The sequence below is a fragment of the Bos mutus genome, chromosome 7 (genome assembly GCF_027580195.1).
Source record: "Bos mutus isolate GX-2022 chromosome 7, NWIPB_WYAK_1.1, whole genome shotgun sequence".
Taxonomy (NCBI): domain Eukaryota; kingdom Metazoa; phylum Chordata; class Mammalia; order Artiodactyla; family Bovidae; genus Bos; species Bos mutus.
Genome location: NC_091623.1, coordinates 62,089,158 through 62,161,246, shown reverse-complemented (window position 1 = coordinate 62,161,246; position 72,089 = coordinate 62,089,158). Strand labels below are relative to the sequence as shown.

At 38.4% G+C, this 72,089-nt stretch overlaps 1 protein-coding gene, 1 non-coding gene and 1 pseudogene across 2 annotated transcripts; 1 reads left to right on the top strand and 2 right to left on the bottom strand.

Moving 5' to 3' along the window:
• Positions 1–22,885: 22,885 nt before the first annotated feature.
• LOC102275182 (small ribosomal subunit protein eS4, X isoform) lies at positions 22,886–23,767 on the top strand. The gene has a single exon (XM_005888374.3). The coding sequence runs from the start codon at positions 22,903–22,905 to the stop codon at positions 23,692–23,694; it is 792 nt and encodes a 263-aa protein (XP_005888436.2). The 5' UTR covers positions 22,886–22,902; the 3' UTR covers positions 23,695–23,767.
• A 3,452-nt stretch (positions 23,768–27,219) lies between these two features.
• Positions 27,220–69,869, bottom strand: LOC102281585 (prolyl 4-hydroxylase subunit alpha-2-like; annotated as a pseudogene).
• Positions 69,870–70,459: 590 nt separating this feature from the next.
• Positions 70,460–70,531, bottom strand: TRNAY-AUA (transfer RNA tyrosine (anticodon AUA)). The gene has a single exon. It is a non-coding gene; the product is annotated as a tRNA-Tyr (tRNA).
• Between the last annotated feature and the right edge of the window lie 1,558 nt (positions 70,532–72,089).

Here is a 72,089-nt window from a genome sequence, read left to right as displayed (position 1 = left end):
AAAGCATTGCTCCAATGTTCATGCTGGAGAAAAGATGTGGGGTAACTGCTCCAAATAATCTGTACCTAGAATATTAGGCTTAAAATGCCTTACACTAATTTTGTAATTAATGATTTTTCTTATTTTATCTTGGCAAAAATAGGAAATTTACACATTGTGACTACTGCCCATTGGGACTAAAGTACACCACTCATATCCATTTTCTAAGTTATAATCACTCATTGAAACAAATAAAACAAGTCATATTCAAAAAATTCCTGAAAGAACATTCTTTGTCCAAATTAAGCTTTTTTTCTTATTAATAATGATGATTAAAAGAACAGGAAGGATCTTTATGTTGTACCAACCTCAAATTGGGTATGACAGAATTTCAATATTGACAATCATTTCCTTCCAAACGGAATGAATAAGAATGAGAGAGAAACCTTTCCCCCTGGAAGCAGTCACTGTTGTTGTTGTTCAGTCACTAAGACATGTCCGACTCATGGCGACCCTATGGACTGCAGCACACCAGGTTCCCCTCTCCTTCTCCGTCTCCCAGAATTTGCTCATATTCATGTCCATTGAGTCAGTGATGCTATCTAACTTCCCATTCTCTACCACCCTTCTCTCCTCTTGCCCTCAATCTTTCCCAGAATCAGAGTCTTTTCCAATGACTTGGTTCTTCACATCAGGTGGCCAAAGTATCGGAGCTTCAGCTTTAGCATCAGTCCTTTCAATGAATATTCAGGGTAGATTTCCTTTAGTAGTCATTAGTGATGAGCAAAAGTCTCTGGGATGTCCCTCACAAAAGTGAGATCTAAATCTGCTATAACTTGGGAACAATTTTTGGAAATTTTAAAAGCAGTATGATAATACCAAAGTATTATTTGACATAATTTGGGTAGAGAAGGAAAGATAGTAGAAAAATGTCTGTTATACGCCTCTAGGAATCCTGACAGAGAAGGCAATGGCAACCTACTCCAGTACTCTTGCCTGGAAAATCCCATGGACGGAGGAGCCTGGTAGGCTGCAGTCCATGGGGTCATGAAGAGTCGGACACGACTGAGCGACTTCACTTTCACTTTTCACTTTCATGCACTGGAGAAGGAAATGGCAACCCACTCTAGTGTTCTTGCCTGGAGAATCCCAGGGATGGGGGAGCCTGGTGGGCTGCCATCTATGGGGTCGCACAGAGTCGGACACAACTGAAGTGACTTAGCAGCAGGAATCCTGAGGGTTTTTTCCTCTCATTGCTTATTTTAAAATTAGCTTAAAAAATTAAACACTTAAAGAAAATGAAAAAATTAGCCCTAGTCCAGAGGAGGAAATCACACCTGATTGTCAAAACAAATGGTTCTAGATCTTCACCCCTCAATGAAGAGACTGACAAGAAATAACCGAATGACTCCCCCAGGGGATTCTGCAACTCTTCCCTTTCCCTCTTTCCCCCTCTACTTTTAATCACTAAGTGATAGTAGTTCCCTTACGAGGCTGATCATTAGAATCTATTGCAGTGTTTTAAAAAATACAAATTTCTGGATCGAAGTCCTCAATGTTTTGTTTTTTTGGTTTTTTTTTTAAATTTTATTTTATTTTTAAACTTTATATAATTGTATTAGTTTTGCCAAATATCAAAATGAATCCATCACAGGTATACATGTGCTCCCCATGCTTAGTGTGTCTAGGGGACAAGTCTGTACTGACCACACTTACATAGTTCATGAATGTGGCCATGCGATTCCCCGTCACAATAAATTCCAAAGGGTCACTGTCAAAGTCCTGTGAAATTTATGTAAAAGTGAATATACAGGTCTTAAGCTTAACTAGTTAAGAAAAGAAGCATGATCAATAAGTTGCTTTCCCAACCATTATGAGAATGAGAAACTCATCTTAGCCAAATGGAGGTCACCCTGCTCCTCAAGGATGGATATGAACATATAGGCAGGTGAGATTGGAATCCAGACAGAAAGGGCAGATATAGGAACTAAGTGTTACATTCAAAGAACAAACCACCAACCCACTTATTTTTGCATGGTGGAGACAGAAAACGCAACAAAGGAAGTGGGTCAGAAAAGATGACTAAGAAGGAATGCATGCCACTCTAGAAAACATTTGATCCTAGAACTGGATAAGTCAGGAACATTTCAGAGTGGAATCACAAAGAGGTCTTATCCATCTATAGGAACAGATTGGCTTTTGCTTTCAAGATCTGTATCATTTCCTCAGTAAAAGCTATTCCCACAACATCAAGAATATGGTTTCACAGATTCCTGTAACCAGTGGGTCAATCTTGACTGTAGAGACAGCTACTTTCAGACTATATTGTGGCAGCAGTGAGAGAGGGACATTCCAGGGACACCTTCTTAGGAAGGAACAGTTTTAAAGGAACAATCTTAGCTTACACCTAAGCTCTCCCAGGAAGTCTTTTCCGAACATTTAGGCTGCATACCTGTTCACTGTGTCTCAGGACACTGTGCACATACCTTCTTTATAGCACTTACTCAGTAACTTAGAAAGTAACTATTCACATGCATGACTCACAAAACAACATGCCTCTGTTTGAAAATGGGATTTTTTTTTTTTTTTTTTTGCCTTCCTATCCCTAGATCCTAGGAGAGTAACCAGGATATCAAAAGTGCTGAAGAAACATTTGGTGTTTTGTTTGCTGATTCAGCTTGTCATTCCCAGAGTACAAATACCAATCTTCTCTCGGTGTCTAGTTCAGCCACACTAGGGGCTTATGCAAGGCTGAAGTACTGGAACTCAAAGCAATAGACTCAAGTGTTCCTCCTATCAACAGAGGAATGAGGTCTGCCTGAAGAGACCGAGGAACCTTCTAGCACAAGAGAGGGGATACAGGTAGGAGGAAAAGACTCTGTAGTTCTCTCTCCATCACTTTCTACCCCAAGAATTCATCTCAAGTCCAGGTGCCTAGTGGAGGCAGCACCACACTAGAAGACAATAAAATCTGTTTTCTCTTCTGTCTAATTTTAAGACAGTCCCCAAAGATTTATCCTTGAGAATTTAGAAGACCTTGAGGTAGAAGCCAAATGTTCCATGTGAGTTGTTATCTTTTCCTGCCACTTGAAACACAGCCCAAAGGAACGATGTTTTGCTCTTACCAAAAAATAATCCACATGAGGTTCATGGTATCCTCCAATGCCATAATCAGCAACCTAGCAGTAAAAAAAAAAAAAAAAAAAAAAAAAAAAACCATGGTTAGCTAGTGGGAAACCTCCAAGCCAGCTCAAGAACTCTGCATTCCCAAGCCTGCTTCCTAAATGAAGACTGAAGAGCAGTTTACCTAGCACCTGCATCTGGACCAGGAAAGTAAGGATCAGACAAAATATGGAATTTACCTAAGGTGATACAGACAGAAAGTCACAAAGTTTGAATTCTTACCCAGGCTTTTTGATTCTGAGGTCCATGCTCTTAAACCCTCCACCATTTGTGCCCAGATAAAAAAACAACCAACAATCAGGCTGGGTAAGTTTCTGTGGGAAAGGGCATAGACGTGGGGCTCCCAACATTTCAAGACCCATGTCCTCAGGCTGGAGAATGGAAAGCTTCAGGGCAGAGGAAACTATGGCTTAAGTGCATGATTAGAAAGGACAAGAAAGGGGGATAGGACAGGACACAGATTCCACACTCAGGTTGACTCAGATACCTCATACCTGGAGAAATTCGGCTGTTTCATCTGACAGCCCAGTGATGAGCCGAATCCTGCAATTCACTTGGCCAATCACAGGGTCTTCTTCTTCTGTTAGAAATACACTGAATGGAGAAAATCAGGTAGAAGACAGGGACATGGGGAAAGGAGAAAAGGGGATCAATGAAAAGAGAGTCAGGAGAAAAAGATGGGGTAGAAAAGGAGGTGGAGAGGACGAAGGGGTTAGAGATCATTCCTCTCACCTCAGGACACTGTCACAGCTGTCATTTCCAGCTCAGAAATGCCATATGGTGATGTTTAGAATCCCCACAATGTCAGCATTCACAGGACCCTTTTAACTCTTCCCTTCCAACCTTCTGATCTCTTAACAATTATACTGGGACAATACTGAGAGGGTAAACTGGCCAAGTTTAGACAGTCAGTAAGGGCAGAGGTAGGACTACAACTCAAGTCATCAAGATTTTAGTCCTGTGCTTTTTTGGTGAGACAACAAGATCTCCCAAAATTTTAAGTAAAACTCAAAACTGACCAAACCACAATAAAAATTTAAATGTATAATTTAAGTTAGAAAAAAATCATTCTTGGGTCCATGAACAAACACAAACCACATATAAACATATGTGCACAGTTGCTCAGTCATGTCCAACTCTTTGCAACCCCGTGGACTGTAGCCTGCCAGGCTCGTCTGTCCATGGGATTTGCCAGGCAAGAATACTGAATTGTGTTGCTGTTTCTTTCTCCAAGGGATCTTCCTGACACAGGGACCAAAGCTAGGTCTCCTGCATTGCAAGCAGATTCTTTACCATCTGTGCCACAAGGGAAAGCTCATACACACATGCACACTTATAAGCCCACATGGAGGTATGCACACAGTCACAGCTAAGGACAGCATAAGAGACAAACAGTAAACAAAAGGAGAGACATGAAGTGAACACCCAGGTCAGAGAAATCTCACATATATGAGTAGGGTGATTGGGAGAGATGCCAAACCACACCATGCCCAGATTACCTTTGGCTGATTCTTTGTTTGGATGCCTGGGGAGAACCTGAAGTGAGGCTAAAGACTCTGGATCGTTTCATCTAGGAAATAAAATCTGAGAATGAATTTAGTCTCACTTCACCTCTATCAGCTTATGTCCAAAGACTCTAGACATAGAGCTATCATTCATTAATTAATTCATTTATTATTTTTAAAACTTATTATGAGCTATTTTAAAGCATACAGAGAACTATGAGGAATAATACAGCAGATCCATAGGTACCCTAACTCAGGCCTACCAATTCTTGGCATTGGTCAGAAGATGCACAGACTATCTACCTACACAATACCTATATAAAAGACTTTCTCTCTTCTTTCACTAAGATAATTCTGATTTTATTTAAGATGTGCCCAGAAAAAAAGATTATATCTTCTCATCTCACTTGTATTCTGTGCACATGTGCTAAGTTGCCTCCGTTGTGTCCACCTCTGTGTGACCCTATGGACCATAGCTTGCCAGGCTCCTCTGTCCATGGGATTCTCCAGGCAAGAATACTAGAGTGGGTTGCCATGCCCTCCTCCAGAAGATCTTCCTGACCCAGGGATTAAAGCCAGGTCTCTTATGCCTCCTGCAAAGAATAACTATCCCAAAATTATTAGTGCTTATTTACCCTGGAACATATTTTTATATATTTATTATTAATGTATTAAAAGTGAACATAAATAGTATTTTTCCATGTACTTTATATAAATTGTATCATACTAAACATAATCTTCTATAATGTGCTTTTTAACTTAGTGTTTGTTTTCTGAGAGATCCATGAGAAACAGTTTGTATCTTTTTTTTTTAATTTACTCATTTCCACTCCAGCTAAGTCATGGGTTGTATGCATAGTTCATGAATTATTCATTTCCCTTTGATGAACATTCAGATTTGTAAAAACCTTTATATTACATCTCCCTGTCCACATGTACAAGTGTTTCACTAGAGTAGTGGTCTGTATACCCCTAAAGTATGCAAATTTTAGCAGAAATACACAGGAAATGATTTTCAGATACTCAAGTGCTATATATACACTTAAACAGCTTTGCTATTTCTCTCTCTTTTTAAAAAATATTTACTCATTCATTTAGTTGCAATGTGCAAGACCTAGTGCTGTGACCAGGGGCTGAACGCAGGTCCCCTGCAGGTCTTAGCTACTGGACCCATCAAGGAAGTCCCTCAATTTTTCCTTTCAAATAGTCCTTCCCTTCACTATTCAAAAGAAAAGTCTAGTGTTCATGCATATAAAATTTTATGACGGTGTATACTTCCCAAGTGTAAGAACTAGGGCATCAAAAAAAGGAATAACATGAAATACAGCTTCAGTGAAGCCTCCTCTAGGTTAATGAAGACACTCATTAACTCACAGTACAGTTTCCTGTATCTAACATATCTGGTTAACTGTACAGTATTTAGAAATGGGGTATTTTTGGCCCTTGTTGGGATGCTGTGAATAAAAATGTTTACAAAGCAGGACACTATTACAAGATAAAAATGTTAGCTTCATAATTTGGCCTCTTCTATTCCTTGATTATTTTCAAAGAAGGCTTTCAAATAGTCTTGTGGGATGAAGTAAGGGTCTAGTGAGGGTCTAGCAAAGGTTTAGTAACGGTCAAGTGAGTAGTGAGAATGAATATTTATCTGAAAAGTGGTGGCAATTCTTTTCCACTATTCTTAACATTCATCCCTAGTATATGTCACTTATTATAAAGAAGAGGAAATTCAAACACCTAAAAAAGTCCAAAGTCTAGGTTGGTAACATTGATTATTTTAATAGTAAAAGGCTGTCAACAAATATATTCTTCTAAATGCAATTCCTTCCACATAGCTTCCAAAAATCACCAATAAGGAAACAAAACAAAATCACCCATCACCTAGGCCTACAATGTAACTTGGAAACAGATACACAAATTTCAATTTTCTTGTTAATGGGAAAATAAACAGATGTCAGCAAAGTTATCCAAAGACATCTAAGCAAAGAATCCAAGGCAGCAGAAAGAATGAAAAGTGCAGTATGGTCTTAATGATGGTGAAACAAATATTAATGGTAAACATCATACATCATATAAAGTATGGTCTTCTTTCCAGAGGGAGAGGTCGTACTCTGAATAAGGAAGTACTGAGAGAAAACTGTGAAACTTAGTGGATCAAAGGACTGCCTTTTGGATATTTTAAACACAAGAGCTTAGAAACTGTACTGAATCACAGGAAAGGCACTATTACTGGGGTAAAGGGAGTCTCAGAGAGTGAGATGGCTCTCATAGGTTTGGTGGTGACGAGAAGTGGCTAAAAGTAAGGGACCCATGAAAATTATAAATTAAGAAATAATCTAGAGTAGACAGACCAAAAATAATACCATTAATTAAACTGAATGCATTTCACTGTAGAAACAGAAGAGGAAACATGTAACATGAGATCAATGGTCCAGGAAAATACAACAAAAATAAACATGAACAAGAAAAATAAAAAAGAACTCACTACCCATTCAAGTTACTGTCAAAAAACATAAAATGAAAATAAAAACTCTTCAGGAGTTGAAAACACAAAATCACCCAGCCCTAGCCAAGAAACAGAAGAAAATTATAACAAAATACGATAACATTAAATATAATTAAGCATCTGTAACTATGAAAGAAAATTACAATTCATAAATTGAAAAGCTCAAATGGATATAGACAACAAAAGAATATATGAATTAGAAATTGATCATATTCAAAAAAGCTACAGAAAAAAATAAAACAATACTTTGGCCACCTGATGCAAAGAGCCAACTCACTGGAAAAGACCCTGATACTGGGAAAGACTGAGGGCAGGAGGAGAACAGGGCAACAGAGGATGAGACTGTTGGATGGCATTACCAACTCAATGGACATAAGTTTGAGCAAACTCTGAGAGACAGTGAAGGACAGGGAAGCCTGGCGTGCTGTAGTTCATGGGGTGGCAAAGAGTTGGACACGACTAAGCGACTGAACAACAACAACATACTCTTAACAAACTGACCATTACCCAAGTAACTATAAACTCTGGAAAAAATATGAAAAATAATTACCGGAAGGCACTGCAGACTAAACAAAAGCAGGCAGATTATGAATGGCAGTCAATCCTTAAAAGGCAAGAATGGCACAGGGTGATTTTCTATATTTTAAACAGCTGTTAGACTTGGATGGCCATAGGTGACACAGAACAGGACAGCTAAAATTCTGAGAGAAAACCCAAAGTTTTTCTAACCTGAAACACATTACATCAGTGCTTAGAAGTAGACTGCCACAATGTGAGTGGTGGTGGTTTAGTAGCTAAGTTGTGTCCGACTCTTTGCAACCCCATGAATTGTAAATCATTAGGCTCCTCTGTCCATGGGATTTCCCAAGCAAGGATACTGGAGTGGGTTGCTGAGAGAAAGAGAGGAACTTTCAAATACTATGCATAAGCTCCGCCCAACTCTCTCTCAGATCTCCAAACAAAGCATATGTAGGTGAGACTGCAAGCATCCCAGCCAAGAATAAGAACTGAACTGCACAGAAAAGCTTGCAGTTTGTGTCAAACCAAGTTAACTTCCTGTATTAAAACCAGAAACAAGCTGTCCATTCCAAGACGGTGACACAGGATGCTCCTGAACTCCCCTTCTCCCATGGACACACCAAAAAAATCTATAGCTACGTATAGAAATTTTTTCTCTGAAGGAAATCCAGAGGATGAGTGACAACTATGCATCAGGTGAACAAGAAAACCTCCACATCAAAAATGAAAAGAGAAGGGGAAATCCCTGGTGGTCCAGTGGTTGTTACTCTGCACTTCCATCATAGGGCATACAGGTTCGATTTCTGGTCAGGGAACTAAGATTCTGCAAGCTGCATGGTGTAGCCAAAAGATAAATAAATAAGTAAAAAATTTTAAAATAGTAAAAGAGAACAAAATCACAGACAGAAAAACTAATGGTTATCAGTGGGAGAGTGAAGGGGGGGCAAAATAGGGGTAGGGGATTAAGAAGTATTCACCTGAAACAGGTATATTTGTATACTTTAAAAGCTGCTGCCAGAGGGTCCAGCTTACAATCAGCCTGCACCCAGGGGCTGACTGATATCCTTTCCTTTGGACACTAACAGCTCTTGGTACACCTTCAAATACTAGAAGCCACTAACATCAAATAAGGCTGCTTAGACAATCACAAACATTCAAGAAAAAAACAAGAGCTAGGTCATGGTTTAATGACAAGTGACCAAATACCTTTAAACTGCTGATGGAAAACACTGAAAACCAAGAATACTCTACCCAGAAAGGTTGTTTTTCAAATTTTAATAAGAAATAGAGAGTTATCCACACAACCAAAAGATGAAGGAAAACACAACCAATATACCAGTATTACAAGAAATGTTAAAGGGAATTCTTTAAGCTGAAATGAAGGGGCACTAAGTAACAAGAAAACATTTGAAGTATAAATCTCACTGGTAAAGGTAAATATATAGTTAAATTCAAATAATCTAATGCTGTAATAGTGGTGGGTTAATCACTGATAAATCTAGTGTAAAGGTTAAAACACAAAGGTAGTAAACTATAATTATAATAATGTGTCAAAGTATATGCAAGATAAAAAGATGTAGATTTTGACATCAAAAAGAGAAATAATGGGTAGGGGAGAGTTAAAATATAGAGCTTTAAAATGCATTCAAACTTAAGCTGTTATCAATACAGACTGTTATAAACACAAGATGGGGTTTATGTAAGCCTTACAGTAACCACAAAGCAAAAATCTATTGTAAGTACACAAAAAACAAACAAACAAAAAAACCTAGGCATACCACTATTTTAAAAAATCAAAAAGAGTGTAAGAGAAGAATAAAGGAATTCAGAAACAGCCAGAAAACAATTATCAAATGGCAGTAAGTCCATCCTATTGATAATTACTTTATATGTAAATGGACTAAATTCTCCAATGAAAAGACATGCCATGGATGAATGGATAAAAAAACAAGACCCAGAAATATGCTGCCTACAACAGACTCACTTCAACTTTATGGAAATACACTGACTAAAAGTGAAGGGATATAAAAATACAGTCTATACAATGGAAACCAAAAGAAAGCTGAAAGAGGTATACTTATTCTAGATAAAAGACTATATAATAAGAGACAAAAAGGCCATTGTATTATACAATGATAAAGTGGTCAGCCTAGTAAGAGGACATACCATTTGAAAATATTTATACACCCAACACCAGGGCTTCCCTGGTGACTAAGATAGTAAAGAATCTGCCTGCAATGCAGGAGACCCAGGCTTGATCCCTGGGTAGGGAAGATCCCCTGGAGAAGGAAATGGAAACCCACTGCAATATTCTTGACTGGAGAATCCCACAGACAGAGGAGCCTAGCAGGCTACAGTTCATGGGGTCATAAAGAATCAGATACGACTCAGTGACTATCACATCTCCATGCACCCAACACAGGAGCATCAAAACATATAAAGATTTAAAGGGAACTATTGATAACAATACAATAGTAATAGTAATTGTTGTTCAATCGCTAAGTTGTGTCCAACTCTTGGCAAATCTGCGGGCTGCAGCACTCCAGGCTCCCCTGTCCTTCATTATCTCCTGGACTTTGCTCAAATTCATGTCCACTGAGTTGGCAATGCCATCCAACAATCCCATCCTCTGTCGCTCCCTTATCCTCTTGCCCTCAATCTTTCCCAGCATTACGGTCTTCTCCAATGAGTTGGCTCTTTGCATTAAGTGGCCAAAGTATTGGAGCTTCAGCTTTTGCATCAGTCCTTCCAACAAATATTCAGGGTTGATTTCCTTTAGGATTGACTGGTTTGATCTCCTTGCAGTCCAAGGGACTCTCAAGAGCCTTCTCTAGATTTAAAAGCATCAGTTCTTTGGTGCTCAGCCCTCTTTACGGTCCAACTCTCACATCTGTACATTATCACTGGAAAAACCATAGCTTTGACTACATGGACCTTTGTCGGTAAAGTGACATCTCTTCTTTTTAATGTACTGTCTATGTTGGTCATGGCTTTTCTTCCAAGGAGCAAGTTTTTAATTTCATGGCTGCAGTCACCATCCGCAGTGATTCTGGAGCCCAAGAAAAGGAAATCTGCCACCGCTTCAACTTTTTTCCCTTTCTATTTGCTATGAGGTGATGCGACTGGATACCATGATCTTAGTTTTTTTAATGCTGAGTTTTAAGCCAGCTTTTTCACTCTCTTCTTTCACCCTCATCAAGAGATTCTTTAGTTCCTCTTTACTTTCTGCCATTACAGTGATATCATCTGAATATCTGAGGTTGTTGACATTTCTCCCAGAAGTCTTGATTTTAGCTTGTGAGTCATTCAGCCTGGCATTTCACATGATATACTCTGCACAGAAGTTAAATAGTCAGAGTGACAATATACAGCCTTGTCATACTCCTTTCCTAATTGTGAACCAGCACACTGTTCCATGTCTGGTTCTAACTGATGCTTACTGACCTGCATAGAGGTTTCTCAGGAAACAGGTAAGGTGGTCTGGTACTCCCATCTCTTTAAGAATTTCTGTAGTGATCCATAGTTTCTGGATCATTGGAAGGACTGTATCCATAGTTTCTTGGGCTTCCTTGATAGCTCAGCTGGTAAAGAATCCGCCTGCAAATGCAGGAGACCCTGGTTCAATTCCTGGGTTGGGAAGATCTCCTGGAGAAGGGACAGGCTACCCACTCCAGTATTCTTGGGCTTCCCTTGTGGCTCAACTGGTAAAGAATCTGCCTGCAATGTGGGAGACCTGGGTTCAATCCCTGGGTTGGGAAGATCCCCTGGAGAAGGGAAAGCCTACCCACTTCAGTATTCTGGCCTGGAGAATCCCATAGATTGCATAGTCCATGGGGTTGCAAAGAGTCAGACACGACTGAGTGAGTTTCATAGTTTCTAGTGATCCATACAGTTAAAGGCTTTAGCACAGTCAATGAAGCAGATGTTCTTCTGGAATTCCCTAGTTTTCTCTATGATACAAAAAATGTTGGCAATTTGATTTCTGGTTCCTCTGTCTTTTCTAAACCCAGCTTTCACATCTAGAAGCTCTCAGTTCACATAGGCTTTTGAGCATAATCTTACTAGCATGTGAAATAAGCACAAGTATCCGGTAGTTTCAACAGTCTTTGGCATTACCCTTTTTGGGGATTAGAATGAAAGTGTGATGCTGTAGAGAACAATGATGCATAGGAACCTGAATCAAGGTAAATTGGACCTGGTTGAGTAGGAGATAGCAAGAGTGAACATCAACATCTTAGGAATCAGTGAACTAAAATGAACAGAAATGGGTGAGTTTAATTCAGACAACTATTAATATCTACTACTATGGGCAAGAATCCTTTGGGAGAAATGAAGTAGTCCTCATAGACAAAAAAAGAGTCTGAAATGCAATACTTGGGTGCCATCTCAAAAACAAGAGAATGATATCAGTTTGATTCCAAAGCAAACCATTCAACAATAGCAGTAGGAGACTTCAATACTCTGCTTTCATCATGGGTAGAACACACAGACAGAATCAGTAAGAAAACATTGAACTTACATTACACATTACACCAGAGGGATTTAACAGAACATTTTTAGGCCATTTCATTTAAAAGCAGCAGGATATACATTCTCCTCCAGTACTCTTGCCTGGAAAATCCCATGGACGAGGAGCCTGGTGTGCTGCAGTTCATGGGGTCTCTAGGAGTCGGACATGACTGAGCGACTTCACTTTCACTTTTCACTTTCATGCATTCGAGAAGGAAATGGCAACCCACTCCAGTGTTCTTGCCTGGAGAATCCCAGGGACGGGGGAGCCTGGTGGGCTGCCGTCTATGGGATCGCACAGAGTCAGACATGACTGACGCGACTTAGCAGCAGCAGCAGCAAGCATATATGGAACATTCTCCAGTATACAACATATGTGATTCCCTGGTGGCTCAGAGGGTAAAGTGTCTGCCTGCAATGCAGGAGACCTGGGTTTGATCCCTGGGTCAGGAAGATCCCCTGGAGAAGGAAATGGCAACCCACTCCAGTACTCTTGCCTGGAAAATTCCATGGACAGAGAAGCCTGGTAGACTACAGTCCATGGGATTGCAAAGAGTCGGACACGACTGAGCAACTTCACTTCACTATGCCACAAAACAACTCTTGATAAAGTTAAGAGGACTAAAATCATATCAAGCATCTTTTCCAATAACAACATTATGAAACTAAAAACTAAAAGCAAGAAGAAAGCTGGAAAATTCACATATATGGGCAGACTAAGCAACACACTGTTGACTAACCAATGGGTCAAAGAAGAAGTCAATCAAGAATATACTGCGAGAAATAAAATGAAAATATAACATACAAAACTTACGGGATACAGCAAAAGCCAATTCTAATAAGAAAGCTCATAGCAATAAATGCCTGAATTAAGAAACAAGAGAGAACTCAAAATAACCTCATTATACACCTCAAGGAACTAGAAAAAGAAGAACAAATGAAGCCCAAAGTCAGTAGAAGGGAGCAAAAACGAATGAAACACAGACTAAAAAGACAGTAGAACGGGTCAATAAAACTAAGAGCTTTAAAAAAAAAATGTAGACAAGACAGACAAACATGTAGATAGATTCACCAAGAAAAAAGAAGACTCAAATAAAATTAGAAAAGAAAGAGGAGGTGTTACAACTGATACTACAGAAATACAAAGGTCCTTGAGAAATTATGTTGAACAAGAACAAATTGGAACAACCTTGAAGAAATTGTAAATCCCTAGAAACATACAACCTACCAAGAATGAATCATGAAGAAATTGAAAATCTGAATAGATCAATTACTAGTAAGAAGACTGAATCAATTATTTGAAAATTACCAACAAAAAGTTCAGGACCACAGGGCTTCACTGGTAAATTTGACTAAATATTAAAGAAATGCTAATAACAATTCTTCTCAAACTCTCTCAAAATTTTCAGAGGGAATACTTCCAAACTTATTTTACTCTCCCAGCATTACACTGATACCAAACACGTATAAGAAAAGAAAAATTTACACCAATATCCTTGATGAACAAAGACATAAAAATCCTCAACAATCTATCAGCAAAACAAATTATACAATACATTAGAAGGATCACACACCATGATCAAGTGGGATTTAACCCTGGAATGCAAGGATGGATAAATACTTGGAAATTAATCAATGCGAATCACATTAACAAAACGAATGGAAAAGTCATATGATCATTTCAATAGATATAGAAAAACCATCTGATGAAATTCAACATCCATTCATGATCAAAAAAATCTCAACAAATACAGAGGAAATGTGCTCCAACATTAAAAAGGCCATATATGCCAAGTCCACAACTAACAGCATACTCAATAGTGAAAATGTCAAAGATCTTCCCTAATCAGGAACAAGCCAAGGATGCCCACACTCATCACTTTTATTCAACATAGCACTAGAAGTTCTAGACAGAGCAATTAGGCAAGAAGAAAAGAAAGGCAGTTGGAAAGGAAGAAGTAAAACTATCTCTATTTGCAGATACCACAATCTTTTTTTTCACTGAAGTATAGTTAATTTTTGGGCTTCCCTTGTGGCTCAGCTGGTAAAGAATCTGCCTGCAATGTGGGAGACCTGGGTTCAATCCCTAGGTTGGGAAGATCCTTGGAGAAGGGAAAGGTTACCCACTCCAGTATTCTGGCCTAGAGAATTCCACAGACCGTATGGTCCATGGGGTCACAAAGAGTCGGACACAACTGAGCAACTTTCACTTTTGGGCTTCCCTTTTGGCTCAGCTGGTAAAGAATCCGTCTGCAGTGTGGGAGACTTGGGTTCAATACCTGGGTTGGGAAGATCCCCTGGAGAAGGGAAAGGCTACCTACTCCAGTATTCTGGCCTGGAGAATTCCATAGACATAGTCCACGGGGTTGCAAAGAGTCGGACATGACTGAGCAACTTTCACATAGCTAATTTACAATGCTGTGTTGCTTTCTGGTGTATAGTAAAGTGAATCAGTTATATATATATATATGTGTATATATATATGTGTGTATATATATATATATTCAGTTATATATGTATACATATATTTTGTCTTTTTCATATTCTTTTCCACTATAGTTTAATATAAGATATTGAATATAGGTCCTTGTGCTATACAGTAGAACCTTTTTATCTATTTCATATACAGTAATTTCTATCTGCTAATTCCAAGCTCCTAATTTATTCCTCCCCGAGTCCCTTTTCAGTTCAGTTCAGTTCAGTCGCTCAGTCGTGTCCGACTCTTTGCGAACCCATGAATCGCAGCATGCCAGGCCTCCCTGTCCATCACCAACTCCCGGAGTTCACTCAGACTCACGTCCATCGAGTCAGTGATGCCATCCAGCCATCTCATCCTCTGTCGTCCCCTTCTCCTCCCGCCCCCAATCCCTCCCAGCATCAGAGTCTTTTCCAATGAGTCAACACTTCCCATGAGGTGGCCAAAGTACTGGAGTTTCAGCTTTAGCATCATTCCTTCCAAAGAAATCCCAGGGCCGATCTCCTTCAGAATGGACTGGTTGGATCTCCTTGCAGTCCAAGGGACTCTCAAGAGTCTTCTCCAACACCACAGTTCAAAAGCATCAATTCTTCAGCACTCAGCCTTCTTCACAGTCCAACTCTCACATCCATACATGACCACAGGAAAAACCATAGCCTTGGCTAGACGGACCTTTGTTGGCAAAGTAATGTCTCTGCTTTTGAATATGCTATCTAGGTTGGTCATAACTTTCCTTCCAAGGAGTAAGCGTCTTTTAATTTCATGGCTGCAGTCACCATCTGTAGTGATTTTGGAGCCCAAATAAATAAAGTCTGACACTGTTTCCACTGTTTCCCCATCTATTTCCCATGAAGTGATGGGACCGGATGCCATGATCTTAGCTTTCTGAATGTTGAGCTTTAAGCCAACTTTTTCACTCTCCTCTTTCACTTTCATCAAGAGGCTTTCTAGTTCCTCTTCACTTTCTGCCATAAGGGTGGTGTCATCTGCATATCTGAGGTTATTGAGATTTCTCCCGGCAATCTTGATTCCAGCTTGTGCTTCTTCCAGCCCAGCGTTTCTCATGATGTACTCTGCATATAAGTTAAATAAGCAGGGTGACAGTATACAGCCTTGACGTACTCCTTTTCCTATTTGGAACCAGTCTGTTGTTCCATGTCCACTTCTAACTGTTGCTTCCTGACCTGCATACAGATTTTTCAAGAGGCAGATCAGGTGGTCTGGTATTCCCATCTCTTTCAGAATTTTCCACAGTTTATCATGATCCACACAGTCAAAGGCTTTGGCATAGTCAATAAAGCAGAAAGAGATGTTTTTCTGGAACTCGCTTGCTTTTTCCATGATCCAGCGGATGTTGGCAATTTGATCTCTGGTTCCTCTGCCTTTTCTAAAACCAGCTTGAACATCAGGAAGTTCACGGTTCACATATTGCTGAAGCCTGGCTTGGAGAATTTTGAGCATTACTTCACTAGCGTGTGAGATGAGTGCAATTGTGTGGTAGTTTGAGCATTCTTTGGCATTGCCTTTCTTTGGGACTGGAATGAAAACTGACCTTTTCCAGTCCTGTGGCCACTGCTGAGTTTTCCACATTTGCTGGTATATTGAGTGCAGCACTTTCACAGCATCATCTTTCAGGATTTGAAATAGCTCAACTGGAATTCCATCACCTCCACTAGCTTTGTTCGTAGTGATGCTTTCTAAGGCCCACTTGACTACACATTCCAGGATGTCTGGCTCTAGGTCAGTGATCACACCATAAATTTGTTTTCTCTGTTTCTGTTTTATAAATAAGCTCATTTGTATCATACTTTAGATTCTACATATAAGACATATTATATGATACTGTCTTTGTATAACTTCATGTAGTATGAAAATCTCTAGACCCATTCATGTTGTTGCAAATAGTATTATTTTATTCTTTTTTATGGCTGAGTAGGATTCCACTGTGTGTGTGTATGTGTGTGTGTGTGTACACACAAAGTACCTATTCTTTATCCATTATCTGCCAATGAACATTTAGACTGCTTTATTTCTTGGGTTTTGTAAATAGTGTTGATATGAACACTGGGGTGCATGTACCTTTTTGAATTAGAATTTCATCTTTTCTGTATATATCTGAAGAAGTGGAATTAATAGATCATCATCTATTTTTAGCTGTTTAAGGAACCTCCATATTGTTCTCCATAGGGGCTGTAGCAATTATATCCCCACAGTGTAGGAGGGTTCCTTTTTCTCCACATCCTCTCCAGTCTATTTATAGACTTTTTGATGATGGCCATTCTGATGGGTGTGAAGTGATACCTCACTGTAGTCTTGATTTGCATTTCTCTAATAATTAGTGATATTGAACATCTTTTAATGTGCCTGTTGGCCATCTGTATGCCTTCTTTGGAAAAATGTGTGTTCAGGTCTTCTGCCCATGTTTTGGATTGGTTTGTCTGTTTTTTGCTGCCATTTTTTGAGCTTTATGAGCTGTTTGTATATCTTAGAAATTAATCCCTTGCCAGTCACATCATTTTTAAATATTTTTTCTCCTGATCTATAGACTGTCTTTTTGTTTTGCCTCTACTTTGTTCTTTTTCTTTAAGATTGCTTTGGCAGTAGATGCCATGATTTTATATAGAAAGCTCTAAAAACTCCACCCAAAACTGTGAACTAATAAAAAGTGCAGTAATTGCAGGATAAAAAAACCAATATACAACAATAAATTGCATTTCTATTTACTAATTACAAACTATCAGAAAGAGAAATTAGGAAAACAATCCCATTTCCAACTGCATCAAAAAGGACAAAATACATAAGAATAAATTTAACCAAGGAAATGGAAGAAGTATATGCTGTAAAGTATACAATGAGAGAATTGAAGAAAATACAAATAAATGGAAAGATATTCCAAGCTCATGACCTGGAAGAAGTAATATTGTTAAAATTGCTCATATTACCAAAAGCAATCTACAAATTCAATGCAATTTCTATCAAAGTATCAAAGGCACTTTTCACATAAATAGAACCAAAAATCCTAAAATTTGCATGGAACCACAAAAGACTCCAAATAGGCAAAACAATCTTGAGAAAAAAGAACAAAGCTGAAGGCATCATGCTTCCTGATTTCAAACTATATTATAAACATATAGTCACAAAACAGTATGGTATTGGCCTAAAAACAGACCCAAAGATCAATGGAACAGAAGAGAGAGCCCAGAAATAAACCTATGCAGATGTGGTCAATTAATTTACAACAAAGGAACCAAGAACATACAATGGAGAAAGGATAACCTCTTCAATAAATGGTACCGGGAAAACTAGACAGCCACATGCAAAAGAATGAAACTGGACCATTATCTCAAGCCATACAAAAAATCAACTCAAAGTGGATTTAGACCTGAATGTAAGACCCAAAACCATAAAACTCATAGAAGAAAACAAAGGGTAAACAAAAACACTGATCTTGGCAATGATTATTTTGTATTTGACACCAAAAATGAAAGCAAGAAAAGAAAAAATTAGTGATTGGGACTATATCAAACTAAAAAGTTCCTGTACAGCAAAAGAAACCATCACAAAATGAAAAGGCAACCTATGGAATGGGTGAAAATATTTGGAAATCATGTTTCTGAGAAGGGGATAATATCCAAATCATAAAGAACTACTACAATTTAACAGATACAAACAATCCAATTAAAAAATGAGAAAGGGATCTGAACAGACATTTTCCCAAAGACGATGTAAAAATGAATAGACAAAAATGATACAAAAATAAACAGACATTTTTCCAAAGATGATTTAAACATATGAAAAGGTGATGGTGATGGTTTAGTCGCTAAGTAATGTCCAACTCTTGTAAACCCATGGACTGCAGCCCGACAGACTCCTTTGTCCATGGAATTTTCCAGGCAAGAATACTGGAGTGGAATGCCATCTCCTTCTCTAGGGTATCTTCCTGACCCAGAGATTGAACCTGGGTCTCCTGCACTGCAGGTGGATTCTTTACTAACTGAGCCACAAGGGAGGTCATGAAAAGGTGCTCGACCTCATTAGTCACTATGAAAATGTAAACCAAAACCACAATGAAATACCACCTCACATCTGCTACAATGGCTAAAAGAAGAAGTAAATATTGGTGAGTATGTAGGAATCTGTACACTCTTGGTAAGAATGTAAATTGGTGCAACCACTGTGGAAAATAATATGGAGATTCCTCAAAAATTTAAACACAGAACTACATTAAGATCCTATAATGATACCTCTGCATACTTATCCAGCAGAAAAGAAATCACAATCTTGAAAATGTATCTGCAGCCCCATCTTCACTGCAGCATTATTTACAATAGCCAAGACAAGGAAACAATGTAAATGCCCATCAACAGAGGAACAGATAAAGAAAATGGGGTATTGCCAGATTTCTAATTTAAAAAAATAGATATGCAACAAGGGTTTACTGTATAGCACAGGAAACTATACTCAGTATCTTACAATACCTAAAATGGAAAATAACTTCAAAAATAATATGTGTGTATATATACAACTGAATCACACAAAAAAAGAATTCTACTTTTTGAAATTTAGTAATGTTTATCTTTTTGCTAGTTTTTCTAAATGTCCTATGGACATCTAATAACAAGTGAGATAAAAATTTTTTAATATTTTTGTGTAGGATATACGATTAATAAAATTAATATAAACAGAAATTATTGTATTTAAATTACTAATGACATCATTCAAGATGCTCCTATTTTCTGCACTTGATAAAACATTCTTCAGTTCAGTTCAGTTCCTCAGTCATGTCCGACTCTTTGCGACCCCATGTACTGCTGCACAGAAACCTTCCCTGTCCATCACCAACTACCAGAGTCTACGCAAACTCATGTCCATTGAGTCAATGATGCCATCCAACCACCTCATCCTCTGTTGTCCCCTTCTTCTCCCACCTTCAATCCTTCCCAGCATCAGGGTCTTTTCATATGAGTCAGTTCTTTAGCATCAGGTGGCCAAAGTATTGGAGTTTCAGCTTCAGCATCAGTCCTTCCAATGAATACTGAGGACGGATTTCCTTTAGGATGGACTGGTTGGATCTGCTTGAAGTCCAAGGGACTCTCAAGAGCCTTCTCCAACACCACAGTTCAAAAGCATCAACTCTTCAGCACTCAGCTTTATAGTCCAACTCTCACATCTATACATGACTACTGGAAAAAAACCTTAGCTTTGTCTAGATGGACCTTTGTTGGCAAAGTAATGTCTCTGCTTTTTTAATATGCTGTCTAGGTTGGTCATAGCTTTTCTTTCAAGGAGCAAGCATTTTTTAATTTCATGGCTGCAATCACCATTTGCACTGATTTTGGAGCCCAAAATATTCTGAGAGAAATGTTAATGTCTTAGTATGATTATATATTTTTTCTTTTCCCTTATATTTTTTATGATTTTTGCTTTATGTATCTTTCTTTGTTGTTAGGTGTCTATGGCAGAAAGTGAAGAGGAACTAAAAAGCCTCTTGATGAAAGTGAAAGTGGAGAGTGAAAAAGTTGGCTTAAAGTTCAACATTCAGAAAACGAAGATCATGGCATCTGGTCCCATCACTTCATGGGAAATAGATGGGGGAACAGTGGAAACCGTGTCAGACTTTATTTTGGGGGGCTCCAAAATCACTGCAGATGGTGACTGCAGCCATGAAATTAAAAGATGCTTACTCCTTGGAAGGCAAGTTATGACCAACCTAGATAGCATATTCAAAAGCAGAGACATTACTTTGCCAACAAAGGTCCGTCTAGCCAAGGCTATGGTTTTTCCAGTGGTCATGTATGGATGTGAGAGTTGAACTGTGAAGAAAGCTGAGCGCCAAAGAATTGATGCTTTTGAACTGTGGTGTTGGAGAAGACTGTTGAGAGTCCCTTGGACTGCAAGGAGATCCAACCAGTCCATTCTGAAGGAGATCAGCCCTGGGATTTCTTTGGAAGGAATGATGCTAAGGCTGAAACTCCAGTACTTTGGCCACCTCATGCGAAGAGTTGACTCACTGGAAAAGACTCTGATGCTGGGAGGGGTTGGGGGCAAGAAGAGAAGGGGACGACAGAGGATGAGATGGCTGGATGGCATCACTGACTCAATGGACGTGAGTCTGAGTGAACTCCGGGAGTTGGTGATGGACAGGGAGGCCTGGCGTGCTGTGATTCATGGGGTCGCAAAGAGTCGGACACGACTGACAGACTGAACTAAACTGAACTGAATGATTTACAATGTCTATCTTCTTTGTGAATAGTACCTTTTATCATTAAAAATATTCATCTTTGCTTCATCTAAAATACATAAATTTAATTTAAAAAGGAGAAAAAAGAAAATGTGATATTCATATATACAATGGAATATTATCCAGCCATAAAAAAGAAGGAAGTATCGCCTTCTCAAAAATATGGATAGATCTTAAGGGCATTATGCTAAATTAAATAAAGACAAATGCCGTATGATCTGATCTCACTTACATGTCAACTCTATAAACAAAACAAAAACTCAGCAACAAAACTGAACTTGAACAAAATACAGATTGACGATTGCCAGAAGTGAAGATTAGGGGTTAGTGAAGTGCTCAAAAGGCACAAACTTCCAGTTATAAGATAAATAAATCCTGAGGATGTAAGTAACAACAGTGTATTGTATATTTAAAAGCTGCTAAGAGAATAAATCTTTAAAGTTCTCATCACACACAAAAAATTGTAACTAAGGTGATAATGTTAACTGAAGTTATTGAGGTAATCATTTAGTAATACACACATATATTAAATCATTGTTATACAGCTTAACATTAATACAATGTTATATGTCAATTATATCTCAATAAAACAACAAAAACATTCTTAAAGGACTATAATAGAATCTAGAGTTCCAACATCATTATATTTGCAGAAGTCAGGATATAATAAAAAAATTACTTGATATATTAAGAACCAGGAACATGTGACCTATTCTCTAGAGAAAAGTCAGAAACAAAACCAACTCAAAGATGGAACAGATGTTGGAATTAGCAGATAAAGATTTCTAAGCTGTTATTACACTCAAGGATGGAAAGAAAAATAATACTTGCAATTAATGAGAAGTAGAGAAATTTCAGTCAGTAAGAGTAAAGAAACTATTGAAAATTTTAGGACTTCCCTGGTGGTCCTAGTGGTTAAGAATCCGCCTGCCAATACAGGGGACACCAGTTTGATCCCTGGTTCGGGAAGATTCCACATGCTACAGGGCAACTAAGCCAGTGCACAACTACTGTAGCCCGCATGCCTAGAGCCTGTGCTCTACAACAAGAGAAGCCACTGCAATGAGAAGCCTGTGCACCACAGTGAAGAGCAGCCCCCACTCACCACAGCTGGAGAAGTCCACGGACAGCAACCAAGACCTAGCACAGCCAAAAATAAATAAATTTAAAAATAAAAATAATAGTAAATTTGAAGGAAAGATAAAAAAGTTTAACGAAAGAGAATCTGTTGAAAATTTTAGAACTGAGAATTCCCTGGTGGTTCATGGTTAGGACTCTGTGCTCTTACTGCTAAGGGCCCAGGTTTGATCCCTGGCTAAGGAACTAAGATTCTGCATGACCTGTGGCATAGCCAAAAAGAGAGAAAACTTTAGAACTGGAAAATACGATATCTGAATTTAAAACTTCACTAGATGCACTTAACATGGAAATGGAGATGACAAAGGCAGAACCACTAAGGTTGGAGGTATATCAACAGATACTATCCAATATGTAGAAAAGAGAAAATATCCAAATAAAATATTGACAAGACCTCCTGCTTATATAAAGATTATAACACTATAAGAATACAAAAAGAAAGAACATGAATATCCTTTCTAACTACCAAAGGACAACCAATAACTATGATAAACTAATGAAACTGTTTTTGAAAGAAAAACTGCCTTCACTGAGCTTGTCATCTATTATCTAGAATATGAAGAAATAATTCTTTCCCAGATGACAGCAAAAAATGAAAACAAAAAACATACCAGAGATATGAATAACTAAGGATGAATAGGTGATAAATTTTATTCCTGAGGACTTCTAAAGCTGACACAGGGTTTCATGGAAAGAGCAGAAAAGATTTCCTGTTTGGTCACAAGTAATATGGCTTTCATGAGATAAATATTTGCAGTCTGCTGCATATTTCATTTATGTAACCAACTTTTAAAAGTCATATATAATTAAAACAAAACTTTACTCTCTTTTTGTGCCTAGCGCAGCCATGGCTCGGGATCCCAAGAAGCACCTGAAACGCGTAGCAGCTCCAAAACATTGGATGCTGGATAAACTGACTGGTGTGTTTGCCCCTCGTCCATCTACCGGCCCCCACAAGCTAAGGGAGTGTCTCCCCCTAATCATTTTCCTAAGGAATAGACTTAAGTATGCCCTAACTGGAGATGAAGTAAAGAAGATTTGCATGCAGCGTTTTATTAAGATCGATGGCAAAGTCCGCACAGATATAACCTACCCTGCTGGTTTTATGGATGTCATCAGCATTGATAAGACTGGAGAGAATTTTCGTTTGATCTATGACACCAAAGGTCGCTTTGCTGTTCATCGTATTACACCTGAGGAGGCCAAGTATAAATTGTGCAAAGTAAGAAAGATATTTGTGGGAACAAAAGGAATCCCTCATCTGGTAACCCATGATGCTCGTACCATCCGTTACCCTGATCCCCTCATCAAGGTGAATGATACCATTCAGATTGACTTGGAGACTGGCAAGATTACTGATTTCATCAAATTTGACACTGGTAACCTCTGCATGGTGACTGGAGGTGCTAACCTGGGAAGAATTGGTGTGATTACAAACCGGGAGAGGCATCCAGGTTCTTTTGATGTAGTTCATGTGAAAGATGCGAACGGCAACAGCTTTGCCACACGGCTCTCAAACATTTTCGTTACTGGCAAAGGCAACAAACCGTGGATCTCTCTTCACCGTGGAAAGGGTATTCGCCTTACCATTGCTGAGGAGAGAGATAAGAGATTGGCAGCCAAACAGAGCAGTGGATAAAATGATCTCTATGTGATGTGATTGGAAAAGTCTTTGTAATTAAAGATAATACCAAGTGGGAAAAAAAAAAAAACTTTACAGATAAATAAAAATTTTAAACAGGTTTAAAAAAGGATCTCCTGGAGACACTAAATTAAAAGATAATATATACTGATACACTTCTCTTCAAAAAGGTCTTAGAGGACCAGATTATAAAGAATTTTGCTCAAACAGTCATTAAAAACTAACAAATATATACAAGAGGAAAACTATCAAAACTCTGAAGAGAGATATCAAAGCAGAACAAAATAAACAGTGATTCCATGTTCATGGATAAGAAGACTTAATACTGTCAAGATGTCAGTTCATCCTAAATGAATCCATAGATTCAATACAATCCTAATCAAAATTCTAACAAGTCATTTTGTGGATATGGAAAGACAAAAGACCCAGCATAGACAATACAATATTAAAGGAGAAGAACAAAGTTGGAGGATTGATACTACTTGACTCCAAAGCTATTACAAAGCTACAGTAATCAAGACAATGTGGTATTAGTGAAAGAACAATCAATCAACGGAACAGAACAGTGAGCCTAGAAACAGACCTCCATAAAAATAATCGACTCATATTTGTCAAAGGAGCAAAAGCAATACAATGGGGCAAAAAGAGTCTCTCAAAAAATGGTGATGGAACAAATGGACATACATATGCAAAAAATATAAATCTAGACCTTACACTCTTCACTCAATATAACTCAAAATGGATCACAGACCTAAATGTAAAACACAAAACTATAAAACTGGAAGACAACATGGGAGAAAATCCTGGTATGGTATTTGTCCTTTAAAATCCTGGGTATGGTAATGTCCTTTAAAATAGAACAACAAAGACATGATCCATGAAAGAAATGATTGATAAGGTGGACTTCATTAAAATTAAAAACTCTGCTCCAAGAAAGACAATACAAAGAGAATGAGAAAATGAGTTGCATACTGGGAGAAAATATTTGCAAAAGAGACATTTAAAAGGGACTGTTATCTAAAATATATATAATTAATTCATAAATACAACTATAAGAAAACAAAAACTCAATTAAAAAATGGACCAAAGCCCTTAACAGACCCCTCAGCAAAGAGATATACAGATGGCAAGTAAGCATAAGAACATATGTCCCACATCATATGTTATCAGGGAACTGTGAATTAAAACAATGAGATATTAATAATGTCACATATTAGAATGACCAAAATCCAAGACACTGACAACATCAAATGCTGACAAGGATATGGAACAACAGGACTCTCATTCACTGTTAAAACAAATGCAAAATAATACAGAAACTTGGAAAGACAGTGTGGCTATTTCTTACAAAACTAAACTTACTCTTTACACAAACCAGCAATCACATTCTTTGGTATTTACCCAAAGGAGTTGAAAAGGTAATGTCCACACAAAAATCTATACATGGATGTTTACGGTATCTTTATTCATAACTGCCAAAATATGGAAGAAACCAAGATGTCCTTCAGAAGGCGAACAGATGAATAAACTGTAACACATTCAAACAACAAAATATTATTCAGCACTAAAATGAAATAAGCTATGAAACCATGAAAAACAAGAAGGAACCTCAAATGGATATTAGTAAATAAAAGAAACTGATCTGAGATGGCTACATACTGTATATTCCAACTATATAACACTTGAGAAAAAGCAAAGCTATGGAAACAATAAAATATCAGTGGCTGCTGTGAAGAGTAGGGGCAAAGATGCACAGTCAGAACATAGAGGATTTTTAGGACAGTGAAATTCTCTGTATTAGATTATAATAATGGATATAGGTCATGAGACATTTGTCCAAACCTATAAAGTACAACATCAAGACTGAATCCTTCACCCATAGGTAAACTAAGGAATTTGGGGGGATTATGATATGTCCATCAATATAGGTTAATCCTTAATGAAAATGTACAATTCTGGTGAGTGATGTTGATAATGAGGGAGGCTATGTATGTGTCAGGGCAAGGGGTATATAGGGAATCATTGTACCCTCTCAATTTTATTGTAAACTTAAAACTACTCTAAAAAAATTAAATCTTTTTAAAAAAAGGACAATCTGCTATCATCTTTTCCCTTAAATGTCCCCCAAATAACGACAGCAAGGCAAGTCCAAGGAGGGAACAGAGGGAAATGTGCTCAGCACCAAATGAGAACTTACTTTGGGTTTTGCAATCTCCTTGATCTTCCTGATTTCCTCGTCAGACATGACATCGTAGAACCTGACAATGTGTGGCTGTCCCATTCATCCTCCTCTTTGAAGGGGGCGATGACCAGCTGGGGCGTCCTGTTGCCATAATGTAACCTACAGAAAAGCCTCTTCTGCCTCTGTGGTGTCTGGGAAGCACAGAGCAACAAGTCTATGTTCCAGGCTCCTCAGTCTGCCAGGCAGCAGCCTCACTCCTTAGGCCCATCTCCTCCCTCTTCCCTCAGAAAGGAAAAAAAGCATAATGGAACACAAATCATTCAATATCTTCTCTGTCAGGAATATCCTTACTCATATTTACAAGCCCTTAGAGGGAAGTCACTCTTATACTGGACTTAAAAAACAGTGACAATTCACCTTAAATGGGTTTGGAAAAAAAAGAGTCTTTTTCTTCTATCCAACTTCCCATAATGTCTAGGGGTGATCAGCTCAATTCTGAGATTGAACCCTTTAATGGTCTGTTCTCTGTGGCCTTCCTACTCATGCTATGACCCATGGACCAGCATCAGTTGGGAGATGGTTAGAAATACAGAATCTCACGTTCTAACTCAGTATTACTGAATTAGAATCTGCATTTTAACAACATCCCAGGTGATTCCTATGCACCTTAGATTTTGAGACACTAACAAAGTCCAAGATCTACCCATGATCCTCCTGGCCCTCCATGAGCCTGCCTATATTAAAATTCTGAATATTATAGCTTCTTTTCTCAAATATTATGCTCTACTAATATAAAAAATGTTTGCTATTTCCAAAACATAGGATACTTTTTCTCACTGTACACTTGTTCATGGTATAGTCTCAGCCTAAAACTTCTTTTATTACATTGTTCACCTGGTAATCTAGTTTAGGAGTCCTTTACCTGTGAACCTTACCACTTTTTGTCCTAGAGTTAATAACCTTTTGTTGTATGTTGCTACCAAATCTTGCACATACCACTACTGTACTAAAACTACTTATTTATATTTTAAATTTTCCTTTAATACACTACATATTTCTATAACAGGGCCATATATTATTCATTTTTGCTTAATTTCTTCCACATGCATGTAATAAAAAATAATATTCATAATAGTCTTAATGCCTAACATCTAATTAGCCATCAATTAACATAAGTGTTTGATATAACTATAAGACTGAAAAAGACCCAGTGGTGCACTCAAGGGGCAGGTTCAAGAACTAAAATATCTTCCCAACTAAATCTGGCCTTCCAAAGTTGAAAGTCCCCAGTATTTATACGGCCAGGTGATCTAAAGGTCTCCAAGTACCCTAAGCACCCCTTATAACCCCAATGACTCCCTTTCCCATCTTACGAGTTTGATACCCTCTCCGCGGCAGAGGCTTTCTTAGCTCTAGAGGGTTTGCTTATAATCAAGAGTATCCTGAGGAGAACTGTTCAGTGTCTCCTGTTTGGTCTCTGATTCTTCATTCCCAAGGTTTCCTGCCCTTTCTTCCTCCAACAACTTCACAAAGTATGGCAGATTCAACTGGGCTTGTTTATGAGAGGAGTCTGGACAAAGGAAAGCAAATAGTTAATAATCAGGGAGATCATTTGGAGAAGCTCTGCAATTCTTCTACTTCAAACGACGCTGATAAACCAGTATGGAATTTGAACACTGTCCAGAATTAGAATAAAGAGAGAAATAAAAACTGGTATGGAGAAAATCCACCCCCACTATGCCTTACTCACCAGTTCCAAGGGACCTAGTACAGAAAGGCAACCAGCAGTCCTGCCTCACATTCACAACTCAAGTTTTATGCTGCGCACATCTGCTTCCTAGTGCATTTTCATTACAAGGTTATATATCATGTGCTGTTTTATATATATATATATATATATATATATATATATATACAGTTAGAATGTAGACTAGAGTTCCAGATAACTTCCACAAGCATCATCATCTCATGGGCCCTCACAATATCCAAGAAAGAAGGATTTTGGTCCTCATTCCTCAGGTAAGAATACCAAGACACAGAATAAACAAGGAACCTGGGTCAAGATCATATAGAAAAAAATAAGCACATCAGAACTAGAACCCAGATGTCTAACTCTGTGGCTCTTACCAAAAATACTCAAAAAAAAACTTACAAGGCTTATCTCACATAACAGTCATGAAGGACACTCCCATGTTCGACAGTCAATGTAAGAGTTCTGGCAATAATGTCAACAAAAGAAAGATTTTACGAACCTGAGTCAGGGCAGCACAGTCTAGAGTGTGAAATCTTACCAAGCTTATTAATATAAACCAGGTGTGGTATGATTATATAAATGCCCTTTTCAAAAGAAAACAAATTACAGTCAAATTAGATATAGCCCTTTGGTCATCCTAGAGTAATTATGAATCCAGAATTGAAATATTTTTCACTAAGCTCTTACAGTGCTGTGATCAGTTATCGTGTTATTTTCTACAATCTATTGACGTTATCTGTTAACATGTCTAATCTCCCACTACCATCCCCAAACTACCTTAAGATATTCTGGGAATAGACCACACATAAGTCTTTTGCCCAGTACAGCATGTAGCATATAACAGACCTCTGTAAGTTTGCTGAATTTAGTAACAGTAAAATGACTCTGCAATATCCCCATCTGTTTGTAGTCTTTATGCCAAGACATCTCCCTGAAACAAAGGGAACATACCACCTGTCAAGGAGCTCTTTCCACTTTTTGGCAATTATCTTGAGTTTTTCTTCAAACAGAACCCAAGAGTATCTGGCTGCATATTCTTCTCATATGATCTAGGGCTAACTCTAAGGGCCACAGAGAACAAAAATAATCAATTCCTCTAATTCTTCAGTTAATCTTTTCTTCCTCCAATAATTCCAATTATTTGTTAAGATTCTGACACTAATTCTAATTTGTGAATTGTCCGACATGACCAAGCAATTCTCTGACAGCTGCTGGGTGTTCTACTATTTAACTCAATTCTGGCACTATCCATCTAAAGACAGGGTCAGATCCCATAGGCTAAGGGTTCAGTCCCACAACACGGTCTCCTACCCTTACCTCTACTTCAGTGGCCAACTGCTGTTCAATTGCTGAGTCATGTCTGATTCTTTGCAACCCCATCGACAGTAGCATTTCAAGCTTCCCTGTCCTTCACTATCTCCTAGAGTTTGCTCAAACTCATGTCCATTGAGTCGGTGATGCCATCCAACAATCTCATCCTCTGTTGCCCCCTTCTCCTCCTGCCCTTAATCATTTCCCAACATCAGTGTCTTTTCCAATGAGTCGGCTCTTCACATCAGGTGGCCAAAGTATTGGAGTTTCAGTTTTAGCATCAGTCCTTCCAATGAATATTCAAGGTTGATTTCCTTTAGGATTGACTGGTTTGAACCTCTTGCAGTCCAAGGAACTCTCCAAAGTCTTCTCCAGCACCACAATTCAAAAGCACCAATTCTTTGGCGCTCAGCCCTCTTTATGGTCCAACTTTCACATCTGTACATGACTACTGGAAAAACCACAGCTTTGACTATACGGACCTTTGTTAGCAAAGTGATGTCTCTGCTTTTTAATACACTGTCTAGGTTTGTCACAGCTTTTCTTCCACGGAGCTTTCCAAGTGTTTTAATTTCATGGTTGCAGTCACTGTCCGCAGTGATTTTGGAGTCCCAAAATACAAAATCTGTCATTGTTTCCACTTTTCCCTCATCTATTTGCCATGAAGTAATGGGACTGGATACCATGATCTGCTTTTTGAAAGCTGAGTTTTAAGCCAGTTTTTTCACCCTCCTCTTTCACTCTCAAAAGGCTCTTTAGTTCCTCTTCACTTTCTGCCATTAGAGTATTATCATGTGCATATCTGAGGTTGTTGATATTTCTCCCGGCAATAGTGACTCCAGCTTGCAATTCATCCAGTCAGGCCTTTCGCATGATGTACTCTGCATAAAAGTTAAATAATCAGGGTGACAATATATAGCCTTGTCATACTCCTTTCCCGATTGTGAATCAGTCCATTTTTCCATGCCTGGTTCTAACTGTTGTTTTTTAACCTGCATACAGGTTTCTCAGGAGACAGGTAAGCTGATCTGGTATGCCCATCTCCAGAAGAATTTTGCCCAGTTTGTTGTGATCCACACAGTCAAAGGCTTTAGCATAGTCAATGAAGCAGAAGTACATGTTTTTTCTGGAATCCCCTTGTGTTTTCTATGATCCAACAGATGCTGGTAATTTGAGCTTTGGTTCCTCTGCCTTTTCTAAATCCAGTATGCACATCTGGAAATCCTCAATTCACTTACTGCTAAAGCCTAGCTTGAAGGATTTTGATCACTACCTTCATAGCATGTGAAATGAGTGTAATTGTACAGTAGTTTGAACATTCTTTGGCACTGCCCTTCTTTAGGACTGGAATGAGAACTGAACTTTTCCAGTCCTGTGACCACAGATGGGTTTTCCAAATTTGCTGGTGTACTGAGTTCAACACTTTAACAGCATCATCTTTTAGGATTTAAAACAGTTCAGCTGGAATTCCATCACCTCCACTAGCTTTGTTCGTAGTAATGCTTCCTAGGGCCCAGTTGACTTCACACTCCAAGATGTCTGGCTCTAGGTGAGTGATCACACCAATGGTTATTCTGGTCATTAAGACCTTTTTTGTACAGTTCTGTGTATTCTTGTCACCTCTTCTTATATTCTGCTTCTCTTAGGTCCATACCGTCTTTGTCCTTTATTGTGCCTGTCTTTGCATGAAATGTTCTCTTGGTATCTACAATTCTAGTCTTTCTCATTCTATTGTTTTCCTCTATTTCTTTGCATTGTTCACTTAAGAAGGCGTTCTTACCTCTCCCTGCTATTCTCCAGAACTCTGCACTTAGTTGGATATATCTTTCCTTTCTCCTTTGCCTTTCACTTCTCTTCTCAGCTATTTGTAAAGCCTCTTCAACCACTTTACCTTCTTGAGCATTTCTTTGAGATAGTTCCAGTCACTACCTCCTGTACAATGTTATGAACCTCCATCCATAGTTCTTCAGGCACTCTATCAGATCTAATCCCCTGAATCTATTCATTACCTCCACTGATGGTGCTTCTGACTACTGGCTGTGGATTGGAAGTTCCAATGACCCTCTCCATGCATTTGCTTAATTTGTTAGAGCAGCCCAAAGAACTCAGAGAAACATGTTACCAAGTAGATTACCAATTTACAACTTACAAACAGATAAAAGATATGCATAAGGCAAAGTATGTGGCAAGGGGTGTAGAACTTCCATGCTCTTTGGTCTTGCCATTCTCTCAGCATCTCCACATGTTCTCCAGTCTGCAAGCTCCCTGTGCCCTGTCCTTTGGGTTGTTATGGAGGTGTCATTATATAGGCAGGTTTAATTAAATCATTGGCTACTGTTGGTCAATTTAACCTCTAGTCCCTCTCCTCTTTTCTGGAGGTCAGAAAACTTTCAACTTTCAAATCACAGGGCTTGTTCCCTGGCAAGCAGCTCTCATGTTTAGGTTACCTGAAAGTTTTCCAAGTCACCTCATTAACATAACAAAGACATCTTTATGCCTCTCATCACTTAGGAAATTTGATTTTTGGAGCTTTGTGCCAGGAACATGGAGAAACCCAAATACATAGTACTTATTATAAGCTACAATAACACATTCACTCAATACAGATCAAATTAAGTGTTTAGCACTGCTGCTGCTGCTGCGTCACTTCAGTCATATCCAACTCTGTGTGACCCCATAGACGGCAGCCCACCAGGCTTCCCGTCCCTGGGATTCTCCAGGCAAAAACACTGGAGTGGATTGCCATTTCCTTCTCCATTGCATGAAAGTCAAAAGTGAAAGTGAAGTCGCTCAGTCATGTCCAACTCTAGCGACCCCATGGACTGCAGCCTACCAGGCTCCTCCGTCCATGGGATTTTCTAGGCAAAATTACTGGAGTGGGGTGCCATTGCCTTCTCCGTTTAGCACTACCCTTGAGTATGAAAATGCAAAACTGGAAAAAAAAAAAAAAGAAAAAATATTATTTCTAAAGTCTTTGCTTTAGAAATAAAATTTGCTTGTCATTGGTAAACAAAGGATATTGTAGCCATCAAGACATTACATTATAACCACCCAAAAGATGAGCCCTGAGGGAACCCAGTATAGAAACAGATTACCTGCCATTTAGGAATCATCAGATTGCACCTATCCCTGAGGGTGCAGCTTGGGGAAAGTCATGATGAGAAAACACAGGATACTGGCCCCATATAACTGAGGTTCATATCAAGGAATGATTTCAGTGAGCCCAGACTCTTGCATCTTCCAATATTCAGAAAAGTGCTAAAATCCTTAACTTGAGATATCTGGTTTTCTTTGCTTAACAATAATCTTTTGATGTTTCAACTACTTAACCTTTGTTTTGCTGACTTAAAAAATGCACCAACGTGAGAGTTGTGAGTTAAGTTTTATTTGAGGCAAAATGAGGACTATAGTCTGGGAGACAGCATTTCAGATAGCTCTGAGAAACTGCTCCAAAGAGGTAGAGGGAAGGTCAGCATATATGTGATTTGGGAGCAGATATCATCATGAAGAAATGTGGTGCTTTTCTAGACATGAGAAGATGTAACAATTGAACCCATAGAATCAGTTCCTGAAAATATATAACTATTTGAAGACTTGTTCTGCCAATTTTTTCAGAGCACAGAATGCTTCTTTCCTGATCTCCTTCCTGAACTCCCTTCAGCAGATGCTGAAGGTCAGCAGCTGCAGCAGCATGTGTGATTTAATCCTTGTAGAGGTAGACAAGAAGTGTACATGGCAAGTGCCAACTAGTAGTTAACAGCTGCAAAAACTCCTGTATATCCTGACTCCCCCTTCTCCTCCTCATAACAGTTTTCTCAGCACTATCTGAGATGCTGTCTCCCAGGCTTGAAGTCATAATAATGTATGCCCAATAAAACTCTCAATTTTTAGGTTGTGCATTAAAAAAAATTTTTTTATCTATTTGGCTGCAATAGGTCTTAATTTAAGTATGCGGTATCTTCAATCTTCACATAGACAGGCAGGATCTTTAGATGTGGCATGTGGGATCTAGTTCCTTGATCAGGAATCGAACCCAAGCCCCCAGAATTGGGAGTTTGGAATCTTAGCCACTGTATTATCACAAGGAAGTCCTTTAGGTTGTGCCTTTTTTTTTTTTTTTTCTGTTGACAGCTTATTGGGGAAAACAATTTAATAAAGGCAATACAGATGTAAATGAACTATTAAAACATAATAAACTTCTATGGTGAAGGGAATTCAGGCTACTATGGAACTTGCAGAAGGGAAGAGGAGAATGTCAGAACAGATTTATCAGAACAGAGAATGCCTCAGTTGTGAGCCCTCTTACTTAAAGATTGATTATGCCTGAGAAAGACAATACTGACTGCTGTATCGGTAAACAAAGGATGTTGCAGTCATCAGTGATTGTAGTCACCATGGAGGGTGAGCCCTGAAGGAGTTCACAATGGAAACAAGGAATACCGACCATCAGCAACCATTAGACTGCAGCCACCCTCAATGCTATAGCCTGAAGAAACTCGGCATGAGGAAACATGGGATATTGGCCTAGATAACTGATGTGCCTATCAAAGGAATGATTTCACTGGGCCCAGACTCCCATTTCTCCATTCACAGAAAAGCACCAAATTCCTTAACTTAAAGTATATAGTTTTCTTTTATTAACAAGAGCTTCTTTGGAATTTCCTGGCAGTCCAATGGTTAGGACATGGTGCTTTCACACCTGAGGGCTGGGGTTTGATCTCTGGTTGCGGAACTATGATCCCACAAGCCATGTGGTACAGCCAAAAAAAACCCACAAAACAGTAAATTGTACATGTTGTGGTTGCAAAAATTCCCATATATCCTGGCTTCTCCTCCTTCCTTTTTGGTACAGTTTTCTCAGCATTTATCTGAGAGGCTGTCTCCCAGGCTTGAAGTTTTAAGTTCAGTTCAGTTGCTCAGTCATGTCCGACTCTCTGTGACCCCATGAACCACAGCACACCAGGCCTCCTTGTCCATCACCAACTCCTGGAGTCCACCCAAACCCATGTCCATCGAGTTGGTGATGCCATCCAACCATCTCATCCTCTGTTGTCCCCTTCTCCTCCTGCCCTTAATCTTTCCCAGCATCAGGGTCTTTTCAAATGAGTCAGCACTTCGCATCAGGTGGCCAAAGTATTGGAGTTTCAGCGTCAACATCAGTCCTTTCAATGAACACCCAGGACTGATCTCCTTTAGGATGGACTGGTCGGATCTCCTTGCAGTCCAAGGGACTCTCAAGAGTCTTCTCCAACACCACATTACTCTGAACTTTCAGGTTTTTTGTTTCTTTCCAGTTGACATGTCCCAGTAGAATTCTTTGTTTTACCTCTTATAACTTACCTCCATCAAATTTATATGCCTATATTTTAAATACAAATATTTACCAAAAGCTTAATTTAAAAAAATGGAACCATCTATTCCCCCACACCTCCTTTTCAGTCACATGTCTCAAAAGTGGCCACTTTCTTCAGTTGTTCCCTTTCACATTTTATTGCTAAATTTATGCTTCAGAAAATGATTAGTTTATCATAAGACCTAAGTTATCATAGAGGGACTGGAAAAACAAGAAGTTTCTATAGCAACGATGTCTTCAGGAAGACAATGCATTAACTGATTATGACCATACCAAAACACATAAGACATTTTCACTGTTACACAGATCTTAGTGAATTTCCACTACCATATAAAGGCTAACTAGTTGTTCATCAACCTACTTCATGCTCCTGGAAACAGAGAAACTTTGTATTTTCCAAGCCTCCCTTGAAATGAGACGGGGGCCATGATAGCTCTGACAAGAGAATGTGGACAGAAGTAATGGATGCCACTTATAGGCCTGGCCTATAACATGTATCACGAAACCCTTCACACAGCTAGCATGAAGGGACTCCAAAACAGCAGAGCCATTCTGGAGTAGAAAAAAAAAGTCTCAATTTCTTTTTTGGGGGGTGGCCATGCCACACAACTTGCGGTATCTTAGTTCCCCCACCAGGCATTGAACTCAGGCCCCCTGCAGTGGAAGTGCAGCATTCTAACCACTAGACTGCCAGGAAATTCACTAGAAAAAAATCTATATTCTTGAGTCAACATTTAGAAAAGCCACCCAACCTGCAGGAGGACTCTGCCTGGATGCAAAGTAAAATTTCATACCTTTCTTATCTTAAAGATTTGGGAGTTTATTTGTTACCATAGTGTAGTCTTCCCTGACTAACACAATTGAGTCACAAGAACTCTATGGAATATTCCACCTAAGGCGAGGGGAGGTGGGTCAGTTGGTAAGTGGGATGAAAGAGCAGCTCAACACAGAGCAAATGACTTGCTTTCCTAGCTCCCAAGGGTATTACCAAAAGAAAGCAGCTGATGGGTGAAGTCCACTGCCCTGTACAGGTCCCCAGGCCGGAAGCTGATATCACTGAGATGGTCCAGGACTTGAACCTTGGAGATAGTGCTATGCTCCCCTGCATTCAATTGCTTTAGCGCTTGCTGCATCCAAAGCACTGAATGGTGAAGGTCACTGATGCTGAGGGCTGTCTGGCCCAGCCTGAAGCAATCACCAACACTCAAGGTAGAACGATACTTGGTTCCTAGAAGTAAGAACAATGATACTTCTGATAAAGGACACAAAGGATGATCACTGAGGTCAATAAAGAGATCATTCACCCACTCTATTCCCACTATCCAAATACAACCAGTCTTAAGTTGTTTCCCTTCATATTTTATCTCTGAGTACATGCTTCAGAAAATAATCAGATTATTTTTATAACTATGTTTGGTTAAGATAAGGGGTTTACCCCATAGAAGACACTGAAATGAGTTCCCACGGACCACCTTATTAGTAGGAACATACTTTATTTTTTAAAATATAAGGCAGTATGGGGAGAACAAGCATGAATCAGGAGATCTAGGCAGGTTCTAATTCAAGATAATAATATAAGAATGAGACACCAATAAAAGCTATATTTGATGAAGCAGGTGTAGACTTTAAAAAATATTTACAATCTAGAAGTTGAGAGTTATGTTTTATTCAAATTTTTTGGACTTAAAGCCTGGGAGGCAACACTTCAAGTAACCCCGAGAGAACCCCTCCAAGGAGGAGAGGAAGGGGAGCCAGGTTATATAGCAGTCTTGCAACAGGGCAGGTAACATGCATGTCAAAAAAAATTACTGTTAATTAAAGGAAAAATAGGTATCTCGAGTTAAGGAATTTAGCACTTTTCTATGTATGGGAAGATGCAAGAGTCTGGGCTCACTGAAATCATTCCTTTGATATGCACCTCACTTATCCAAGGCCAGTACCCTATGTTTTCAAATCCTGAGTCTCCTCAGGTCTCACTGGCTCATGTTGGAGGGCTGCAATCACTGATGACTGTGACATCTTTGTTTACTGATACGGTAGGAAATACGCCATTTCTCACAAAGTTTTGAAAGTCATCTGCCTATTATACCAAATCCACCCAGACATAACTGTTCAATTTCTCTTCTACTTCCTAAAATCAGATCCCAGTTTCCTAGAACATGAAGTCTTTCTGGTTTTTATCTCCTAAATTCCCATGAAAGGTCCAGAGTTCTCAGAACACCTCACAGCCACATGAGGTGGCTAAAAGGCAAATAGTAGTTTCTTCCTCTGTATTTCTCAAGTCCTACAGGAAAAAAATTGCAAGTTCTAAAGACAAGAAAAGCAGCTCTAAAGCAAATGTTCACAAAGGGAACCCATGCATGTTGCTTACCTGGCAGGACTCCCCTGGAAAGAGCCGTCAGATCTAGTTTTTATGTGTGCTGAAGAAGCAGCAGAGCCTTAGCAGCCCCAATTACATTCTCCTCTGTAGGGAAAAACCTGTGCAATGATGTGAACCTGGAAGTAAACACTTCCACACACCAGAGAGGCAGAAAGTTAAAGGAGAAAGAAAAAAAGATCACATGAAATTACTGATAAAAGGAAATGATCCAGTAAAGGACAGACTGCAACTTGTGGGTTAAATTCCTGTCCGGAAGATTCCCTGGAGAAGGAAACGGCAGCTCACTCCAGTATTCTTGCCTGGGAAATTCCATGAACAGAGGAGCCTGGTGGGTGACAGTCCATGGGGCTGCAAAAGAGTCAGACACGACTTAGTGACTAAACAACAACAAAGAACAGACCCGAGCATACTATCAGACCTCAGTACTTTACACAAAATTGAAGTCATCTGGAAATAGTGGGAATGGGGGTGCTGGGGCAATGACTTTCTAAAACTATCCTCCAACACAGTAACTACTGGCTACATGTGGTTATGAAACTGTAAATTTATTAAAATTAAATAAAATTTAAAATTCAGTCCCTCAATCATACTAATTAAATTACATTTCAAATGCTCAGTAGCCAGATATGGCTAATAACTACCATGTTGGATAGTGCAGATACAGAACACTTCCATCATGAACAGTTTTACTGCACATGCAGTGCTCAGTTGCTAAGTCATATTCGACTCTTTGTGATGTCCTGGATGTAGCCCATCAGGCTCCTCTGTCCATGAGATTTCCCAGACAAGAATACTGGAGTGAATTGCCATTTCCTTCTCTAGGGGAACCTTCCTGACCCAGGAATCAAACACGCACTTCCTGCATTGGTAGGCAAATTCTTTACCACTGAGCCACAGAAATGCTCTAAAATAAATCCTAGAATTGAAAACAATGGATAAAATTAATAAATCATTGGTAGTGCTGCAAGGTAGCTTATTAATGCAAATGAAAATTGTTTCTAGAGGAACTCACTTTCAAGCAGATTTCAAAGAATAATTTCTGCAAAAAGAAGTCCAAGGAAAGCAAATATTAATAGCTCTCAGGAGGAAAAAAAAAAAAGCAGAAACAATCCAAAAAATTTAAAATTCAGATGTTAGAATTATATGACATGCAATATGAAAGAATATATTTAATATATCTGAAGAAATGGAATGCTGCTAAGTCCTTCAGTCGTTTCCGACTCTGTGTGACCCCATAGACAGCAGCCCACCAGGCTCCCCCAACCCTGGGATTCTCCAGGCAAGAACACTGTAGTGGGTTGCCATTGCCTTCTCCAATGCATGAAAGTGAAAAGTGAAAGTGAAGTCGCTCAGTCGTGTCCGACTCTTAGCGACGCCAAGGACTGCAGCCTACCAGGCTCCTCCGTCCATGGGATTTTCCAAACAAGAGTACTGGAGTGGGGTGCCATTGCCTTCTCCAGAAGAAATGGAATAGGGACCTGAAATATGATAAAACTACAAGAAGGTGACAAACACTATCCAAACTGAAATACATAAAAATTGAATTAAAAGTTCAATAGATTTGGGACTTCTGGGTTTGGCCATGATAAAGAAGCTTACAGTGAAGTAACTTTACCACAAAAAGCAAATATAAAATATGAACAGAATCAATAAAACAATTATTTGAAGGCATTGGATAGCAGTTAATGTAAACTGACTTGGAGGCTATACTCGTTAAAAGAAGGAAGATACTAGAGGTAAGCTCTGCACTCAACCTATATTTTCCAAAGCCATTTAACTGTATACTTGAAATAAATGAATTTTATGGTATGCAAATAGCTCCTCAACAAAGCTGTTTTAAAAAGTCAGAGTGTTGTTCTATAAGGAATTGAGTGTCCCCATGAAAAAGACCAGATACACTGGTATTTTGATGTTTCCTAGAGTATGATTAACACCCTCCCCAACAGCTAACCCAAATTCTACCAATATAAACATTCTGCTTACATTTTCAGTATTTTCTGAGGTTTTAAGTTTTCTCCTTCAACTTAGCCTCTCTGATACCAACCCTCTCTGATATGAACAAATGATTTTTTAAAAATTCACCAAGTATATAATGAAACCCTGCAACATGAGAATCCATGATAATACAAAAATGGACAAAAAGGGTTCCTGGATAAACACATAATAACGGGAACAGACAAAACTTTCCTTAAAACTGATAAATAACACTTAAGAGATATTTAAGTTGATAGACAATACATCAAAAACACAAATGCAAAACATTTTGTAAAAAGAACAACAATCATAAAAATAAAGAAGATTTTAGAAGTTCAAAATGACCGTCAAAAAATTAAATTCAAAGTAAAATGGCCAGTTCTAGGAAGTATAAAAAACAGGCAAAGAAATGAAAAATATGAGAAAAACAGGATCAATGCAGGAGATCCCCCATCCAAGTAATGTAAGCTCCAGAAAGAAAGAAGAGAGAAAATACAAGAAATTATGAGAAATACAATTTTCCAGAACTAAAGAAAAACACAATCTCTTGTATTGAATGCACTCACCAAGTGACAATCTGAGAAAATGAAACTAACAAACAAAATTCTCCCAAAGTACCATTGTGAAATCTTAGCCCGAGGATAAAGATAAGACCTTGCAAGAGAGGGAAAAAAACAGGTATTCTACAAAGAAGAGAGAATCAGTGGACACTAAACAAAAAAAGTTCTGAGGAAAAATTCCTTCAATTTTTGGCATTTTGAAATAGGGCTAAAAAATGAATAAATTCTATTTGGAACAGGAAAATAAATGTTTTCAGAAAGATATTTTTAAAGAAACTCATAACAACTCATTTTACTAGACATAGAAAATCAAAATAGTAATATTCTGACTTCTGCTTCTGCCCACAAATATTAAATGCTACAAGACTGTTCTCTCGCACCATAAGCAGCTAGAAAACTGGACAAAATAAATCAAATTTGACAAAAAGCAGAGCAGGGCTAATCCTTAAGAACAGTAAAAGAGACAATGAGAACCCTATGATAGCCCCATATTTCTGCCTGGAGACAAATTCTTAATATCACTGTTGGGGATGCCAAGGCGGTAAGAAACTGCAGAACAGAGTATCAAAGAAGAGGGAAACACACACACACACACACACACACACACACAAAAGGTCCTGAAATCTAAAAATGGGTCTTCTCTATTCTTTGGCTATAATACTATTCTATACTTGCATTAGGCAAAAATCCAAAAAACTAGACAAAGAAATACTGTAGAGGAAAAATAATAATCAAGAATTTTAGATCTAAACAATTCTCATCATTTACACAAGGCAGGAAATCATTTGACTTCCCACTATCAAAATGGGGAAACTATGCTCAATATACAGAGCACTCACTAGAAATCCCACCAAAAATGGGTCTTGCAGGAGGAGTTAATCCACAGAATACAGACCACTCTAGATTCACCTTAACAAAAATTAAAAGCTAGCTTCAAAGGGATAAAACTGACCTGTATTTAAATGCTTGCTAGAATAAAAACACTCTATAAAGAATATCACAAAATTCAAGGTAAAATTCATAATCCTGGCACTCAGTAAAAAACTACCAGACCTGTTCAGACAGGAAGTGGACCAGGCACAACCTTTTTAGAAGAATAAATGACACAAACTGATTAGAGCCAAAAAGGTCCAAGCCCACATCCACTAGATCTTGAGCCTCAGTACACACCTCATTATGATAACACATCAACAAGCTAAATGACATACCCATAGGCGCCATGACAGTTCCAAGGCCAACTATAAAAGTCAAAAATTGGGTGGTGGTCCAAATCCTGAAAATGCCCATCCCCTGCCACAAAAAAACTACAGGCCAATATCACTGATGAATATAGATGCAAAAATCCTTAACAAAATTCTAGCAAACAGAACCCAACAACATATTAAAAAGATCATACATCATGACCAAGTGGGCTTTATCCCAGGGATGCAAGGATTCTTTAATATCCACAAATCAATCAATGTGATACACCACATTAACAAATTGAAAGATAAAAACCATATGATTATCTCAATAGATGCAGAGAAAGCCTTTGACAAAATTCAACATCCATTTATGATAAAAAAAAAAAACCTCCAGAAAGCAGGCATAGAAGGAACATACCTCAACATAATAAAAGCCATATATGACAAACCCACAGCAAACATTATCCTCGATGGAGAAAAATTGAAAGCATTTCCCCTGAAGTCAGGAACAAGACAAGGGTGCCACTCTCACCACTACTATTCAACATAGTTTTGGAAGTTTTAGCCACAGCAATCAGAGAAAAAAAGAAATAAAAGGAATTCAGATTGGAAAAGAAGAAGTAAAACTCTCACTGTTTGCAGATGACATAATCCTCTACACAGAAAACCCTAAAGACTCCACCAGAAAATTACTAGAGCTAATCAATGAATATAGTAAAGTTGCAGGATATAAAATCAACACACAGAAATGCCTTGCATTCCTATACACTAACAATGAGAAAACAGAAAGAGAAATTAAGGAAACAATTTCATTTACCATTGCAACGAGAAGAATAAAACACTTATGAATAAATCTATCTAAAGAAACAAAAGACCTACATATAGAAAACTATAAAACACTGATGAAAGAAATCAAAGATGACACAAATAGATGGAGAAATATACCATGTTCATGGATCAGAAGAATCAATATAGTGAAAATGAATATACTACCCAAAGCAATCTGTAGATTCAATGTAATCCCTATCAAGCTACCAATGGTATTTTTTAGAGAACTAGAACAAATAATTTCACAATTTGTATAGAAATACAAAAAACCTCGAATAGCCAAAGCAAACTTGAGAAAGAAGAATGGACCTGGAGGAATCAACCTGCCTGACTTCAGGCTCTACTACAAAGCTACAGTCATCAAGACAGTATGGTATTGACACAAAGACAGAAATATAGATCAATGGAACAAAATAAAAAGCCCAAAGATAAATCCGTACACCTTTGGACACCTTATCTTTGACAAAGGAGGCAAAAATATACAATGGAGAAAAGACAATCTCTCTAACAAGCGGTGCTGGGAAAACTGGTCAACCACTTGTAAAAGAATGAAACTAGAACACTTTCTAACACCATACACAAAAATAAACTCAAGATGGATTAAAGATCTAAACGTAAGACCAGAAACTATAAAACTCCTAGAGGAAAACATAGGCAAAACACTCTCTGACATAAATCACAGCAGGATCCTCTATGACCCACCTCCCAGAGTAATGGAAATAAAAGCAAAAATAAACAAATGGGACCTAGTTAAACTTAAAAGCTTTTGCACAACAAAGGAAACCATATGCAAGGTGAAAAGACAGCCTTCAAAATGGGAGAAAATAATAGCAAATGAAGCAACTGACAAAGAATTAACCTCAAAAATATACAAGCAGCTCCTGAAGCTCAATTCCAGAAAAATAAATGACCCAATCAAAAAGTGGGTTGAAGAACTAAACAGACATTTCTCCAAAGAAGACATACAGATGGCTAACAAACACATACAAAGATGCTCAACATCACTCATTATCAGAGAAATGCAAATCAAAACCACAATGAGGTACCATCTCACGCCGGTCAGAATGGCTGCGATCCAAAAGTCTACAAACAATGAATGCTGGAAAGGGTGTGGAGAAAAGGGAACCCTCTTACACTGTAGGTGGGAATGCAAACTAGTACAGCCACTATGGAGAACAGTGTGGAGATTCCTTAAAAAACTGGAAACAGAACTGCCAAATGACCCAGCAATCCCATTGCTGGGCATACACACCGAGGAAACTAGAACTGAAAGAGACATGTGTACCCCAATGTTCATCGCAGCACTGTTTATGATAGGCAGGACATGGAAGCAACCTAGATGTCCATCAGTAGACGAATGAATAAGAAAGCTGTGGTACATATACACAATGGAATATTACTCAGCCATTAAAAAGAATGCATTTGGATCAGTTCTAATGAGGTTGATGAAACTGGAGCCTATTAAGTCAGAAAGAAAAACACCAATACAGTATACTAACACATATATATAGAATTTAGAAAGATGGTAACAATGACTCTATATGCGAGACAGCAAAAAAGACACAGATATAAAGAACAGTCTTTTGGAATCTGTGGGAAAAGGCAAGGGTGGGATGATTTGAGAGAATAGCACTGAAACACGTATATTATCAAATGTGAAACAGATTGCCAGTCCAGGTTCGATACATGATCAGGATGCTCAGGGGTGGTGCACTGGGAAGACCCTGAGGGATGGGATGGGGAGGAAGGTGGGAGGAGTATTCAGGATGGGGAACACATGTACACCCATGGCTGATTCATGTCAGTGTATGGCAAAACCCACTATAATAATGTAATTAGCCTCCAATTAAAATTAATTAATTAATTTAATTTAAAAAATAAAATAAAAACTAAAAAAAAAAAGAAAATTCCCATCCCCTCCCCAAAATAGCTAAAATATTCCTCCCACTCATCAGCCAATGAAATTACCTACCTATCCCTATAAAAACTGACAACCCCATACCCTGGTGCCTCTCTCACCTTCTGAGATGGCCCATACTCTATTTATGGAGTGTATATATCCCTGAATAAACCTTTCATTTTACTATGCTCACTCTTGAATTCTTTTCTGAGCTAAACCAAGAACCTACACTTGATGTATTTAATCCATTTTATCTGCACCATTGGTTTATTAGCTGTCATTTAAAAAAAAAAGTTGTAATGGTTGCTATGGAGTTCACAATATGCATATTTAACTTACTGTGAAAGACATTATATATTATTATGTCTCCTTACTAAATGTAGATACTTTATAACACTATGCCTCCATTTTCTGAGAGCTGGGACATGACTATCCTCTCTGGCCCCATTTCTTTCCTATAACAATGTGAAGAGATCAGGAAAATATAAACCATAATCAGGAAAAAATCAATCAACAGAAAAGGACCCAACAATGATAGATTATAAACTATTAAACAAAAACTTTTAGATAGTTATTATAAATATTATGAATAAGCACAAAGATATAAAGAAAAACTTGAATATAATGAGAAACAAATATTATTTAAAAAGAACTAAGCAGGGACTTCCCTAGTGGTCTGTTATTCAGTCGCTCAGTCATGACCAAGTCTTTGTGACCCCATGGATTGCAGCATACCAGGCTTCCCTATCCTTCACTATCTTCCCAAGTTTGTTCAAACTTATGTCCATTGAGTCGACCATCCAGCCATCTTATCCTCTGTCTCTCCCTTCTTCTCCTGCCCTGAATCTTTCCCAGCATCAGGGCAGTCTGTCGTTTAATTGGTGAACTTTTTCTTCTGAGCTAAAGGCTTTATTTCCTTTTTGAATAGTTATTATTTAATTCGCTGTGTGAGGTCTTAGCTGCATGATGGGGGAACTTTTTGCACTGCAATGAGAACACACTCTCTAGTTGTGGTGCTTGGACTCAGTAGCTCTGCAGCATGTAGGATTTTAATCCCATGACCAGCGACTGAACCCAGTCCTCTGCATTGCAAGACAAATTCTTAACCACTAGACCACCAGGGAAGTCCCTAATTGGAGAATTTTGACCATTCACATTTAAAGTAATTATTAATATAGTTGAATTCAGTTCAGTTCAGTCGCTCAGTCATGTCCAACTCTTCATGACCCCATGGACCACAAAGCATGCTAGCCTCCCTGTCCATCACCAACTCCTGGAATTTACTCAAACTCATCTCCACTGAGTCGGTGGTGCCATCCAACCATCTTATCCTCTGTCATCCCCTTCTCCTCCTGCCTTAAATCTTTCCCAGCATCAGGGTTTTTTCAAATGAATCAGCTCTTCACATCAGGTGACTAAAGTACTAGAGCTTCAGCATCAGTCCTTCCAATAAACACTCATGACGGATTTCCTTTAGGATGGACTGGTTGGATCTCCTTGTTTTCCAAGGGACTCTTAAAAGTCTTATCCAACAACACAGTTCAAAAGCATCAATTCTTCAGCGCTCAGCTTTCTTTATAGTCCAACTGTCACATCCATACATGACTACTGGAAAAACCATTGCTTTGATGAGACGGACTTTGTTGGCAAAGTAATATCTCTGCTTTTTAATATTCTGTCTAGGTAGGTCATAGCTTTTCTTCAAAGGAGCAAGCGTCTTTCAATTTCATGGCTGCAGTCACCGTCTGCAGTGATTTTGGAGCCCAAAAAAATAAAGTCTGCCACTGTTTCCACTGTTTCCCCATTTGCCATAAAGTGATGGAACCAGATGCCATGATCTTAGTTTTCTGAACACTGAGCTTTAAGCCAACTTTTTCACTCTCCTCTTTCACTTTCATCAAGAGACTCTTTAGTTCTTCTTCACTTTCTGCCATAAGGGTGGTGTCATCTGCATATCTGAGATTATTGATACTTCTCCCAGCAATCTTGATTCCAGCTTGTGCTTCTTCCAGCCCAGCGTTTCTCATGATGTACTCTGCATAGAAGTTAAATAAGCAGGGTGACAATATACAGCCTTGACGTACCCCTTTTCCTATTTGGAACCAGTCTGTTGTTTTATGTCCAGTTCTAACTGTTGCTTCCTAACCTGCATACAGATTTCTCAAGAGGCAGGTCAGGTGGTCTGGTATTCCAATCTCTTTCAGAATTTATATTAAAAAAATAAAATAAAATACATAGACTTCTCTCTCAAAAAAAAAAAAAAAAGAATTTTCCAGTTTATTGTGATCCACACAGTCAACGGCTTTGGCATAGTCAATAAAGCAGAAAGAGATGTTTTTCTGGAACTCTCTTGCTTTGTTGATGATCCAGCGGATGTTGGCAATTTGATCTCTGGTTGGAAGTTCATGGTTCACGTATTGTTGAAGCCTGGCTTGGAGAATTTTGAGCATTACTTTACTAGCGTGTGAGATGAGTGCAATTGTGTGGTAGTTTGACATTCTTTGGCATTGCCTTTCTTAGGGATTGAAATGAAAATTGACCTTTTCCAGTCCTGTGGCCACTGCTGAGTTTTCCATATTTGCTGGTTGACATATTGAGTGCAGCACTTTCATAGCATCATCTTTCAGGATGTGAAACAGCTCAACTGGAATTCCACCACCTCCACTAGCTTTGCTCGTAGTGATGCTTTCTAAGGCCCACTTGACTTCACATTCTAGGATGTATGGCTCTAGCTGAGTGATTATCTGATTCACCATCACCATCGTGATTATCTGGGTTGTGAAGATCTTTTTATACAGTTCTTCTGTGTATTCCTGTCACCTCTTCTTAATATCTTCTGCTTCTGTGAGGTCCATACAATTTCTGTCCTTTATTGAGCCCATTGTTGCATGAAATGTTCCTTTGGTATCTTTAATTTTCTTGAAGAGATCTCTAGTCTTTCCCATTCTGTTGTTTTCCTCTATTTTTTTGCATTGATCACAGAGAAAGGCTTTCTTATCTCTCCTTGCTATTCTTTGGAACTCTGCATTCCAATGGATATATCTTGCCTTTTCTCCTTTGCTTTTCACTTCTCTTCTTTCCACAGCTATTTTTAAGCCCTCCTCAGACAGCCATTTTGCTTTTTTGCATTTATTTTTCTTGGGGATGGTCTTGATCCCTGTCTCCTGTACAATGTCACAAACCTCCATCCATCGTTCATCAGGCACTCTATCAGACCTAGGCCCTTAAATCTATTTCCCACTTCCACTGTATAATTGTAAGGGATTTGATAGGTAGATTAAGATGTATCATATTTGTTATTCTACTCATTGCCCTTGTTCTTTGTTTCTTTGTCCTCTACTCTTTCTTCCTTCTCTGGTTTTAATTAAGAATTTTATATAATTTTGTATTCCAAAATTAGAATATCAACTTCTTAAAAACTTACAGTAGTTGCCCTAGAGTTTTCAATATGTTTACTTGTATATTAACACTGTACTGTTTCTTGGGTATTGCATATACCTTGTAACGGAGTATTCTCAATTTTTCCTCCAATTCCTTATAACACTGTTCTCATTCATTTGATTTGTGTGTTAACTATAATCATTTAATATATTTTTTCCATTATTATTGAACAAACTAATATCTTCCTTATTATTTATTGAACTCTTCCTTTATATACAGACCCAAGTTTCTGACACATACCATTTTACTTCTCTCTGAACAACTCCTTTTAATATTTCCTCCAAGGTAGGTCTACCAGCAACAAATTTCCTCAATTTTTATCTGAGAAAGTCTTTATTTTACTTCCCTTTGGAAGGTTAATTTCACTCGATACAGCATTATAGGTCAATGGGGTTTTTTTCAACACTTTAAATATTTCACCACTATCTTCTTGCTTGCATGACTCTGAACAAAGGCCTGAAATAACTCTCATTCTTGTTCTTCAACAAGTAAAATAGTTTTTCCTTATGTTTTCCTTCAAATTTTTTTTCTTTTTCTTTGATTTTGTGCAGTTTGGTGTAGACTTTCGGATATTTTTCCTGCATTGTGTACTCTGAGTTGTTGGATCTGTGTGGTTTGGTGTTTGTCACTAATTTTGGAAAATTCTAAGCCATGCTTACCTTAAATCTTCTATTCCTTTCTCTCTTTTCCTTTTGGTATTTCCATTATACATATGATACCTCTTTTGTGATTTTCTCATAATTTTTGGGTATCCTGTTCTAACATTATTTTTCTTTTCTTTTCAGCCTAAGAAGTTTCTGTTAACATATCTTCAAGTCACTGTTTCTTTCCTCATTCCTGTCCAGCTGATAAGCCCATCAAAGGTAGTCTTCATTTCTATTACAGAAGTTTTTAAATTTCTAACATTTCCTTTATTAAAATTAATTTTTATTGGAGTATAGCTGATTTACAATGTTGTGCTAGTTTCTGCTATACAGCAAAGTGAATCAACTATACATATACATATATCCACTATTTTTAAAATTTTATCAACCATATAGAGTATTGAGCAAAGTTCCTGTGCTATTCAGTAGGTTCTTATTAGTTATCTGCTTTATATATAGTACTGTATATATGTCAATCCCAATCTCCAAATTTATCTCCTCCTCTCCCTATTAAATCCTAGAGTTTCCATCTCTCTGCTTACATTACCCATCTGTTCCTTCATGTTGTCCACTTTCCCATCAGAGCCCTTAGCATAAAGGAAAAACTGGGGAATAAGATGTCCAGAGAGAGCTTTGAAAAGCTCTGACACAATTTCAGGCTCTAGAATGTCACTCACATGTACAGTGCACTGTACATTCCTAGGAAAGACCTAAGAAGGCCCTAATCTCTCATTTCCCTCTGTCCTTGAGTCTCTGTAACAGCAGGATATGAAAGATAAGGCACAGTTGTAAACTCTCTGCCTGAGTATTGAAAGTATGCCCTGATATCCACACAGAGTCCCTCAGCAAAAGCTGAGAAACTTTTGTGGCAAGTTAACTAAGAAAATCTTTGTTCAAAAATTAGCTGACCAACTAACAAAGCAGAGACTTAAGAGGCTACACAAAGAACATACACACTACAGAACAGAATTACAGTGTATAAGTCATTAAACAAACAGGACCAACAACAACAACAAAACCTGGGAGTAAGATGAAGGGGAATCTGATTTCCAGAGTTCCCATGTTATATTACTAAAATGTCCAGTTTTCATACCTCAAAAATACAAGACATGCAAAGAAACTGGAAAGTACAGTTTTTATACAGAAGAAAAGCAACCTGGAAACCCATAAATTGGATTTACTAAGTAAGACTTTAAATCAACTATTATAAATATTTTCCAAGAATTAAGGACAATTATGTCTAAAACATATTAAAGAATAATCATGATGTCTCATCAAAGAGAGAATACTATAAAGAGAGTAAAGTATAAAAAAGAACCAAATAGAAATTCTGGGCTTGAAAAACACAAGAAATGTAACACAAAATTTACTAGACGGGCTCACCAACAGATGTGAACTGGCAGGTAGGTCAAATGAGGTTACTTAGTGTGAGGAACAAAGAGGAAAAAAGAATGAAACAAAGCAAACAGAGCCTGGAGTGATATCAGAGAATACAGCAGGGTAAGAATAGCCAAGAATCTCTCTCTATGTAGCTAGACAATAATTGCAGTGTCAAAAAATGTCTAAACTAACTGTTATGGAACTCCAGAGTACACTTGAAAGTTTGCAGCTTCTAAGGAAATGCTTGGTTGGTAAACTGCAGTTGATATCATTTGATTTCAGAACTCAACAGAACTCCAACTATGTCAGGTGGCAACAGGGATAGCAACCCACATTTCTGGCATGGCTGAAGCCACAGTGGATAATAAAAACCTTGTCCTGCAGGTACAGAAACTAGCTGTAATTGTTCTAATCTCCACCAGCTAAAGCAGCTTCCAGGAGATTTAAAGGAACCACCTATTTTTATGGACATCCAAAAACAATCACATATATGGTGGAATTTAGAAAGCCACTGTGAATGCCCAGGGAAAGATGTAGGCTGAGAAAAAGACAATGAGAACTTATGCTTTCATTTTAGGCTACTCCCCAGCTAAGAGATACCCTACAATAATAACAACAACAAAATCTGCTAACCCTAGGGAAGAGGGAGAACATTTATATCCAGAACTACCAAATTATAAAATTCAAATATCCAGTTTTGAGCAAGGGAAAAAATTACAAGGCATACAAAGAAACAAGAAAGTATAGCCCATACAAAAGAACAAAACAAATCAACAGAAATTATACCTGAGTAAATGCAGATATCAGACTCACTAGACTAAAACGCTTTAATACACTTAAAGAGCTAAAGTAAGACATGAACAAAACAAGAAATGATATATGAACAAAAAGAGAGTAACAATAGAGATAGATATTGTATAAAGGAGCCAAAAAGAAATTATGGAGTTGAAAAGTACAATAGCTGAAATAAAAAAAAGTATACTACAAGGGTTAAAAGCAGACTTAAGCAAGCAGAAAAAAATAGACTTTAAATCCAAATACGTTAGAACAGACTAACAAGGATATTATATATTAATAAAATGGTCAAAACAGCAAGAAGATGTAACAATTATAGACTTTTACACACACCATAAAGAAGGCTGAGCACCGAAGGATTGGCACTTCTGAACTCTGGTGCTGGGGACTTTTGAAATCCCTTGGATTGCAAGGTGATCAAATCAGTCAATCCTAAAGGAAATCAACTTTGAATATTCATTAGAAGCACTGATACTGAAGCCAAAGCTCCAATACTTTGGCCACCTGATGCAAAGAACTGACTCACTGGAAAAGATCTTGATGCTGGGAAACACTGAGGGTAGGAGGAAAAGGTGGTGACAGGGGATGAGATTGTTGGGTGGCATCATCAATTCAATGGACATGAGTTTGAGCAAACTCTGGAAGATAGTAAAGGACAGGGAAGCCTAGCATGCTACAGCAGTCCCTGGATTGCAAAAGAGTCAGACATGACTGAGCAACTAAACAAAAACACACACCTTATAACAGATTCTCAAAATTCAGGAAGTAAAAATTCACAAAACAGAAGGGCAAAATGGATACTTCTACAGAAATAGTTGAAGATTTCAATACTCTACTTTCAATAATGAATAGATCAACCAGACAAAAGATCAATAAGGAAACAGAGCCCTTGAGAAATACAATAAATCAACTAGACCTAAGAGATATATGAAGAACAATCCATTCAACAATAGAATATTTTTTTCAAGTGCATGTCTTCTCAAGTGTACACTGGACATTCTCTAAGCTACCTCATATGCTAGGCCACAAAATAAGTCACAACATAGTTTTAAAGATACATATCATACGAAGCATCTTCTCTGACTAGAAGTTGAAGCTCACAAATATAGAGAAATTAACAACAAAGTCTTAACCAATTGGTTAAGAACAAATCAAAAGAGAAATGAGAAAATACTTAATGACAAATGAAAATAAAAATACAACATACCAAAACTTGTGGGAGTCAGTGAAAGCAGTGGTAAGAGGGAAATTTTATAGCTGTAAATGCTTTCATAAGAAAAAGAAGAAAGATTTCAAATTAACTTTACAACTTAAGGAACTAGAAAAAAAAAACAAACTAAACCCAAAGATGGTAGAAAGAAGGAACTAATAGAGACAGACCAGGGACAGACAAACAGATAACGGAAAAACAACAGAGAAAATTAATAAAACCAAAGTTGGCTCTTTGAAATGATTAACAGAACTGACAAATCTTCAGATAGGTTGACAATGAAAATAAGAGACAGAAGATAAACTACCAAAATCAGAAATGAACGTGGGGACATCACTACAAACTTTCAGCAATAAGAACATAAAAGGATTCTATGACCAACTGTTAGATAGCTTAGAAGAAAGGGACAAATGTATAAATTAACTAAACTGACTCAAGAAGAAATAGAAAATCTCAGCAGACCAATAACAAGCAAAAAGACTGAAGCGGTAATCAAAGCCTTCCAAAGAACTAAAGTCCTGGACCAAATAGCTTCACTGGTGAATTTTACCAAATATTTTAAAAAGCATTAATACCAATTCTTTTCAACTCTGTCCAAAAAGTTGAAGGGAAGGGAACAGTTCCTATCTCATTCTATGAAGCCACTACCCTGGCAAGTACTGCCTAAAACCAAAGTCAGATAAAAGCATTACAAGAGGAAAATTAAAGACCTGTGGTGCATTCATGTTGATATATGGCAAAACCAATACAATATAGTAAAGTTAAAAATAAAATAAAATATATATTAAAAAGACCAATATCCCTTATAAATGTAAAAAAACTCAACAAAATATTAGCAAATAAAATCCAACAGCATATTAAAAGAATTATGTACCATGACCAAGTGGGATTCAGCCCCTGAATGCAAACATAGTTCAACCTAAGAAAGTGGATCAATGCAATATATTACATTAATAGAGCAAAGGGGGAAAAAACACTTGATCATCTCAATTGATAGTGGATTCTTATTAGACATAATCCAATACCCTTTTATGATTAAAAAAAAATCTCATAAAGCTAGGAATAGAGGGGAAATTCCTCAACACAATAAAGAGTATTCACGAAAAACTCACAGTTAACATAATACTCACTGGCAAAAGACTGAAAGCTTTCCCTTGAAGATCCATAAAAAGACAAGGATTTCCACTTTGACCACTACTATGCAACGCTTTTACTGAAATTGATAGCCAGAACCATTAGACAACAAAAGAAATAAAAAGGCATCCATATAGGAAAGGAAAAAGTAAAATGGTCTCTACTCACAGACAACATGAGTCTATACAAAGAAAATCTCAAAAAATCCATAAGAAAGCTACTTCTGCTAACAAACCAAACCCCAAGTTCCTGGGTACAGTATAAACACACAAAAAGCTGTGTTTCTGTACACCAGCAATGAACAATCAGCAAAGAATATTAAGAAAGCAATTCCTTTTATAATAGCATATGAAAGAATTAAATACTTAGGTATAAATCTAGCCAAGGAGGTGAAAGACTTGTACAATGAAAACTACAAAGAATTGCTGAAGGAAATTTTAAAAGATCTAAAGAAATGGAATCGATAGGAAGACTTAAGTCACTGGTCATCTGTTAATACTACCCAAAACAATTTATAGGTTAAATGCAATTCCTATTAAAATTCCTAGAGCCTTTTTGGCAGAAATGGAAAAGTTGATGCTCAGATTCATCTAGAAGTGTAAGGGTTCCCAAACAGCTAACAATCTTGAAAAGAAGAATAAAGTTGGGGGGACTCGCATTCTCTGACTTCAAAACTTACTACAAAACCACTACAGCAATTAAAGAGTATGAATGAACAACAACCAAAAAACCCTAAGCCTTAAAAATGAGCAAAGGATTCGAACAGACATTTGCCCAAAGAAGATATGCAAATAGCTAATAAGCAGATGAAAAGATGCTCAATATCACTAATTACTAAGGAAATGCAAACCAAAACCACAATGAGATACCACCTTATACCCATTAGGATGGCTGCTATCAAAAAAGCAAAACCAAAAACCTAGTGATGATGAGGATTTGGAGATACTAAAACTCGTGTACTGTTGGGGGTATGTAAAATAGTGTAATAAATATGGAAAAGAGGACAGAAGTTATTAAAAATTTAAAAACAGAATTGCCATATGACCCAGCAAGTCCAATTCTGGATATATATACCCTAACGAGCTGAAGGCAGGGTTTTGAAGAGTTATTTGTACACTTACATTCATAGCAGCATTAATCACAAAAGTCAAAAGTTAGAAGCAATCCAAGTATTCAAAGACAGATGAATGAGTAAACACAATATCCATATGATATGTTACATATATATAATGTAATATTATTCAGCCTTAGAAAAGATGGAAATTTTGGCATATGCTACAATGTGAATGAACTTTGAGGACAACTGTTAAGTAAAATAAGCCAGTTAACAAAAAAGGCTAATAAATTCAGAGAGACCTAAAGTAGAAGAATGGCTGCCAGGGGGAAGTGGGAAATAGAAGTTGGAGTTTCATTTTTATAAAACAAATATATTTCTAGAGATTGGTTGCACAGATGTGAAGTGTATGTAACACTATTGAACTGTATGTTAAAAAAATGGTTAGATGGCAAAATATTTTATGTTATACGTATTTAAACACTATTTAAAAAAATTTAAGTATGTAACTGGCCTAAAGACGCACATAAACCAAGAGAATAGTATAGAAAGCCCAGAAATAAATGGAATTGTACACTCACAGGTGGTTAAAATGATAAATATCATGTTATGCATATTTTACTACATTAAAGAACAGAAAAAATAAAACCAAACCTGATTCTTTAAAAATATTTTATATAGTCAAAATGGTCAAGAACAGAAGACCTAAGTTAAACAGTGAGATAAGAATAAAAATAATTCACAATGCAAAAGATATCTAATATTATAAAAGAATAAATATGAACAAATATAGACCAATAAATTCTAAAACCTAGAAAAGACAAAATGATAAAAGTGGATACAAGAAGGATTACAAAGGCTAAATAGACCAATAAAGATTTAAGAAATAAAAATACATCAAATACTTGTCTGTAAAATATTCCCCAGGTTTTAATAGTTTTATTTGTAAGATCTATTAAACTTTCAAGGAACACACTCTCAAGTACTCTCACAAGCTCAGAAAGAGTTTCAGAAATATGAGAAAAAGCTCACAGACATATGGGTATATACCCACATGTGCACATGCACATGTAATACACACAAAGCTAGCTTACCAGTGGATGGGTCCTGACGGACGAAGCTCTCCACTAATGACCAATCTTTATTTAGATGCTTCAGTACCTTGTACACATCCACTAATTTTTCCAAACCTTCCTTATCTTCAGGGATTACAAGGTTCAGTGCATCTCTTTTTTCAGCCCAGCTATAGAATGTATTGGGTGGAAAAATGAGAAGATAAGAATAATGAATCAAATTTAAGAGATTTTATCTTAACAAGTTTAAAATGCATCTCTCAAACACTATGACTTTACTATGTACCGGGTCCCAGAATAAGGAATTAAAAAATTAACTCCACTATCTTTCCAACTATCCCATATATCAAGTATTAACACCTCCCCTACCCAAAGATAGATAAAACCAGTTCAGAAAAGTTAAGTTATATGATTTCCCGAAGTCATACAATTGATAAATTATTAACAGAGTCAGGATACAAGCCCAGATAGGTGTAACTCCCAATGCTTTTAATGCTTTTAATCACTAAGCTGTAACTGCCTCACAGATCAACAAATATACCAGTAGTATCTGGCTGAACAGGTTAGGAATGATGCTAAATACATCCACAGTCAATGTGATATAATCTTTCTGAAGGACAACCCTACAAGTCTAGGATTCAGCAATTCCATTTGTATGACAATACAATGAGGAAGTGTGCAAAGATAGAATAACAAACACGGAAGTGTTTTTCCAGATATTCAAAATGTTCAATAGGAAGAACACTGTTAAATTAATTATGATGCAGCTGCAAAATAATATAGAATAGAGCACCATTAAAATGATAATAAAATCCATATCTACTAATAGAAACACATTAGCTAGCAAACCATGTTATAACATAGTAAATATTATGATCCATATTGCTTAAAATTTAACTAAATTTGGTTAGAAGAAATACAGGCATACCTTATTTTATTGTGTTTTGCTTTCCTTCATTCAACTGTTTTTGCAAATTTAAAGTTTGTGGCAACTCTGCTGTCATGATGGTTAATACTTTTTAGCAATAAAGTAGTTTTTCATTAAGCACTTTGCTTTTTTAGATATAATGCCATTGTGTACCTGGAGCTTCCCCCTGTGGCTCAGTGGTAAAGAATCTGCCTGTAATGTAGGAGACATCAGGTTTGATCCCTGGGTCAGGAAGATCCCCTGGAGGAGGGCATGGCAATCTACTCCAGTATTCTTGCCTGGAGAATCCCATAGACAGAGAAGCCTGGAGGTCTACAGAGGTTACAAAGAGTTGGACACAGCTCAAGTGACTGACCCTGCACACATGCACATACTGCATACTTAACAGACGACAGTATAGTGTAAACATAACTTTTATATGTACTAGAATACCAAAAAAATTCATGTGACTCATTTTATTGCAATATTTGCTTCACTGCAGTGGTCTGGAACTGAACCCACCTATAGTATCTCTGAACTACACCTGTATAAATTTTATGCCAGTGTATTTCGGTTCAGTCGCTCAGTTGAGTCCGACTCTTTGTGACCCCATGAACGGAGCATACCAGGCCTCCTTGTCCATCACCAACTCCCAGAGTCCACCCATACCCATGTCCACTGAGTCAGTGATGCCATCCAACCATCTCATCTTCTGTCGTCCCTTCTCTTCCTGCCTTCAATCTTTCCCAGCTCAGGGTCTTTTCAAATGAGTCAGCTCTTCGCATCAGGTGACCAAAGTATTGGAGTTTCGGATTCAACATCAATCCTTCCAATGAACACCCAGGACTGATCTCCTTTAGAATAGACTGGTTGGATCTCCTTGCAGTCCAAGGGACTCTCAAGAGTCTTCTCCAACACCACAGTTCAAAAGCATCAATTCTTCGGCGCTCAGCTTTCTTCACAGTCCAACTCTCACATCCATACATGACCACTGGAAAAACCACAACCTTGACTAGACGGACCTTTGTTGAAAAAGTAATGCCTCTGCTTTTCAATGTGCTGTCTAGGTTGGTCATAACTTTCCTTCCAAGGAGTAAGCGTATTTAAGGAGGGAAAAAAAGCCTGTAAACATACAGACATGACGGTTACTTCTATCGGGTAGGTTAGAGGTGGATTTCGCGTCTTTATTATGACAAGAGTCATGCTGATTGCCAACTCTGCTGTTATGTTGATAATCTTCTAGTTTCCCATGAAAATAACTCTGTTATTTTCAGGTTTCCAACCCCCTCCACGTAGAAAAATGCTTCAAGGAAAGCTAGGGGCATCTACTGATCATGCACTGACTAGTTTAAGTTAATCACAGAAGTCCTGTTCCCCTTGTTACTGATCTGCCTCAGCAAGGGCAATTTAAGCTAATGAGACATAGGTTTAGTGGGAGACATCAGAAAATATTTCTTCAGTGTTATATTAATACATAAAAGTAAGAAATAGCTCTTTAGCCAGTTATTGTGCTGTCTCTAAATATGATACCTAAAACTATTAGATATTTTAATCAGAGAAAGCTAAACTGAGGAGCAGATACATTACTAGCAGAAGAGATGAAAAGAATCTGAGTTCATAACATGGTTGAGCCTCTCAATCAAGCAGCCCTAAAACTGCCTGATCTTTGGAGGATTTCTTTTTATATGTAGTATTACATTTTCCTCATTGTTGAAGCTATTATTGTCTGCCAAAAGTATCTCTAATTAAATGTTTTTGTATAATCTTAATTTTGTTTGTAATGTTAATGTATGATTTTGACATCCCTACTTAGAAGCATAATGCTATGCTAAGTCACTTCAGTCGTGTCCGACTCTGTGCGACCCCATAGACGGCAGCCCACCAGGCTCCCCCGTCCCTGGGATTCTCCAGGCAAGAACACTGGAGTGGGTTGCCATTTCCTTCTCCAATGCATGAAAGTGAAAAGTAAAAGTGAAGTCATGTCCGACCCTCAGCGACCCCATGGACTGCAGCCTACCATGCTCCTCCATCCATGGGATTTTCCGGGCAAGAGTACTGGAGTGGGGTGCCATTGCCTTCTCCAAGAAGCATAATAGATAACTCAAATTTAACTGCCAATCTTTGCCCTCAAACATGCTCCACCCACTCACTCCCCCATGTCAGTTAACTCTATTCTTCTAACTCTTAAGGCTAAATCCCAGATTTGCTCTCATGTTCTGTCTTTCTTTCCTTCTCTACTCCATCATGAAATAACAATGGTTCTACCTTCAAAATTACACTAGAGTATAACATCGTCTCACCAACTCTGTCATGACCACTCTGGTCCAAGCTACCACATTTTCTGTTAAGATTTTTTCCAATAACTTTCCCAACAGAGAAATTTATTCCCAATATAGATCTAGAGAGATCCTTTCCAAATAAGAGCGGAAGGATGTGGAGAAAAGGGAACCCAACTGCATTGTTGGTAGGAATGTAAACTGGTATAGCCAGTACAGAGAACAGTATTGAGATTCCTTAACAAACTAGGAATAAAACTACCATATGACCTAGCATATTAGGCATATAGCATACTAGGCAAATACCTGACAAAACCACAATTCAAAAAGACACATGCACCCCAATGTTCACTGCAGCACTATTTACAATAGCCAGGACATGGAAGCAACCTAGATGTTCACTAACCTATGAATGGATAAATAAGTTGTACATATACACAATGGAATATTACTCAGCCATTAAAAAGAACCATTTGAGTAGTAATAGTGAGGTGGATGAACCTAGAGCCTGTTATACAGAGTGAATTAAGTCAGAAAGAGAAAAACAAATATATTAACACATATATATGGAATCTAGAAAGATGGTACTGATTAACTTATTTGCAGGGCAGCAATAGAGACGCAAAAGCAGAGAACAGTCTCACGGACACAGCAGGGTAAGGAGAGGGTAGGACAAACTGAGGATAGTATCATTTACATATATTATACACACACATACACACACACACACACCCTATCAAGTGTAAAACAGGTAAAGAGCAGGAAACTGCTTGCAACACAGGGAGCCTAGCCTGGTACTTTGTGACAACTTAAGAGGGTGGAATATGGGGCAGGTCAGGGGGGAGGCTACAGAAATGATATATATATAATTATGACTGATTTACACTGATATATGGCAGAGACCACCACAACACTGTAAAGCAATTATCATCCAGTAAAAAAAAAAAAATTAAATAAGAGCAAACCATGCTACTCCTTGGGCTTCCCAGGTGGTTCAGTGGGTAAAAAAGCTGCCTGCAATGCAAGAGACACCAGAGACATGAGTTCAGTTTCTGGGTTGCAAAGATCCCCTGGAGGAGGGCACGGCAACCCACTCCAGTGGTCTTGCCTGGAGAATCCCACGGACAGAGGAGCCTGGAAGGCTGCAGTCCATAGGTCGCAGAGTCGGACACGACTGAAACAACTTAGCATGCATACTACATGCTACTCCTCTGATCAAAATCTTTCCCAAACTGCCAGTATCACTCACTAAAAATTAGCCTCCATGGTTCACAAGGTCCTACATAATCTGGCCCTTCACTGTCTTGCTGACCTCATCTTCTACTACTCTCCCTCTTGCTCACTCTGCCTTCCTCATTCTGGCTTTCCACTACTTCTAAACCCACCAAACTCCTCCTTTAGGACCTTCACTGTAGATGTTGCTATTTGGCTATCTTCCTCACATCACTGTATGGCTTAAATATCACTTCCCTGATGAGGATTATATTGACCATCCAATTTCAGTTCAGTTCAGTCGCTCAGTCATGCCCATCCGACTCTTCGCAACCCCATGAACAGCAGCACACCAGGCCTCCCTGTCCATCACCAACTCCCAGAGTCCGCCCAAACTCATGTCCATTGAGTTAGTGATGCCATCCATCTCATCCTCTGTCGTCCCCTTCTCCTGCCTTCAATCTTTCCCAGCTCAGGGTCTTTTCAAATGAGTCAGCTCTTCGCATCAGGTGGCCAAAGTATTGGAGTTTCAGCTTCAACATCAATCCTTCCAATGAACACCCAAGACTGATCTCCTTTAGGATGGACTGGTTGGATCTTCTTGCAGTCCAAGGGACTCTCAAGAGTCTTCTCCAACACCACAGTTCAAAAGCATCAATTCTTCGACGCTCAGCTTTCTTCACAGTCCAATTCTCACATCCATACATGTCTACTGGAAAAACCACACCATTGACTAGACAGAGGGACCTTTGTTGGCAAAGTAATGTCTCTGCTTTTTAATATGCTGTCTAGGTTGGTCATAACTTTCCTATCAAGGAGTAGGCATCTTTTAATTTCATGGCTGCAATCAACATCTGCAGTGATTTTGGAGCCCCCAAAAATAAAATCAGCCACTGTTTCCCCATCTATTTGCCATGAAGTGATGGGACCAGATGCCATGATCTCAGTTTTCTGAATGTGGAGCTTTAGGCCAACTTTTAAACTCTCCTCTTTCACTTTCATCAAGAGGCTCTTTAGTTCTTCTTCACTTTCTTCCATAGGGGTGATGTCATCTGCGTATCTGATTTAGTAGCACAAACAGTCCCTGCTTCTAGAAGTCCAGATCCCCTTTACCCGGCTCTACTTTTCTTTTTTCCCATGATTTTTGACACTTTCTACAATATAATTTACTTATATGCTAAGTTTTTGGTCTCCCCACACTACTGGGGCTAGAATTATTTTTTTGTTTGGTGGTGGTGGTTGTTTTTTTTTTTTCCTTTATGTATGTGCTGGGTCTCCATTGCTGTGCATGGGCTTTCTCAAGTTGCCATAAGCAGGGGCTACTCTCTAGTCACGTTGTATAGGCTTCTCATTGTTGTGGCTTCTCTTACTGAACAGCACAGACTCTAATCAAGTGGGCTTCAGTATCTGCGGGTTGCAGGGTTAGTGGCCCCACTGCGTGTGGAAACTTTCTGGACCAGGGATCGAACCTGTGTCCCCTGCATTGGCAGGCAGATTCCCAACCAGTAAACCACCAGGGAAGTCCTGTTTGCTGGTTTTTTACTGCTGTAGTCTAGCTCCAAAAACAATGTTTGGCACATAATAATTACTCATTAAATATTTGTTACATGTTGAATACATGAATACATGGAGGAGAGGTGATGAAACCACTGTCATCATTCCAAAAATACCTCTCAATATTATCTGAGAAACAAGAAACTTAAGATATCCAGGAAACTATTCATGTATCTTAATAAATCAGACAGCTGAGTATATAGTTCAGGAAGAGTGCTGTGAACTGGCCTTTCAGGGTATAATCAGAACCCTAGAGAAGCAATAAGCAGACACAGAGCCCAGAAGGGAGTGTGGTCATCAGCAGCTTAGCTGAAGAGGTGAGCATTCTTAACGGAGCAACCATCTCCTTCTCTCCAATCTCAAGAACCCTGGATTCACACCCCAACTATCCAGGTATCATCCATGATACCAGGGGTAATATATCAAACAGGTGACAATAGGTAAAGTCCAAAACAGGACAGGGCAAAATGAGCAATTTCAAAGTAAGCATGTGAAATGTCAAATCCATACTTTTTGAGCATGAACCCTCAAGGGTTGGCTAGTAAGGACAGCCTCCTAGAGTCTCATCAAGTCCTTTGATCAGCTAAGATTTTAAATGAACCCTAACAATGGATAAGAGGAAAAATAAATGAAATGGAAACTTTCCAAGAGTAAACTATATCATTTCAAAATAGAGACTGAGGAAAAACTAAAGAGATTAGACTAACTAAAACAGAGGGTTGGTATAAGCAATGGAATTTAAAGCTCCAAGTAGCTAGGGGACACATAGAGAAGGGACACAGGCTCCAATGCACTGACCCATGAACTCTTCCTTCACTGCTCTCACTAGCAGAGATAAGAAGGGCTGAAAGAAGAATGTGGGAACCAAAGCAACAATGGTTTTATCTTTTGGGGGCAGTATTAAACTTCAGAATTAATGTTTTTAATAATCATAGGTCTACTCATATCTTCAGTTTGGGTAATTTATATTTTTCTAAGATACTACTTCATTTTAACTTTTCAAAATTATTAGCATACAGTTATTGATAATCTTAAAATTAATATTAATTAGAAGTTTAAATTGTGCTAAAATACTTACAAAATTTACCATCTTAACCATTTAAAATTTTTTTAATCTATTTATTTATTTTTGGCTGCACTGGGTCTTTGTTGCTTTTGCTTGGGCTTTCTCTAGTTGCAGCAAGCGGGGGGTTACTCTTTGTTGGGTGCACAGTCTTCTCATTGCAGTGGCTTCTCTTGTTGCAGAGCACAGGTTCTAAGCACAAGGGCTTTGGTAGCTGCAGCACGCAGGCTCAGTAGGTGTGCACGAGCTTAGTTCCTCCATGGCATGTGGGATCTTCCCGGACCAGGGATCAAGTCCCCTGTGTTGGCAGGCAGATTCATATCCACTGCACAACCAGGGAAGGCCACCATCTTAACCACTTTCAAGTGTACAGTTCAGCAGTGTTAAATATATTCACACTGCTGCACAATCAATGTCAAGAACTTCTACATCTTGCAAAACTTAAAACTCTTTACCCACTAACCAACAACTCACTTTACTCTTTCCCTGCAGTCCCCTCAACCATCATTCCGCTTTATGCTTCTGTGAATTTGACTACTGTAAAAATACCTAATATAAATGGAATCATACAGTATTAGTCTTTTTATGATTGGCTCACTTCACTTAGCATAATATTCTTAAGGTTCATCCATGCTGCAGGATGTACCAGAATTTCCTTCTTCTTCAAGGCAGAATAAAATTCCACCATATGTCTATACCAAACTGTGTTTATCCATTCACCTGTAAATGACATTTGGCTTCCTTCCACTTTTTGACTACTGTGAATAGTATTACTGTAAACATAGATATAAGTCCTGGAGACTCTGCCTCCCATTCTTTTGGGTATACCAGTAGTGGAATTACTAGACCATATGGTAATTCTATTTAAAAATTTTTGAGTCATCGTCATACTGTTTTCCATAGGGACAGCATCATTTTGCATTCCCAACAAGAGTGCACAAGGATTCCAATTTCTTCACATTCTTGCCTATATTTGTTATTTTCTGGCTTTGTTTTTTTTATAGTACCCATCCTAACAGATGTGACGTGGTATCTCACTGTGGTTTTGATTCAGTTCAGTTCAGTTCAGTCACTCAGTCGTGTCCGACTCTTTGCAACCCCATGAATCGCAACACCCCAGGCCTTCCTGTCCATCACCAACTCCTGGAGTTCACCCAGACTCACGTCCATCGAGTCAGTGATGCCATCCAGCCATCTCATCCTCTGTCATCCCCTCCTCCTCCTGCCCCCAATCCCTCCCAGCATCAGAGTCTTTTCCAATGAGTCAACTCTTCGCATGAGGTGGCCAAAGTACTGGAGTTTCAGCTTCAGCATCATTTCTTCCAAAGAAATCCCAGGGCTGGTTTTGATTAGCATTTCCTTAATGACTTGTAATGCTGGGCACATCTTCAGATGTGAGTTGGCCATTTGAGTATCTTTTTTGCAGAAATGTCTACTCAACTCCTTTACCCATTTTTTAATCCCATGACTCACACTACGCATTTATTTTTAACCTCACTGTATGTAGAGCTATGTCCCAGTTTTTACTTCTAATATTATTTGTTTTCCTTTCTTTTTTTCTTGACCATCCCAGTCAGAGGACTGATTATCTTGCTAACATTTCCAAATATTACCAACTTCCAGTTTTGATGATTCTTTAAACTGCATATTTTATTTTTCTGACTTCATTAATTTCTACTTTATCTGAATGGTTTCCTTTCTTCTGCTCTCTTGGGGTTTTCCCTGTCATTTTTCTAACTCTATGACTGGCTCACTGTGGAAATAGAAAACTGTAAACCCTATAGTGGCTAACTCAATTTGTGTCAGTTCAGTCACTCAGTCATGTCCGACTCTTTGCGACCCCAATAATCGCAGCACGCCAGGCCTCCCTGTCCATCACCAATTCCTGGAGTTTACCCAAACTCATGTCCATTGAGTCAGTGATGCCATCCAACCATCTCATCCTCTGTTGTCCCCTTCTTCTCCCATCTTCAATCTTTCCCAGCATCAGAGCCTTTTCCAATGAGTCAGCTCTTTGTATCAGGTGACCAAAGTACTGGAGCTTCAGCTTCAGCATCAGTCCTTCCAATGAACACTCAAGATTGATCTCCTTTAGGATGGACTGGTTGGATCTCCTTGCAGTCCAAGGGACTCTCAAGAGTCTTCTCCAACACCACAGTTCAAAAGCATCAATTCTTCGGGGCTCAGCTTTCTCCACAGTCCAACTCTCACATCCATAGACGGACCTTTGTTGGCAAAGTAATGTCTCTGCTTTTTAATATGCTATCTAGGTTGGTCATAACTTCCTGCCAAGGAGTTAAGAATCTTTTAATTTCATGGTTGCAGTCACCATCTGCAGTGATTTTGGAGCCCAAAAAAATAAAGTCTCTCATCATTTCCACTGTTTCCCCATCTATTTGCCATGAAGTTATGGGACCAGATGCCATGATCTTAGCTTTCTGAATGTTGAGCTTTAAGCCAACTTTTTCACTCTCCTCTTTCACTTTCATCAAGAGGCTCTTTAGCTCTTCTTCACTTTCTGCCATAAGGGTGGTGTCATCTGCATATCTGAGGTTACTGATATTTCTCCAGGCAATCTTGATTCCAGCTTGTGCTTCTTCCAGCCCAGCGTTTCTCATGATGTACTCTGCATATAAGTTAAATAAGCAGGGTGATAATATACAGCCTTGACGTACTCCTTTCCTGATTTGGAACCAGTCTGTTGTGCCATGTCCACTTCTAACTGTTGCTTCCTGACCTGCATACAGATTTCTCAAGAGGCAGGTCAGGTGGTCTGGTATTCCCATCTCTTTCAGAATTTTCCACAGTTTATTGTGATCCACACAGTCAAAGGCTTTGGCATAGTCAATAAAGCAGAAATAGATGTTTTTCTGGAATTCTCTTGCTTTGTCGATGATCCAGTAGATGTTGGCAATTTGATCTCTGGTTCCTCTGCCTTTTCTAAAACCAGCTTAAACATCTGTAAGTTCACGGTTCACCTATTGCTGAAGTCTGGCTTGGAGAATTTTGAGCATTACTTTACTAGCGTATGAGATGAGTGCAATTGTGTGGTAGTTTGAGCATTCTTTGGCATTGCCTTTCTTTGGGACTGGAATGAAAACTGACCTTTTCCAGTCCTGTGGCCACTGCTGAGTTTTCCATATTTGTGTAGGAAAGTTTAAATGGAGTCAGAGGTTGGCAACCTACAGTTCTGAACAAACTTTCAAAGCACAGCAGAGCTCTTAAAGGTATTCTGAAAATATAAGTCATGTTACAATCACAACTAGTTTGATCAACAATGAAAAGATTTACCAAATCTTTAATGTCTATTCTTACAAAATTTAACTTACATGTATACTTATCATTTATCTTGTCATTACATATTGACAGGTTTGTTTCAATAATTCCAAAGTATGTTTAATTTATAACTTTGGGACTATAAGGGTTTGCTACAAGAAAGGAAGATTTTAAAAATAATTGCTATAGAAAGGGTATATGCTCATTAAATATGTAAACTATAATTGTCAGACATTGGTTATCTTCCTGATAATCAAGGCATTACGTCTTCATATGCTAATCAACAAAACTATTTGAAAGAATTATAAAGATTCTCTTAACATTCAAAACACAGATGAGACTTTCATACTTGTAAAACCAGTTTTACAATTAAAAAATAAAATGACTGCGGTTTCTGAATCTTAAAATACAATGCAGAATTTTCATTTACTTTCATAAAACTTACCTTATTAATTTCAGCCTTTCTCCCTTTGGAATTTAGGCTATAAATATCCCTCCAAGACAATACAGATGCATTCTTCAAGATTTGATACATTTTTATTAGTCATTCCACTCTAAATGTTTTCTAATTTCTATGATGATATCATTACTGATTCATTACATATATGTATACACACACACACACACACACATATAAACACACACATATATATCTTTTTAAACATGAACTTTTAAAAGTTATTTTTGTTGCTTTCTAATTTCATGGAATGGTGATTGGAAAACAGTCTGTCGATACATATTCTTAAAGGTGAAGTATGACCTAGTGTGTATGGAGTTTTTTTTATGTTCTATGTACACTTGAAATGAGCAAGCAAGGTTCTACACGCGCTCAGTATACCAAGCTTTTTGATTGTGCTATTCAAATCATCTACTACTTGAATGTGTTTTAATTTGCTTGATCTATCAATGACTGTGTGCATATGTTAAAATATCTCACAATAATTATGGCTTTACAATTCTCCCCAGAAAGTTTATACTTTAGTACTTGTATGGCATTATTATAATACACCCAAACAAATTCAGCATCCCTAATATCATTTTTTGCCTTAAAGATCATTTTGTCTGATATCAACTTGCCATACTGGTTTTAATAACTGCCTGGAGGACTTCCCTGGTGGTCCAGTGGTTCTGACAATGCAGGGGATAATCACTGGTCCGGGAGGATTCCACATGCCAAGCAGCAACTACGACCGTGTGCTGCAACTACTGAGCCCATGCTCTAGAGTCCGAGAGCTGCAACTAGTGAGCTCACATGCCACAATTACTGAAGCCTGCATGCCCTAGAGTCTGTGCTCTGCAATAAGAGAAGGAACTGCAGTAAGAAACCTGTGTACCACAACTAAAGAAAGCTCACTTGCAGCAACAAATACCCAGCACAGCCAAAAATAAATAAATAAATACAAATTTAAAAACAATTGCCTGGAATATATTTTACAATTCTTTTACTATTTAACCTTTCTGTATTCTTTGGTTTTCTGTCTCTTTTGTAAACATGATATAGCTAAATTTTTTTCAGAATATGAGAATGTATCAGTTAAACTGCAGCAAACTTCAGGCTTGTTTACCTTATTCCAGTTTTCTTTTTTTATAGCACTTGTTAATATTTTAACATACTATATAACATACTTATCCAGTATATTGTATTGCTTCTTTTCCTCAGTTAGAATGTTAGTTTCTGAGAATGGGAATTTTTGTCTATTTTACTCACTTATGTCCCAAGTGTTTACAATACAGCCTGGCATAAAGTTTTATGCACTCTATGAATATCTGATAAGTAAATGACTATTTCTCTTTTAACTGCTAAGTTTAATGCACTTTCATTTCTTGTGATTACTATTATATTCAGATTCATTTCTACAATATTATTTTTAATGCATATTAAAAACAGTACAGCATCTAAGGAAAAAAAGGTAGATTTCTGAAAAATAATGGCTTTTTCTTGCTTGCCAATCAGTTCTATCCTGACCAGGAAATTCAAGACTCAATGGAATCTTTCATTGAAATGTTATTTTGTCAACATATTTGCCCTGATGAAGTAAACAGGATCTCTCATTCACTATAATTGGGAATCTTTTATCTTATATGTAAACCTGAGTGAACTCACTTTTTAAAATAACAGCTTTATTGATATATAATTTACATACCAGAAAATTAATCCTTTAATGTGTATGACTGAGTAGTTTTTAGTATATTCACAGAATTGTACATTACCATGAACTGCAGAATATGTTCATCTCCCCATAAAGAAATGCTATACCCATTAGAAGTCACTCCTCACTCTCCTTCCTTCTGCCCAGCCCTGCTGCTGCTACTGCTGCTAAGTCGCTTCAGTCATGTCCGATTCTGTGCGACCCCATGGATAGCAGCCTACCAGGCTCCCCCGTCCCTGGGATTCTCCAGGCAAGAATGCTGGAGCGGGCTGCCATTTCCTTTTCTAATGCATGAAAGTGAAAAGTGAAAGTGAAGTTGCTCAGTCATGTCCGACTCTTGGTGACCCCATGGACTGCAGCCCACCAGGCTCCTCCATCCAGGGGATTTTCCAGGCAAGAGTACTGGAGTGGGCTGCCATTGACTTCTCTGCTGCCCAGCCCTAGGCAACCATTAATTGATATCTGTCTCTATGTATTTGCCTAGTCTAAACATTTCATATAAATCCAATCATATAGTATGTGGCCTTTTATGTCTGGTTGACTTCTCCAGGCAAATTTCTGGGATATCTATTCTTCGTTTAGCTGGCCTAGTCTGCTCTATATCTGTTGTGGAACACACCACTGAATCAAAGAGAACTCACTATAGGAAATGAAAAGACAGAAAAGGAACACTGAAGTAATATAGTGATAGTAACTGCAGAAGCAACTCCTACCCCTACAACTAGGGGAACAAGGGAAAAGGTTTAAGGAGGACTCTGGTTTAAACCCAGGGACCATGCAGAACTATAACACTGACTTCTGAAGGAAGACAATGCTGTCTGACTATTTCTGGAGCTGGAGAGGGAGGCACCAAAGGTCTGGGACTCAAGCCTTTGAAGTAAGAGCACTGACTTGATGAAACTGCCATCAATGAACACAAACTATGACTGCGTCTAGAAGACTGAGGAAAAAAACAGGGAACACCTATTAATGCTGAAGTTTACAACTACTGATGGACTGACATTCATGGAATGGCAAGCAAAACAGGAAAAGTACAGGTCACTTCTTCCTGTTGCATTTCATTCTACTTTTAGTGCCCTCCAGTTGGCAGAAACTGACAGGAAGCCAACTAATAAAAGAGAAATGAAGTTTGCCAACTCCCATCTCCAAGACCAAAGCAGAATATATTAATAGAAGGGTAAGTCTGAATCCAAGATGTCTCTTGGGTAGCTTAATAACCGGTACATGTTATTTAACCCATCCAGTGAGCCTTCAATTTCAAGAACTGCTTTTAACTTTTAGAACATATATTTGGTTCTTTTCAAATCTGCATGGTCTTCTGATGAATTCTGTTGCTTTCTTATGTTTTCTATTTCATTTTAAATATCATATATGCCTCTATTATCTCAAGTTCTTGGGTGTCTAAATTCAATTTTGTTTTCTATTACTTCTGCTGACACAGTGAATAGGTTTTGAAATTTAGAATTGTGAACTCAGCAGCAGGGCCTATGTGAAAGTCAAAGTGTTAGTCACTCAGTCATGTCTAACTCTTTATGACTCCATGGACTGTAGCCCTCCAGGGTCCTCTGTCCATGGAATTCTCCAAGCAAGAATACTGGAGTGGGTAGCCATTTTCTTCTCCAGGGGAATCTTCCTGACCCAGGGATTGAATCTAGGTCTGCCACATTGCTGGGATTCCCTGGCAGCTCAGATGGTAAAGAATCTGTCTGCAGTGCAGGAGACCCGAGTTCAATTCCAGGGTTGGGAAGATCCTCTACAGAAGGGATAGGCTACCCACTCCAGTATTCTTGGGCTTCCATGGTGGCTCAGCTGGTAAAGAATACACCTGCAATGAGGGAGACCTGGGTTCGATCCCTGGGTTGGGAAGATTCCCTGGAGAAGGGAACAGCTACCCACTCCAATATTCTTGCCTGGAGAATTCCATGGACTGTATAGTCCATGAGGTTGCAAAGAGTTGGATACAACTGAGTGACTTTCATTTTCACTTTCTCCCACATTGCAGGAAGATTCTTTGGGAAAGCACTAGGGCTTATGTGGCCTGGATTTAAAGTGTGTCCCTTCAAAGAAGATTTGCATTTATTTCTGCTAGGCATGCTAGAGGACCATACTCATGTGAATTTCTACACCTGGAGAATAAGAGCAAGATCCTAGACTGTGGGAATAATGAATTATCTTTACCTTTTCATCATAGACAGTTTGGCTTCAGCCAAAACAATGTATTCTTTCAGAGCCTGAACGAGTTTTTCTTCCACAGAAATCAACCTAGCCATGCGCCCTACAAGGGGATAGAAGAAAGGGCCCATCAGAACTAGACAAGTGGTTTCCCTGCGTGCTTCACTGGGACAAAAGCTCCAATGAAAGGTGGGTCCCCTGAACCAGAAGAGAGAAGCTCCTTCTGGATCACTCAGTTGAGGAGCTTAAGGAGATGTGATGGTCACACTGTTCTAGCCTTTGGCTCCAAGACAGAAAGACACTCCCAGAGGGATGTTCAACACTTGATCCATACAGTGAACTCTGTCATCAGGGAAGGGCCTTTATCTCATCCTTTCACCATACAGCTAATCTTATCATGTGGGGCAAGGAAATCCTGGAGGATAAAACCACTTCAATACATAGGAATGAACTTTGAAGTTTCAGGTGAGGAAGAAAAGAGGAGACTGGATTCTCAAGTCATATAATGTACACCACCTATAATCATTATGCATGTATCCTCAAACATGGATGACTCTGTGCAACCCCATGAACTGCTGCCTGCCAGGCTCTTCTGTCTATGGAATTTTCCAGGCAAGAATACTGAGGCTTGCCATTTCCTACTCCAGGGGATCTTTCTGACCCAGGAATCGAACCTGCGTCTCCTGCATTAGCAGGCATATTCCTCACCACGGCACCACCTGGGAAATGATCACTAATGTGGAATCACTTTTGTGACACTCCACAAAAAGTACCTGAGCATTCCTAAAGGTTCTGAGAATATCTAGACTTCACAGAAAGGGTACACACCACAAACACATGTTTCCCAGAAAAAATCTTTGGGCAATGTGTGGTCAGTTCCTTGCCGCTGCTGCTGCTGCTGCTAAGTCACTTCAGTCGTGTCCGACTCTGTGCGACCCCATAGATGGCAGCCCACCAGGCTCCCCCATCCCTGGGATTCTCCAGGCAAGAACACTGGAGTGGGTTGCCATTTCTTTCTCTGATGCACGAAGGTGAAAAGTGAAAGTGAAGTCGCTCAGTCATGTCCAACTCTTATCGACCCCATGGACTGCAGCGTACCAGGCTCCTCCATCCATGGGATTTTCCAGGCAAGAGTACTGGAGTGGGTTGCCATTTCCTTCTCCAGGTCAGTTCCTTAATGGCCTCTAAAACAAAAAGTATTAATTTCTGGAAATTCCTTTCTCACTGTCCCCTAGTCACAGGTAAAAACACGTGGATGAGACTTTTCCACCCTGATAGAGAATAAGTCGGCCAACCTGATGCTGGGAACTAAGACTCATTTGCAAAGAATACAACCTTCCCTGGTGCATACCAGCAGATGTGAAGATCTCAGCCCGTGTGTAGCCCAGAAAACCAAACGAGGCCATCACTAGCACAGACATTTGGAGTTTCAAGATTCCAGAAGCCAGCATCTGTAAGGCAGGCAGTAACATTAATTGGACCACTACAGTTAGAAAAAAGACTGACTAATGTGAGGAGATTAATTCAAATGAATGCACATATGCAAACACACACAACACAAGCCATAGTAACTGACTTATACTGTGAAAGCTTAAAGGAAACTGTCTGATTATATGCTCTTCAGGAAACCAAGCACTAGAGGGGAGCAACCAGTTGGGAAGTAACCAAATGTAGGTCAAGCAGTTTTTTAACGCCAGGATGATCAAAATGAGCTGGTTGCTGGGAACCTAAAGTGAAGCATGCTATGACACTCGAAACTAAACAGTTCACTCTAGAAACAAAATGATCAAAGCTGAGCACACAATTCATTAAAAAGCCAAGTCCAATCCGTTAGCTGGTAAAATCTATAGTCTTCAGAAATGGTGAAAGTGAAGTTGCTCAGTCGTGTCTGACTTTGCAACTCCATGGACTGTAGGCTACCAGGCTCCCCCATCCTCCATGGGATTTTCCAGGCAAGAATACTGGAGTGGGTTGCCATTTCCTTCTCTAGGAGCTCTTCCCAAACCAGGGATTGAACCCGGGTCTCCCGCATTATAGGCAGACGCTTTACCATCTGAGCCACCAGGGAAGTCCAGACATTCAGAAATGGTATAGCTCAGTAAGAAAAATATGTTAGAACAGGCAAGGCATAATTCTAGACTTCACAGATTACTCTGCTGTTTTTATTTAAATTTGGTCCTCAAGGTCAAAAGAAGGGGAGCATGTCCTGGAAAGTTTCAGATTTCACTGGGAAAATAAGCAAAAACATATGTGAGTACATAATAAGAAAGTTGAACATTCAGACTCAGGAAACACAGATCAATTATTCACTTTCCAAAGGACAAATTTCTTCATCAACAAAAGATATAACTAGATATCATGATTTTTAAGGGCACCTCTAAGTTTCAAAGAGAGTCTATGATATTTATAAAATTTACCTCAAAGAAGAAATACAATATAGGTATATCCTGTGGTAACTATGGAGTAAGAGAGTTTATCCATTTACTAGCTATGATGTTTTGGACAAGATAATTTACCTTTCTAAGTTCTGTTTTTCACTCTGCACATGGTTAGTGTAATGAGGATTAAATAACAGATTTAATGTGACTGGCACACAGCCGTCATTTCAATAAAGAAAACTACAGTCATTATTTGTTTCATAAACATAAAAAGTGTCTGTTTTTATGTTGCTGTTGGCCTAAATTCCGCCTTTGGTCTACTTCTCCCTCTCTAACCTTTTAATAATAGTAGCTGGCACTTGCTGAGTGATTACCACCCTTCTACATACTACCATGTGTTGCTGCTGTTGTCTGACTCTTTGCGACCCCATGGACTGCAGCACGCCAGGCTTCCCTGTCCTTCACCAACTCCCAGAGCTTTTTCAAACTCATGTCCATCAAGTCAGTGATGCCATCCAACAATCTTATCCTCTGTCACCCCCTTATCCTCCTGCCTTCAATCTTTCCCAGAGTCAGGTCTTTTCCAATGAGTTGGCACTTTGCATTAGGTGGCCAAAGTATTGGAGCTTCAGCTTCAGCATCAGTCATTTCGATGAGTATTCAGGATTGATTTCCTCTGCATGTAAGTTAAATAAGTAGGGTGACAATATACAGCCTTGACGTACTCTTTTCCCAATTTCAAACCAACCCATTATTCCATGTACAGTTCTAACTGTTGCTTCTTGACCTGCATACAGGTTAATCATGAGGAAAGTAAGGTGGTCTGGTACTCCCAACTCTTGAAGAATTTTTCACAGTTTGCTGTGATCCACACAGTCAAAGGCTGTAGTCAATGAAGCAGATTTTTTTCTGGAATTCCTTGCTTTTTCTGTGACCCAACAGATGTTGGAAATTTGATCTCTAGTTTTTCTGCCTTTTCTAAATCTAGCTTGTACATCTGGAAGTTCACAGTTCACATACTATTGAAGCCTAGCTTGAAGGATTTTGAGAATTATCTTGCTAGCATGTGAAATGAGTGCAACTGTATGGCAATTTGAACATTCTTTAGCATTGCTCCTCTCTGAAACTGGAATGAAAACTGACTTTTTCCTATTCCCTTAGGCTGTTTTATTTTTCTTCATAAAAGAAGATAATCAGAAATAACTGTTGTTCCTGTCCTGTAAAAATCTAAGTGAACTCATGCTCAGA

Bases quoted from the DNA above. Each gene is read 5' to 3' on its own strand.
- LOC102275182 (XM_005888374.3), top strand. From the start codon at position 22,903: ATGGCTCGGGATCCCAAGAAGCACCTGAAACGCGTAGCAGCTCCAAAA.